Source organism: Aquarana catesbeiana, linkage group LG06, assembly GCF_042186555.1.
Source record: "Aquarana catesbeiana isolate 2022-GZ linkage group LG06, ASM4218655v1, whole genome shotgun sequence".
NCBI lineage: Eukaryota > Metazoa > Chordata > Amphibia > Anura > Ranidae > Aquarana > Aquarana catesbeiana.
This window is the reverse complement of record NC_133329.1, coordinates 79425574-79497662: the sequence shown is the minus strand read 5'-3', so window position 1 is coordinate 79497662 and position 72089 is coordinate 79425574. Positions and strand designations below refer to the sequence as shown.

Below are 72089 nucleotides of genomic sequence, written 5' to 3'. Positions count from 1 at the left end.
CGCAAGTTAATAGTCATCTGACAATTAGCAATAGCAGGTTAACCTACCTTAGACACATGTACCGCCAAGGATCATACCACAACCAAGCATCAATACACAGTGAGCCCAGTCTGCAGGGCCAGGCTCTGCGTTAATAGGAAAGGGCTTAGCATCACCTGTTATCAGTCCAAGCATTAGCTACATACTAAATACTGCAGACACAGACTTCAACCTGTGAAACATTAGTAACATAGTGGCACTATGGACAGCCAGTAAGACTCGCATGCGTGATATATGCTTTTCAGAAATTCAAACTAACAGCATACCTGCAGAAAATAAGTCAAGACCGTAGAGCCAGGCTTGCTCAGTTAATAGGAAGGCTTTAGCCCAGCACAGCACACCTGCTATCAGCATTAGCAGTTTTGCACACACAACCACAACCCTTCAGAGATGCAAGCTTAACCACATAACCACCACTTGCAGCAGTAACTGAATAATATGGATTTGTGCACCTTGTGGTGCCTTACCACCCGCATGCTTCATGTCCAAACAGAAAGTCCAATGAATGTTCATCCATGGCGTCTTAATAAAGGAGCAATCCCGGGAGACCAGATACCATCGCCCCCCCTTATCCTGGATCTTGAGGGGGGAGGTCTCCCCCATATAGGCGTTCATGTCAGCCTTTACAGCGGGGAGCTTTGACACAGGAGAGGCTTGAACCTGTGCGGCTTGGTCAGAAGTGTCTGACAAGGTGAGGGAAAAATAAATTAAAAATCCTGCTCTTTCAGCAGCAGCATAACTGGCTGTTAGCAGTGAGGAAAAAAGATAATGCTGCAGGTAGGGAGGAGACCTAATCTTATAGTATAACCGGTCCTGTGATTGGGCAGGGGGCGGAGCCTACCCATACGTATATGCTGTCATGCTGTGTCAGGAAAGAAGGTAAAGGTTTTGTTAGACAGGGGATCCAGAACATTTTTTGCTAACAGGTCACGAAGTGTGGGAGCCCGTCTATAGACGAATCTGGGAAGTGTAGGTAATACTTGACTTAAATGGCAATCAGCTTTTAAAATCTTCCAGTGTTTTCTAATGATCGACTCAAATTTCTTGAATTGCACATTGTAATCGAGAATGAATGGGATTTCAGTATAGCTAGATTCTTTTTTTTCTTTATTCTTCAAAAGATTATGTCTTTCAATATTTTTCACTTCTTCAATTTTTTGTTGTAAAAAGGATTTCTCATACCCTTTATCTAAGAATCGCTCTCCAATAAATTCTGCTTGTTGTTTATAATCAGATTCAGATGTACAATTCCTTCTTAGTCTGACCAGTTGTCCCTTTGGAATATTCAACAACCAGGATGAATGATGACAACTGTCCATAGAGAGGTAGCTGTTCCGGTCGACCGCTTTGATGAAAGTCTTGGTCTTGATTCTTCTCTCTGTCTGCCAGATCTCTAAATCTAGGAAATTGATTCTTGATTCATTTATTTCCCAGGTTAACTTGATGTTTTTTTCATTTCTTTCTAAACTTTGGCCAAATTGCATTAGACTCTGCCTTTCTCCCTTCCAAATCATAAATATATTGTCCATATAACATTGATATAAAATTAATTGGTTGGGTCTGTTATATATAAAATCATCTTCCCATTGTGCCATATGGAGATTAGCAACAATTGGGGCGTACTTAGCCCCCATTGCTACCCCTTGTATTTGTCTATAGTAATTATGGTCATACCAAAAGTAGTTGTGACTAAGGCTATATTCTAGACACTCCAACAGGTATTTTCTTTGTTTACACTTCAAATTGCTATATTTCCTAAGGGCCCATCTAGCAGCTGATAATACATCTTGATGGCTAATATTGGTGTACAGTGAAGTGACGTCAGCTGTAACTAAATAGATTGGCTCCTCATCAAGTGTAATTTCCTCAAGTATTTGGATCAGATGTTTCGTATCTTTCAAATAGGCTTTTGTCTCCTTTACCACTGGTTGTAGAAAATAATTGAGGTATTCTACCAGTCTAGCTCCCATCGAGTTGATCCCATTCACGATAGGTCTCCCTGAGGGATTCTCTTTATTTTTATAGACCTTTGGAAGTATATATATGACTGGTATTCGACATGCATTAGGTACTAGATATTGTGCTTCTTTTTCATTCAGAAATTTCTTTTCCCTTCTCTATTAGTTTGCATAAATCTTTTTTATAATACAAGGTTGGGTTACTTAGAAGTTTTTGATATGTGAGTATATCTTCAAGTTGTTTCTCCATTTCCTTCTTATATGATTCTTTAGAGAGTATTACAATAGCTCCCCCTTATCTGCTGGTCTTATAACTATGTTCTTTTTCTCTTCAAGCTGCTTTATTTCTTTTCTTATTTCCATTGGGTCCCATGCCTTCTTTATCTGCGTTTTATTTAAAGCGGGGTTCCACCCAAATTTTGAACAATATCTGTATGTATTCTCTTCCTTGCCTAGATGCTGACATGCCGTTTAAAAAAATTTAAATCGCCGTAATTACCTTTTATTTTTCTATTCTTCTTTGCACTTCCTGGTTCTCCTCCCGTGGGAGTAGGCGTGTTTCTAGCCTCTCCCAGACTCCTGGGAGCTAGTCTCAGGCTTCCCAGGATGCCACTGAGCATGTGCGGGAATGAGCAGTGAATGCTGGGAGCACAGCATTCACCACATCCAGGAAATAAATGCTTGTGGGCTTCAAATGCCCACAATGAAGATGGAAACCGCCTGCAGTGAATAATATAAGTTATTCTTTCCGACGAAATCTGACACAGGCGGACATATTACACACAATATGTGAGTATGTAATGCTGAGAAGAAACGTTTGTGAATGAACTAAAAAAAAAAAAAAAAACGATAGATAGGAGGACCCCCGCTTTAAATCCTGTGTAACCATTTTTTTAAACACATCAATATGTCCATCACTTCCGGGTGGTGGATTGAAAAGCGATCTATTCCTTAAAGTGCTATGTGCATAGCAGTCATGGTTGGTCATTCTTCTTGTTGTTTCTCCAGGTTTTGAGAGCATATATTTTTTGATATTGAGTTTCCTTGTAAATTTTTGAATGTCCACATATGTTGTGAATTTATTAAAATTCTTCTTTGGGGCAAATTTAAGTCCCCTATCTAAGGTATTAATTTCTTTTTGTGTTAACTCAATACCACTAATATTGATGATTCCATTCCCTCTTACTCTCTTTTTCTTTTGCTTTTTGAGCCCTGCTCTGCATCCTCTCTTCTTTCTACGCTTCCCTTCCTTCTTGTTTCTGGTCTGGGGGATCTCCTTGTCTCCGGTCTTGGGGATCTCCTGCCTCCGTTTCCTCCATCTGGATTACTTGGGGGTCTCCGCTGACGTTCTTCTAAAAAATGCTGTGAGCTATAATCATGGTTATCTTGGTATCTCACATCCTGATCATGATGCATGTATGGAGCTCTATGGGGATCTATATCCCCTCTCAGAGCGTCATATCTGTTAGGGGTTGATATTGGACTTCTCCTATTTTCATAGTCATGGGGGTTACCTCCCTCCTGGTATTGGGGGTAACGTTGGCGATCCTGCCAATAAGGAGTTGGGTTTCTTCTTTCCCGGTGATTTCGGTCTGGAGTTCTTCTTTCCCGACGTTGTTCATATTGAGATTGGGATTGTTGAAAGTAAGGACCTTTATACGGTGGTTTTTTCCAGTTTTTCCACTGAGGTTTTTTCCAGTGGTTATTTTGTCCTTGTTCATTCTGTGTTCTATAGGGCTATGGGTTATTTCTAGGTGGATTCCGTGAGGTCCTTGGGTGATCTTCCCATTGATTGGGGTTCATAGGGTGTTCTACAGTAGTAATTAAAGGTGCGATTTTTACTTCTCTCTCTGGGGTGGAGAAAGTAGATGGAATAGTTACAACATTACTTTGCCACTTAGGCAGTTTCTTCCTAGTAATCTTTTGTGTCTCTAAGAAATTTCCTCTTTTTCCTTGCTGCGGTGTCCTTATCTTTTTGTATCATATCTTTATTTAATTGGTTTGATAGAGTGGTGAATTCTTGTGATTCCTTCAGTGGGTCTAGTTTTTCTTTTAATTCAGATATCTGTTCATCTGTTTTCTTAATTTTACGATGTTTCCTTTTAATTAAGAACTGTAAGACCTCAAGACCTTTTCCATTAAAGAATGATAACCATTCATTTATCGAATCCTCATCCTACAGTCCATCATTAATAAGAACATCCCAACAGAGTCTCCTAGGTACTATTTTGTCTTCAATATATTTCTCATGTGTGACTATATTTCTCATATGTCCCACCATGAGTTCATTTTTTTCTCCATGAGATGTCCCATTTTTCTAAATAAACCTTCTATGTCACCATTCATTTTAGTGTCTTGTTTGGTAAAAACATCATTTAAGTTAATAGTTCTACTCTCTAAATAATCAAACACCTGCATGGTTGCAGCACAAGTGGTAAGTGGTAAAGTGCAAACTGATATGGCAAAGTACTAATGCGCTACCAACAGTGTATCAATACAAATAAAGTGCTAATTAATAAAGTGCATACATATAAAGTGCTAAATAAAAACAGCAGCTAAACTTCTATAGTGTAACCAACACCTCTAAAAATGTATATTGTGTAGTAAAGTAGCGTTAATATAGCACGTCAACAAAAAAAAAAAAAAAAAAGAATTTCTCAGATGCTCATGGCAAATATAAACTCATATAAAAGTGTTCAAAGTCCTAAAAGGTGCATCCCATAATATATATCTGAGCAATAATGCAATGAAATCCAGTAAAGTGTATCACATAAAACTAAACTAAAAGTAAATTGTTTCCCAGGAGTAATCAGCATCCAAAAAAATCAGGTGACTCAGAGAGATCATCAGTTCCAAAGTGAAAAATATAAATCAGAGTAGATAAGGGGGATAAGGACAGGTGAAAGAGTCCAAATTAAAGATGTAAGATGGTAAACATGTCTTTCTGCAATCCTCCCCCAGTAGTGCTAGCCTCTCACCTTATAGATAGACCCCAACGGGTCTAATGGGGCAACAATGAACGACCAGCCTGTTGTTGAAGCTTTCCTCACAGCTTTTAAGAGATCACTGCAGCTTTTCTCCGGTCTCCACCGGTCGTTCATTGCTGCCCCATTAGACCCGTTGGGGTCTATCTATAAGGTGAGAGGCTAGCACTACTGGGGGAGGATTGCAGAGACATGTTTACCATCTTACATCTTTAATTTGGACTCTTTCACCTGTCCTTATCCCCCTTATCTACTATTTTTTTGGATGCTGATTACTCCTGGGAAACAATTTACTTTTAGTTTAGTTTTATGTGATACACTTTACTGGATTTCATTGCATTATTGCTCAGATATATATTATGGGATGCACCTTTTAGGACTTTGAACACTTTTATATGAGTTTATATTTGCCACGACCATCTGAGAAATTCTTTTTTTTTGTTTTTTTGTTGATGAGCTATATTAGCCCTACTTCACTACACGAAATACGCTTCTTAAAGGGGACGCACCTCTACACCCTTTTGCCCACCCGTGCCATTCTGATGACGTATATCGGCGCGCGGCGGTCAGGAAGGGGTTAAGAAGAGGGGCCTGGAGCACAGAAGAAGAGGATCGGTGCCGCTCTGCGCAAAATGATTGCACAGAGCAGGTAAGTATAGTCATGTTTGTGATCTTTATTGAAAAAACCCACCAAGGGTTGTCAATCACTTTAACTGCTTAGAGACCGCCCCGCGTACATGTACTACAGGTCTTGGAGGCGCACGCACGACGCTGGCGACCAGCTCCTGCTGTGATTGGAAGCAGCAGGAGCCAATCAGCGGGTCCGGCGGACCCAATGTCCACCGGGACCCATTGATCGTTCCCGAGGCAGAAAGAACAGTGGTCTGCCTATGTAAACCAAGCAGATCGCCGTTCTGTGACAGGAGAAGACAGAGATCCTGTGTTTCTGCTAAGCAGAAGCACAGATCTCTGTCTTTTTACAGCACAAGCACCTCCTCCACAGTTCGAAATCACTCCCTAGGGACACATTTAACCCTTTGATCACCCCCGATGTTAACCCCTTCCCTGCCAGTGTCATGAGTACAGTGACAGCGCACATTTTTAGCACTGATCACTGTATTGGTGTCACTGGTCCCCAAAAAAGTCTCAAAAGTGTCACTGTGTATCCAATTTGTCCGTGGCAATATTGCAGTCCCGCTATAAGTCGCTGATCGCCGCCATTACTTGTAAAATAAATAAATAAATAACAATTTCATTAAAATATCCCATAGTTTGTAGACGCTATAACTTTTGCGCAAACCAATCAATATACGCTTATTGGGATTTTTTTTAACAAAACATGTAGCAGAATACATATTGGCTAAAATTGATGAAGAAATTTAATTTTTTAATTTTTTTTTATTGGGAATGTTTTATAGCAGAAAGTAAAACATATTGGTTTTTTTTTCAACATTTTCAGTCTTTTTTGTTTATAAACGCAAAAAAATATTAACCGCAGAGGTGATCAATATCACCAAAAAGAAAGCTCTATTTGTGGGGAAAATAAGGACATCAATTTTATTTGTGTACAACGTCGCACATCTGCGCTATTGTCAGTTAAATTAATGCAGTGCAGTATCGTGAAAAATGGCCTGGTCTTGAAGGGGGGTAAAACCTTCCGGAGCTGAATTGGTTAAACCAGCCCTTCCAATACTATTCCATTCATCATAACAAGGACAGCGTGACTTTACATTCTTTCTAAAGTCTTTTTATTGACCTTAAACAGTTGTAAAAGATTACAATGTATAGAAGTCAAGTGTGCATTACAGAGCTTATTTACACAAGATACGTCTGACGCGTTTCTAATGACCACACATGCAAGATGAAGAATTGGGTTTCCCTGAGCCTAGTTTACACCACTTCAGTGCTTTTATGTGCATTTAGGCTAGATTCTATGCATGTGCAGTTGATGCATTTTTGAGGCCCGTTTTCCGGCACGTTTTGCAATTTTTATGCGTTTTTAAGACTTTTTTTGTGTTATTTGTTGCTAGGAGGAGGCGTCTGTTGTCATCAAGGAAAACGTACCAATAACACATGTGCACGTGTTTTTCATGCGTTTTCGATGCAATTTTATTGAAGTCTATAGAGCCAAAAACTCACTGTGCTGGGTGTAGAAAATTCCCAGCGCCTGTCCAAAAAAAAAAATAAAAAACAAAACAAAAACGCACTGGTGAAAACTGCATAGATTTGAACGCGATCCATAGGAACTAATGATAAATGGACTGTAGCACGTTTCTGAAAATCTGCAATCGCACTGCATAGGTGTGAACCTAGCCTTACACCTTTAAACACTTCCCACCTGCTGTACGTCTTATGAGGTCCTGGGTTTTAAGTGGGGATATCTGAATGATGACTGCAGCTAGGGCTGCTGATAAGGCAGTACAGCCAGCCCTCCTGTAGTGGGCCCGGGCATCATCAGTTGAAAAGGGGGGCCCGGGCACCTACTGAGCAGGAGGGCCGGCTGTACTGTCTTATCCTCTTCTGCCTCCCCGTGCAGCGCTGCCAGCTTTTCCTCTTCTTTCTTCCTCTGGCTGCACTGCAGAGGGATTGGTTCTAGCACATGTGCCCCCCTTCATCTGCTGTCCGGGGCCCCCCATGTGCCCTTTTTCCTCACAGGGCTGACGGCTTTCCTCCTCTTCTCTCTCCCGCTGGCAGCTGTGCTAGGCATGCAGTGGGATGTTTCAGGGAAGGGACTGGTAAATATGTCATTCCTTTCCTGAATGAACACAAAGAGCGATCGGTACCAATCATTCCTGTGTCCATTCTTCACTGAACTGCGTTTACTATGCTTCAGTTTGTGAATGAGCAGGAAGCCTCAGAGTGTTTTCTATCCATTCATCTGTGCAGCTGAGGCAGCAGAGAAAGGGAATGATACATTTCTGTCCTCAGTTACTTTTTGGTCCGGAGGGGGTGGGGGGCCCTGTCAGGTAGGCTGTATGGGGTCCCGTGATTTCTAACATCATTTGGATATCATTCCACCGGTGATTCCCTGCACCGTAAAAACAATCAAATCCCCCTGATGAAGACACGTGACCCTGTGTGGAACACGCGTAGGGGAAGGGCCAGGACGGAGCACGGTGCCATTCACTCCACTGAGATGCGATGCACAGCTTATCCCTCCTGACAGGCAAACTTTGAGGCAAACTTTGGAGACTGTTATCAGATTGGTGCACTCACACCTTGCAAATGTGAGTACCCTAATGTAAGCAGCTTTAATCCTAATAAATATTTAAAAACAATATCACTCTATCCAGTTTTTCATTTCCTTTATTCCTAACTGTGGAGTTGCTGCTGAAAACTGTGTATCTGGATTCCAGCACTGAGCCGTGGGATGGCTCATAAGCATGTTTAGACTCAATCTCACAGCTGAGTCGCACGCTCGGAGGTGAGCCGCTGTCCCCGGGGGGGGGGGGGGGGGGGTCACTGGATGGCACTTGAGCATGGGATTCTGAGCACTAAGCACTAAGATAAATGCACGCACGTTGGATTTTTTATAGACTGTTTGTATGGACTTTATGTGCATTTCTTTCATATTTTGGACATTAATAATCACGTACCACATCTTGGATTTGATATTCACACTCATTGTGTGGCACTTGGCACCTTGTTGTATTTTGCACTTATCACTGTGATATATTTATTTATAATTTTATTTATTTATTTTTTTCACGGTAAATTTCAGACTATATAAATTATTTTTTCATCCATTATATATACAGGTAGTAGTTCAGTAATCGCTACTCTCATTCCAATGGTATACATCTAGTATATTATTTACACATTGCACTTTAAAATAATTATATATATATATATATATATCCTTTGTGCCTTGCTGTGGCTGGATAAGCCGCTTATGCGGTATTTTCAGTATACCTCATATGCATTAATAATCTCCAGATTGATATTTTCACCTTAGCGCAGCGTATCTTTTGTATACATAGCGACTGTTCAGCCACTTTATTGTTTTTACAGGCGGCGGGAGGGAACATTCCCCGGCCCCCCCTCCTGCCACCCTCCAGTGCTTCTTATGCCGCGTACACACGGTCGGACTTTTCGTCTACAAAAGTCCAACGGACACCGACGGACTAAAGCTGGCTGGTAATCCGATCGTGTGTGGGCTTCTCCGGACTTTCAGCAGACTTTTTCAGCCTCAAATCCGACGGACTTTAGATTTGAAACATGCTTCAAATCTTTACGTTGTAACTACGACGGACCCCGAAATCCGCTCGTCTGTGTGCTAGTCCGACGGACAAAAACCCATGCTAGGGCAGCTATTGGCTACTGGCTATGAACTTCCTTATTTTAGTCCGGTGTACGTCATCACGTACGAATCCGTCGGACTTTTGTGTGGTCGTGTGTAGGCAAGTCCGTTCGTTAGAAAGTCTGCTGCAAGTCCGCCGAAAGTCCGCAGGAAGTCTGTCGGACAGGCTGTCGGACTTTTGTAGACGAAAAGTCCGACCGTGTGTACGCGGCATAATAGCTTGGCTGTGCGATCGGCAAGCTGGAGAGGGAATCTGCCAGTGGCAGACCCCACATCTCTCTGTAAAGAGGACCTGTCATTTCCTATTCCTATTACAAGGGATGGTTGCATTCATAGTTGTAATAGGAATAGAAAGTGATCAAAACAAAAAAGAAAAAAAATTAAAGGGAAAGTGTAAAAAAATAAATAAATTAAAATAAAATATACAATAAAAAAAAAAAAAGGAAAGCGCTTCCGTCCCTGAGTGCTTGCACACACAAGCGAACGCATACGTACTTTGTGCCCACACATGTGAGGTATCGCCGCAAACGTTAGAGCGAGAGCAACAATTCTATCCCAAGACCTCCTCTGTATCTCTAAACAGGTAACCTGTGAAATTTTTAAAGCGTCGCCTATGGAGATTTTTAAGTACCATAGTTTGGCGCCATTCCACAAGTGTGCGCAATTTTAAAGTGTGACATGTTAGTTATCTATTCACTCAGTGTAACATTGTCTTTCACATTGTATAAAAATGTAGTGTTTTTTTTTTTCTTTAAAGTCATTAAACAGTTTTTCTTTCCAAAAAAAATAGCTGCGCAAATAAGGTGTGACATAAAAAGTTGCAATGACCGCCATTTTATTCTCTACGATCTCTGCTAAAGAAAATATATACACACACATAACTATAACATAACTATATATATATATATATATATATATATATATATATAATATATGTTTGCGGGGGTCTGAGTAATTTTCTAGCAAAAAAATGATGATTTTTACATGTAGGAGAGGATTGCCAGATATGGCCCGGTATGAAAGTGGTTAAAAAAAAAAATCACTCCATTCACAGATTCCATTCATACAATGTTTGCTCTGTTACACTGGAATGTTTCTAGTAAGTTTTATTATTTGTAATTAAAAAAAGGATGTTTTTATTTTTCTAAAAATCGTCCTGGTTGTAAATAAATAATATATCATTACTGTTTTGTTGAATGCATGCTGAGATGTAACCATTGTTGAAAGTGTAACAAAGTATATTCCATGGTGATACAATTGTAACAATACACCTTTATCACAAGATGCAACGTTTAGCATACAGAGTTGCCATCATTTGACCCCCCCCCCCGGCCTTTTCTGGCACTTTTTGTTTACATGTAACAATCAGTATTCTTTGCTAGAAAATTTCTTAGAACCCCCAAAACATTCTACACTCATTGGCCACTTTATTAGGTACACCTGTTCAATTGCTTGGTAGCACAAATTGATAATCAACCAATCACATGGCAGCAGCTCAATGCATTTCACCAACCGAGCACCAGAATGGGGGAGAAAGGGGATTTAAGTGACTTTGGGGTTGATTTACTAAAGGCAAATCCACTTTGCACTACAAGTGCACTGCAAGTGCACTTGGAAGTGCAGTTGCTGTATATCTGAGGGGAAGATCTGAAATGAGGGGAAGCTCTGCTGATTTTCTCATCCAATCAAGTAGAAGCAAAAATGCTGTTTTTTATTTCCCTTGCATGTCCCCCTCAGATCTACAGCGACTGCACTTCCAAGTGCACTTGTAGTGCAAAGTGGATTTGCTTTTAGTAAATAAACCCCTTTGAACGTGGCATGGTTGTTGGTGCCAGACGGGCTGGTCTGAGTATTTCAAAAACTGCTGATCTACTGGGATTTTCACACAGAACCATCTCTCGGGTTTACAGAGAATGGTCTGAAAAAGAGAAAATATCCAGTGAGCGGCAGTTGTGTGGAGGAAAATGCCTTGTTGATGTCAGAGGAGAATGGGCAGACTGGTTCCAGATGATAGAAAGGCAACAGTAACTCAAATAACCGCTCGTTACATCCAAGGTATGCAGAATACCATCTCTGAACACACAACACATCGATCCTTGAAGCAGATGGGCTACAGCAGCAGAAGACCACACCGGGTGCCACTCCTGGCAGCTAAGAACAGGAAACTGAGGCTACAATTCACACAGGATCACCAAAATTGGACAATAAAAGATTGGAAAAACGTTGTCTGGTCTGATGAGTCTCGATTTCAGCTGTGACATTCAGATGGTTGAGTCAGAATTTGGTGTAACCAACATGAAATCATGGATCTCTCCTGCCTTGTATCACCGGTTCAGGCTGGTGATGTAATGGTGGGGGGGATATTTTCTTGGCACACTTTGGGCCCCTTAGTACCAATTGAGCATCGTTTATAAGCCGGGGGCCTACCTGAGTATATTTGCTGACCATGTCCATCCCTTTATGACTACAGTGTACACATCTTCTGATGGCTCCTTCCAGCAGGATAATGCACCATGTCACAGAGCTCCAATCATCTCACCACTGGACAATGAGGTCCCTGTACTCCAATGGCCTCCACAGTCACCAGATCTCATCCAATAGAGCACCTTTAGGATGTGGTGGAACCAGGGGCGGATCCAGAGCCTAGTCTCGGGAGGGGCACTGCCAGAAAATACGTTTTTTTGGGGGTAAATTTAACGGGGAAATGGCTGGTGTTAGCGCTTCAATCATCACAGCACCATGGTTGTTATGGTGTCAGGATGATTGAAGCGCATTATTACTATTATTACATGGTTATAAAAAATGAAATGGTTCAACTCACCATAGAATCAGTGGGAGCCCCGAGCGTGTCACTTGCCACTGTTATCTGCCACATGTTGGGGATTGTCACTTGCCACGTCACCTGTCACTAGATGCGGATTGTCACTTGCCACGTCCCATGCCACACGTTGCGGCTTGTCACTTGCCACGTCCCATGCCACACATTGCGGATTGTCACTTGCCACACGTTGCAGATTGTCACATGCCACGTCCCATGCCACACGTTGCAGATTGTCACTTGCCACGTCCCATGCCACACGTTGCAGATTGTCACTTGCCACGTCCCATGCCACACGTTGCAGATTGTCACTTGCCACGTCCCATGCCACACGTTGCAGATTGTCACTTGCCACGTCCCATGCCACACGTTGCAGATTGTCACTTGCCACGTCCCATGCCACACGTTGCAGATTGTCACTTGCCATGTCCCATGCCACAGGTTGCGGATTGTCACTTGCCACGTCCCATGCCACACGTTGTGGATTGTCACTTGCCACGTCCCATGCCACACGTTGCAGATTGTCACTTGCCATGTCCCATGCCACACATTGCAGATTGTCACTTGCCACGTCCCATGCCACACGTTGCGGATTGTCACTTGCCACGTCCCATGCCACACGTTGCAGATTGTCACTTGCCACGTCCCATGCCACACGTTGCAGATTGTCACTTGCCACGTCCCATGCCACAGGTTGCGGATTGTCACATGCCACGTCCCATGCCACACGTTGCGGATTGTCACTTGCCACACGTTGCAGATTGTCACTTGCCACGTCCCATGCCACACGTTGCAGATTGTCACTTGCCACGTCCCATGCCACAGGTTGCGGATTGTCACTTGCCTGCTATAATTGTCTGCTGTGTCCCAGTCAGAGTCAGGCTTATTTAACTGGTGACCCCCTGTCATCAGTGCTGGGCAGGGAGGAATGGGCTGGCTGCTGCCACTGGGAGAGCGATGGGAGCAGAGCGAACACAGGGCTCATCCTGAGCGGATGTGTCAGCGCTCCATCCCGCCCCAGGGGGGGCAGCAGAGAGATGATGTAATCTCTCTGCTGCCGCTGCTGCCTGTACTTTCAACAGTGTGGGCGGAACTGCAGGGATGCAGGGCGGCGCTGGGCGGTGAGAGATGATGTTATCTCTCTGCTCCCCCACCCGCAGGCTCCCTGATTGGCCAGCAGCCGCTCACACTGTCACTGAGCCGCACACCGCTGTTTACGTAGCCACCCGTGCTCTCAGCTGTGGAGCCGCCCGCCGGCTCCCTGATTGGCCAGCACTGCAGCCGCTCACAAACTAACTGTCACTGAGCCGCACACAGCTGTTCACTTAACGGAGCCGCCCGTGCTCTCAGCTGTGGAGCCGCCCGCCGGCTCTCTCACCCACAGCGATGCCTGCTCTGCCCACCCACTCACCCACAATCTCGGAGGGGGCAATTGCCCTGTTGCCCCCCCCCTGGATCCGCCCCTGGGTGGAACAGGAGATTGGCATTATGGATGTGCAGTCGACAAATCTGCAGCAACTGCGTGATGCTATCATGTGTTCATGGAGCAAAATCTCATCAAAACCAATTGGGTTGAGGTCAGGACAGTCAAGTTCCTCCACCCAAAACTCGCTCATCCATGTCTTTATGAACCTCGCTTTGTGCACTGGTCCAAATCATTTGGTGGAGGGGGGATTGTGGTGTGGGGTTGTTTTTCAGAGGTTGGGCTTTGCCCTTTAGTTCCAGTGAAGGGAACTCTTAAGGCGTCAGCATACCAAGATATTTTGGACAATTTCATGCTCCCGACTTTGTGGGAACAGTTTGGGGATGGCCCTTCTTGTTCCAACATGACTGCACACCAGTGCACAAAGCAAGGTCCAGAAGGACATGGCTGAGCCTAACCTCAAACCGATAGAACACCTTTGGGATGAATAAGAGCGGGCCAGGCCTTCTCATCCAACATCAGTGCCTGATCTCACAAATGCACTTCTGGAAGAATGGTCAAACATTCCCATAGACACACTCCTAAACCTTGTGGACAGCCTTCCCAGAAGAGTTGAAGCTGTTATAGCTGCAAAGGGTGGGCCAACTCAATGTTGAACCCTACGGACTAAGACTGGGATGTCATTAAAGTTCATGTGCGTACAAAGGCAGGTGTCCCAAAACTTTTGGCAATGTAGTATATTCTCTGGGAAACCAATAAAAGGTGGTTATCACTATCTATAGATATGCAAAGAAGAAAAAAAAAATGTAAGGGTAATAGAGTCAAGGTGGAAATGGTTGGTGTGGTGGATACAGGCATGTTATCTGAATGACATAGGAGGAAGGTGTTTGGTAGTTAGATAACTGGGAAGGCTGCTAATATTGTTTGAGACTTTAGTTCAGTACACAGGAAGTACAAGAACACTGGATTTCTAGCAGGATCAATTAGTATTTTCTGTGCTTTACTTAAAAAAAAAAAAGAAAAACTAAGGTAGCAACCACATCTAGGTACACTGCAATAAATTATATTTATAATTTAAAGAAGTAATAAACCCAAAAATGTAAAATATTGCAGCTTAGATGTGGTGCAAGTGGGTGTAACCTTGTGAGCTGCCTAACCTGAAACTAAAACTATAATGCCCCATACACACGGTTGGATTTTCAGATGGAAAATGTGTGATAGGACCTTGTTGTCGGAAATTCCGACCGTGTGTAGGCTCCATCACACATTTTCCATCGGTTTTTCCGACACACAAAGTTTGAGAGCAGGATATAAAATTTTCCGACAACAAAATCCGTCGGAATATCCGATGGTGTGTACACAAATCCGACGCATAAAGTGCCACGCATGCTCAGAATAAATAAAGAGATGAAAGCTATTGGCCACTGCCCCGTTTATAGTCCCGACGTACGTGTTTTACGTCACCGCGTTCAGAATGATCGGATTTTCCGACAACTTTGTGTGACCGTGTGTATGCAAGACAAGTTTGAGCCAACATCCGTCGGAAAAAATCCATGGATTTTGTTGTCAGAATGTCCGAACAAAGTCCGACCGTGTGTACGGGGCATAAGACTACAAGAAAAAATAAATTAAAAATATAAATAAATAAATGAAAAAAAAAATCAAATAAAATTAAAATTAAAATACAATTAAAATAAATATAAAAAAATAAAAGTAAGAATAAAATCTAAACAGCTGCCAGCACTGCCCACACTTTCCCAAATGTGACAATACAAACTTATATACCGATACAAAAAGCAGCATTTTTGAAGTAGAACAGCAGCTTTCAGTTCCCATGGTGTTTAATGGGCGCATGTGACAGGCAGATAAAATAGCTGGAGCCGGAAAGCATTGCAACATCGGCATGTGTACGTGCTATGTACACATGTATGTGCCTCCACTCCCAGAACAGGGACCAATCTGTCAAACACAACTTTTGTCCAGCGGGACCAGCTCCCAATCATGTGACAGCCAATCAGTGATCACATGATCAGCTGCTCCTTCCACCCCTCCCCAGGCATTAAGATCTTGATAAAAGAATGCTGGGTAGGGTTGCCACCTCATCCCTTTTAAACCCGAACATGTAATAATTACACAGGTTCTACAGCTAATTTAGTGCAGATAAAGCACAGAGTTTAATTACCACCTTAATCAGCCACAAAACCTGTGTCATTATTATGTGATCGGGTTTAACCACCTTCTGCCTGCGTTGTAACCAAATGGCGGCTACGGAGCGGGCTTCCAGTGCCAGGAGGGCATCACTACACGTCTGCCCGTGATCGCGTGCAGGGGGGCGCGATCTGTGACTGTTGAATCCTTCTGTCTCAGCTGATCACAGAACAGGGTAAAGAGTCGATCGCAGCGGGCCCTTTACCACGTGATCAGCTGTCAGCCAATGACAGCTGATCACGGAAGTAAACAAGCCGGATATCGACTTTTCTTCTCCTCATGATCAGCGCATGGAGAGAAGCAAAAAAGCTGGTAGCCAGCTTCTATTACAGGGACATCGGTCCCTGCCTTGGTGCCCGCAAGTGTAGCTAATCAGTGCCACCTATCAGTGCCCACCAGTGCCACCTATTAATGTCTATCAGTACTGCCAATCAGTGCCTCACCATCAGTGTCACCTAGGGTTGCCACATCATCCCTTTAATCTAGGACACATATTAATTACACAGGTTCTGTGGTTGATTAAGGTGGTAATTAAACTCATTTAATTAAATTTGTGCCTTATCTGTATTAAATCAGCCTCAGAACCTGTGGAATTAATATGTGTCCTGGATTAAAGGGATGATGTGGCAACCCTAGTGCCACCTGTCAGTGTCTATTAGTGCCACCTATCAAAGCCTATTAGTGCCACTTATCAGTGCAGCCTCATCAGTGACCATCAGTGCAGCTTCATCAGTGACACCTATCAGTGCCACCTCATCAGTGGCTATCAGTGCCCATCAGTGCAGTCTCATTAGTGCCCATCAGTGCAGTCTCATTAGTGCCCATCAGTGCAGCCTCATCAGTGACCATCAGTGCAGCTTCATCAGTGACACCTATCAGTGCCACCTCATCAGTGGGTATCAGTGCCCATCAGTGCAGTCTCATTAGTGCCCATCAGTGCAGTCTCATTAGTGCCCATCAGTGCAGCCTCATCAGTGACCATCAGTGCAGCCTCATTAGTGCCCATCAGTGCAGCCTCATCAGTGACCATCAGTACAGCTTCATCAGTGACACCTATCAGTGCCGCCTCATCAACGGCTATCAGTGCCCATCAGTGCAGCCTCATTAGTGCCCATCAGTGCAGCTTCATCAGTGACACCTATCAGTGCCACCTCATCAATGGCTATCAGTGCCCATCAGTGCAGCCTCATTAGTGCCCATGAGTGCAGCTTCATCAGTGCCTATCAGTGCAGCCTTATCAGTGCCACCTATCAGTGCAGCTTCATCAGTGCCACCTATCAGTGCAGCCTTATCAGTGCCCATCAGTGCAGCTTCATTAGTGCCACCTATCAGTGCAGCCTTATCAGTGCCCATCAGTGCAGCTTCATCAGTGCCACCTATCAGTGCTGCCTCATTAGTGCCTATCAGTGCCCATTAGTGCAGTCTCATCAGCGCACATCAGTGAAGGAGTAAAAATTACCTGTTTTTCAAAATTATATAACAAACTACGAAAGAAAAAAAAAATCAATATGTTTGATGTTTCTTTGTTTCTTTAGCAAAAAATAAAAACCACAGCGGTGATTAAATACCACCAAAAGAAAGCTCTGTTTGTGTGAAAAAAATGATAACAATTTTGTTTGGGTAGGGTGTTGCATCAAAATGTGACAGCGCTGAAAGCTGAAAACTGGCCTGGGCAGGAAGGGGGTATAAGTGCCCGGTAAGCAAGTGGTTAAAGGGATGAGGTGGCAACCCTAACGCCGGGACTGGGCGGGAAGGAGTTAAAGTGCATCTCTAGTCATGGAGTATGATTTGCCACAGTGGTAAGCTGGCCATACACTGTGAGAATTTCAACCACTTCCAGCCGAAATTCATTCTGTGGGCGGCCCTTTCCGCCCCCCTTCTGTCCGTCCAGCAGCTACATCCAATCAGATCCATTAGGCACAGTGGGAAATTCGTCCATCCACACTGTACAGCATGGATGGCGGAATCTGAGTTCTTCAGTTCAGCCTGTGATTCAGTACAATACTGTCACATAACGTCATCGCAGTCCGATAAGGTGGTTGTGGGGCATTTCAGGGGTGGAAAAAGCACGTGAAATTTTTTCTATTTGCTGCTAGCGGATACCCTTTATCAGTGGTACATACATAAAAATGTGTGGTTGTGCTACAATTTCATTTGCCAGTATTCATCCAGCCCAACTATGGAAGTAGGTATGTTTGTATGATTCTGAATGTTTAAAGTGTCACTAAACCCACATTATAAAAAACTATCAATAAATTGTGTATTACACGCTGTTCATACTCACTCAGTCACTATGAGATTTGCTTTCTGTATTCTGCAAAAAACCTGGTTGATCCTGCTGCTCTCTATCGCCCCCTTCTGTCCATGTCCCCAATTAAGCTAGGGATTTTGCAGTGCAGTGTTGGCAGCTCTGCACATGTTCAGTTTTCAGTGGGTTTCTATGCTGAGCATCTCCTCCCCATTACATCTGAGCAGCCCATGTGACTATAGAGACACACATGTGGGTGTATACACAGTGGTAAATGACAGCCCACTCCCTCCCTCCTCCTTCATGCCCACTAATCAGCTAAACACAATGGGGGGGGGGGGTATTACATGTAGATTGATGGAGGCTTCGCCGCCCTCTTATTCTAAGACACAGGCTGGACGGGCGTGACACAGCCTGTGACTTGGCCGAAATCCACCCACACCATGTTATTGCCAAAAAATAATAAAAATTTGATTTCAAATAAATATTTGTATGGCAATTTAACCACTTGTCGACTGTGCTTTAGCAAAATTATGGCTACAGCGTGGTCGTCCAGTTCTGGGGCGGCGCACTCTGTATTTGCTGTGTCCATCAGTGCAAGCTATCAGTGCTGCCTTTCAGTGCTCATCAGTGCCCTTTAGTGCCGCCTATCGGTGCAGCCTAATTAGTGCCTCCTCATCAGTGCCCATCAGTGCAGCCTCATCATTGCCTCCTCATCAGTGCAGCCTCATCATTGCCTCCTCATCAGTGCCCATCAGTGCAGCCTCATCATTGCCTCCTCATCAGTGCCCATCAGTGCAGCCTCCTCAGTGCATATAAGTGAAGGAGAAAAATTACCTGTTTAAAAAATGTTATAACAGAAACTAAAAAAACTGTTTTTTTTTCAAAATCTTGGAGTCTTTTTTTGTTTAGCAAAAAATAAAAACCCAGTGGTGATTAAATACCATCAAACGAAGGCTCCATTTATGCGGGAAAAAAATGATAAAAATGTCATATGGGTACAATGCTGCATGACCGTGCAATTGTCATTCAAAGTGTGATGGTGCTGAAATCTGAAGATTGGCCTGGGCAGGAAGGGGGTAAAAGTGTCCAGTAGGCAGGGCCGATCCTGTGCGGCTGCACGGGGTGCAGTGCACCCGGGCGCCACAGGGGAGGGGGCGCCAAAGTGCCAGGGCACCGTTGGTCCTGAGTGTGCTGCCTCGAGCCCAGCCGGCATCATGCAGCGTGCAGCAGCTGCCCCTGGATGTAATCAGGGCTGGGCGCTGGTGTATCATCCTAGAGCGCATATCAGCGAGGGCGCCGTGACCTCGTTCAATTGCTCCCCCATCTCCACCGCCCCCTGACACGCCCTGCGGCACGCCCACTGCAGCGTCCACATCCCCCGCCCGCCATACAAGGAGGGAAGAAGATGTAAGTTAAGTCCGACCCACCTCCTCCCCATGTCCCCCCTGTGCCCGCCCACAACCCCTTCGTGCAGCCAATCTGTGCCTGGAAGGGGCTGTGGGCGGGAGATTTCAAAGCAGCCAAACCAGTGATACTGTCCTGATGTCGCTGCCTGTGCTTCCAAAGACAATGCAGCCTGGGTGAGTGATCTCTCCCCTCTCTCTCTTCCCTAAATGTACCATAGTCTTGCTGCCTTCCACATGCCATAGTCTCTTCTGCCTTCCACGCGCCATAGTCTTCCTGCCTTCCACGCGCCATATTCTTCCTGCCTTCCACATGCCATAGTCTTTTCTGCCTTCCACGCGCCATAGTCTTCCTGCCTTCCACGCGCCAAAGTCTTCTAGCCTTCCATGCGCCATAGTCAACCAGCCTTCCATGCACCATAGTCTTCCATGCTCCATAGTCTTCCAGCCTTCCATGCACCATAGTCTTCCAGCCTTCCATGTGCCAGTTTTCCTGCCTCCTATGCACCATCGTCTTCCTGCCTTCCATGTCCCATAGTTTTCCTGCCTTCCATGTACCATAGTGCTCCTTCCTGCCTTCCATGTGCCATAGTGGCAAAATACTGTTTTGCCTAGGGTGTCAAAAATCCTTGCACCAGCCCTGTTGTAATGTCAGGTGGGAGCGTCCTCTGGGTGTAGGCATCTCCACATGGTGAGTGGGCAGCACTGCAGAAGGAGGCTGCGTCCACGTGGAAAGTGAACACAGAGGGCAACTGGGATCCCAGGAGAGAGAAGAGCTTCACAGCCTCCTTTACCCCCAAGGTGGCGCGCAGAAGCATCCCTGGAGTATCAAAGCTTGGACTCCGTCTCCTCCAACCTCCTCTTTGCTCCAGCATCAGCAGTGAGTCCAGGAGGACAAGGACGAGCGGGAGCTGGAAGAAGCAGCAGAGCACCTCCCAGATCAAGAAGGTACTGGGCATCATACACTGATACAGGCCTACCTGCAGATACAGACTGGGATAGGGACAGGGCTAGAGGGCTCTCTGTCAGTTCCCCCCCCCTCAGCTGCCCTCTCTGTCCACCACCCTCTCTCTCTCTCTCTCTCTCTCTCTTTCTCTCTCAGCCTCTCCCTCTCTTAACCCCACTTGTCTCTCAGCACCTCTCTCTCTCTCAGCCCCCTCTCTGTCCACCACCCTCTCTCTAAGCCCCTCTCCCTCAGCCCCCCCCTCTCTCTCAGGCCCACCTCTCTCACTCAGCCCCCTCTTTGTCCACTACCCTCTCTCTCTCTCTCTCTCTCTCTCTCTGCCCCCTCTCTCTCTAGTAGAGATGGAGTGCTCTGCAGTGTGTAGAGGGGTATCTGGAGTTGTAATCAGGGTAGGGATATCTGGAGAGGTGTGATCAGGGTGGGGTGGGTTATTTGGGGGTGTGATCAGAGTGGGGGTATCTGGGGTTGTAATCAGGGTAGGGATATCTGGGGAGGTGTGATCAGGGTGGGGGGTATATGGGGGTATAATTGGGGTTGGGGAATCTGGGGAGGTGTGATCAAAGTGGGAGTATCTGGGGGGTGTGACCTGGCAGTTGCTTATGGAGGGAACCCAACCATTGGAAGTTTTAGTTGGCCTCAGCTGCCTGTGGCCAGTGAGTGGAAGCAAGAAATGCATAACCCCACCACCTCATTATACACGGCTGTTTAGTGGAAGTTCAGCACAGCTCTATTTTCAATGGTATGTGACGTCCCATCACATTACAGGCGCACTGTGAAGGAGGTACCAGCTCGATTTTAGACAGGGAGTAGCAAGAGGACAGTGAGGATGGGTTGGGGGGGCAGCAAAATGCATCTTCGCCTATTTAGTCAAAAATCCTTGCACCGACCCTGAGTGCTCCTCTCCCTCCTTCTCTCCTCAAAGTCCCACCTCCTGGACCGGCTCCTGTGATAGACGGAACACTGATCCAATGCTGTGAAATTGAATCAGTGTGACTTGTACCATTGGAGCCTTGAGCTGGTCTAGGAGGCGGGACTTTGTCACAGTGGCTGCCCGTGTGATTCAATCCAAGCTCCGTGAAAGCAGGATATTGCTCCTCTGTGTGATCCAGGGGCACTCGTAGGCTGCAATTGGTGGGCACTGATAAGGCTGCAATTGGTGGGCACTGGTAGGCTGCAATTGGTGGGCTCTGATGAAGCTGCATTTGGTGGGCTCTGATGAAGCTGCATTTGATGGGAACTGATGAGGCTGCATTTGGTGGGCACTGGTAGGCTGCAATTGGTGGGCACTGATGAGCTGATTTTGGTGGGCACTGGTAGGCAGCAATTGTTGGGCACTGGTAGGCTGCATTTGGTGGGCACTGGTAGGCTGCATTTGGTGGGCACTGATAGGGTTGCATTTGGTGGGCACATGTAGGCTGCAATGATCTCTTCTATCATTTCCGCAGTCTCCGACCATCTCCTGTATCATGTCTGCAGTCTATGACCATCTCCTGTAGTAAGTATGTCTGGGGGCTCTTTCTAACAGACTCCCTGTGTCCATTAGAGAGACCACCCTTCAGGTCCAGGTCTCTACTTCTCTTCATGTATTTTGTTTATTGTTAAGAGATCGTGGGAGGATCCCAGGGTAACGAAGACTCCTTAAGGGAGCATCTGAGGGTTTGAGTTGTTGCCATAGAAACATTTGTAAAGCGGGAGGAGTTAGTAAGGTGACTACGCCCTTGTAGGGGCGCCAGAAATATTTCTGCACCCAGGCGTCTGTGACCCTAGGATCGGCCCTGCCAGTAGGCAAGTGGTTAAAATAGTTTATTGATATTAAATATTTATTTTTACTCTGTATTCCAAAGGCTGTTTTTTTATTTTATTTATTTATTTTAACATGTGACCAGCAGCAGATGATGAGAAGCTCCTTCTGCTTACGTTTCCCTGCAGACAGGCTGGGTCATGTGACAACTGTATATCAATTAGGAAAAACATACATAGATCTTTTCTTATTAATATTTTTAAAAATAATTTATTATGCATTTTCACTTGATGCTTTTCCCTTTTTTTTTTTTGCCACGTCAGTGAGGTATATTCCCGGGAGTCATGTTTCAGTTATTAAAATTCAAACTCGTCCCTTCACTTCATCACATCATAGTGGCAGTTTTTATCAATTTTTTACCAAACAAATATATCACAGACAGACCCTTATTACAATAAACTTCCCTCTTTTAGCACATCCTAGGGTGCACCCACCCCTCCCACCACCTCCCAGCCCCCCAGCCACCCCTCTCTTATTTAGCCCCCCTCTCCCACTCCTACTCTACTCTCCTCTTGTTTTCCCCAATGTCCACTCATCACGCCCTAACCCAATTTTTACCTTCTGGCAGTGCCTAGATCCCTGAGCTAAATACCCCATACCTCTGCGGCTCTTAGTGAAACTTTGAACTCCACCCATTCCCTCCACTTCTTCTCAAAGACTTCCATTTTCGTCCCTTCGCTAAACCTGAGATAATTTAGGCTTTGGATTTAATTGATTTTGTTAAATCAGTCTCTCATCGTGGGTCTTCCTTTCTTTTGCCAGTACCTAGGTATAAGGCTTATAGGCTTAGCCGCATTGGTGAGCTGTGGTAATAGCGTTTTCAGGTATGTCTTTGTGGGCATTTCGCTCTTGTGAAATAAACATTCCCAAGGGTCATCCGGGATAGCGATATTGGTAATCTCTTTAATTATTCCCCTTACCTCCCCCCAAAATTTTTTAATTTCCGGGCACTGCCACCAAATATGCGCCATTGACCATATTTCTTTGCAACCCCTCCAGCATAATTGCGAAGTTTCCTTCTGGCATTTATGTACTCTGTCGGGGGTCATGTACATTCTCACCAAGCACTTCTAGTTCAACTCTAGCATTTTGCAGTTGACCGAGGTGGCGTTAACCCTCCTCAGTATCTGCCACACTTCCGGATCTTTAAGCTTGCTTTCCAGTTCCTTCTCCAACTTCCTGATATATGGTGGGACATCCATGTTCCCCAACTCTATTAATACTTTATAAATCTTAGGGAACCCCCCCTTCCTTTTTTTTTCCATACATATTTTCTCCAATGGTAGTAGGTTGTCTGCCGGTCTGGCTACGGGAGTGAGTCAATGAAATGGCTCAGTTGGTTGTACCGCCATAGGTCGATGACTAACAGATTTTCCCTATCTTTAAGTTCCTGGAATGTGCATATTTTATCCTGACTCATTACATCCTTTGATTGGCATCTTCCTCCAGAATCCACTTTCCAAACCAATCCTCCATCCCCGGTGCAAAGTATTCTGAATCCTTAAGTGGAATTAGGGGTGAATTGAACCCCCAATGCTCCCTTTTGTGCAATGTATCCCAAACTTTAAGTGCATGTCTTGTAATGTCCTGTGTTTCAGTACTACATTTTCTTAGGTGTGGTGGAATCCATACTATCTTATTCAACGTGGTTTCACTAATTTTGTTTTCCATTTTTACCCATTGTTTTTCTTTGTTATTTTTAACTCAATCTATTACTCATGCTAAAGCAATTGCCTATTAATACTTGCACATATCTGGTGCTCCCCACCCTCCCTTTCCCTTATCTTTAGTTAACTGTGTGAAATTTAAACAAGGTTCTTTTCCTCTCCAGATGAATCTTAGAAACATCGTGTGTAGACTTTTGAGATACGCTTGTGGAAGTGATATTGGAAGCATCTGCATTTTATATGTAATTTTGGGTAGTATTACCGTTTTATATATGTTAATGCTACCTGCCCAGGATAACTGACCGCGTGAAATTCTGTTTAGCTCTTGCTTTATTTCATTAAGGAGGGGCATAAAATTCACCTGGAACAGTCTCTTTTGATGTAGTTATTTTGACTCCTAAATAATTAAGTTCTTTTTTCCCCCAAATAAATGGGAAGTGTTTTTGATATGAATAATCTCTAAGTTAGCTTTTGTTGATATCTAGCGTTTCCGATTTAGTCGGGTTGGAAAGCTTCCCGTATTCTGTTAGTATAGAAATAATATTCAGAAGAGTAATCCTCAGGCGCGTGACATACAGCAGGATATCATCCGCAAAGGCAGCCAGTTTATACTCATCTTTACGATCTTTAACCCGCTGATGTCCGGGTTTTGCCTAATCCTAGAGAGAAGGGGTTCAAGAGCAACACAAATAGCAATGGGGAGAGTGGGCACCCCTGTCTTGTGCCATTAAACATTTCAAATGGCTCAGAGAGTAAACCATTTACCCTCACTCTGTAGGTCTGGAGTATAATGCTTTTATCCATCTAAGGGTTCTATCCCCAAATCCAATCTCCTCCAATATGCACATCATGAAGCCCCAGTCTACCTCTGTCAAACGCTTTTCAGCGTCAATTGACAGAAGTAGACTTGGGGCTCCGCTCTCTTTGATTTTCTGTACTACTAGGGGTGTTTTTTCTGATTTTCCCCCTCTATCAGTACTTCTCTTCTTCCTATCTCTTCTATCCCTAGTTTTAGATAGACATTCCGTGTGATTACAAATACTCTTGGCTCTCGGTATGAATACCACAGATAGTCAAGACACTTAAAAGTACTTTGAACCTAGGCTCTGACAGCTAATAATGGTGAGTTTAGACACATCTGGCCCCCTCGGCTTCGGACGCAGCAGGCTCCCGTTGGGGCGTCCAAGCCGTCGGTGTGGGCGGCCACCCGAATGTCAGTCCTATGTAGGAATCATTATGTAATTGATGCCCTTCCAAGTCATCTATATGTATGTAATGGAATGTACTATATTGATGTTCACATATTTCAATCTTATTAGATCAGTACACCTTCTGTTTGTTGTCTGGTCCAGTTCTTGTTCTTTTATGTTTAAAATGTACTCAAACAATAAAAAACATATTGAACGTACTAGGAGTGTTTTAATACCATTTATCACTGCCCTCTCTTCCCGGTATAAACCCAGACCTGGTCTGGATGTATGATCTTATTAATTATTTGTTTCAATCTTTCCGCAAGCACTTTGGCGAATAGTTTCGTATCTACATTTAAGAGCGAGATGGATCTATAGCTGGAGCAAAGTGTACTGTCTTTATCATCTTTCAGGATAATGGCTATGTAGGCTTCCAATGCTTCTCTCCTCATTTCCCCTTGGTCCCCGATTTCATTCATGTACGAACACATTTTGGGGATTAGATAATCCTGATATTTTTTATAGTATAGGACTGTCAACCCATCAGGGCCAGGACTTTTGCCTTTCTTACTTCTTCCTCTGTTATGGGGGGCCTCTAAAGTGCTTTGTTCAATTTCCGTAATTTTGACCAATCCAATATCTTTTAGATAACTTTTAATTTTCTCTCGTTTTTGTTCCCTCCCCTCCTGGGTATCATTTTTATTAATAGCGTACAACCCCCCATAGTATTCTTGAAAAGTTGTTGCGATATCTTTATCATTATATCTGATGTCTCCTGTCCTTGTTTTTATTTTATCAATATAATTGGTGTTTTTCTTTTTTCTCGGGGCCTTTGCCAGAAATCTACCAGGTCTATTGCCGCCTAAATATCTTTCTTTTTTCACAAGGTTGTATAACTTTCGGGTTTCTTGTTCGATTAGATCCCGCATAGCCTCTCTCCTCCTAAATAGACCTGCCAAGACCTCCTCGTCCCCCGTTTTCTTGTGTTGTTGTTCTAGGTCATGGATTTCTTTTTGCAGGGGTAGTTTGTCTTTCTCCTTTCTTCTCTTTTCCTCAGAGCCCACTATCATTAAGATACCTCTGATATACGCTTTATGGGCCTCCAAGACTATAGCTTTTGACGTCTCACCCGGCACATTCATTTTAAATAGAGTTGTAACTCTTCTTTGATTCGCTTATCGATTACTCTATCATGGAGGAGATCCTCATTTAATCTCCAACTGTTACACAAATTTTTACACTTACCTATTTTCAACTGTAGGCTCACAGGCGCATGATCAGAGAAGGTCATTGTACCAATATTTGTACCCTCAACCTCCTCGAGGAGCCAATGCTCCACAAGGAAGAAGTCCAATCTAGAGTATGTCACATGGACGGGGGAGTAGAATGTGTAGTCTCTTACATTATAGTGTTGCATCCTCCATACGTCTTCAAGTTGACATTGGCACAACTTCTTTTTCAGTTTTGTTCAACCATACCCCTCCTGTCCTCCGTGCAAGTGACGTACTATCTTTACCTGGTTTCAAACACAGATTGAAATCTCCTGCTATTATGACCCCCCTTTTCTTAAATTCCTCAAACTTTGCAAGGATTCCCAGTAAATATCTGCTAGAGTTCTTATTCGGGCCATATACGTTTTCTAATGAGCAATCTGACCCATTTCGTTTACCTCTTAGGAACAGAAAACGCCCCTCTGCGTCGGTCATTCTCTCCTCTACCTTAAACCCTACTTCCTTAGCGAACTCAATCACCACTCCTTTTGCGCCCCTAGTCGGGGAGTCTCCATAGAACCAAACCGGATAATCCCTGGAGAAAATGCTCTGGCTCTTACCCATAAAGAGATGTGTCTCCTGTAACAGAGCAATATCTGCTTTCAGGAATTTCAATTTACCCATTACGTTCGCACATTTTATGGGGGAGTTTAGACCTCTTACATTGTATGAGATTATATTTAACCTAGACATCTCTTTTTATATACAGTAGGGGGAGATTTACATATCCTTGCTGACCTAAGGAGTGGAAGACGATGAGGTGAATGCTTACCTCCAACCCCCCTCCCTTCCCTTCCCCACCTACCTGCACCCCTCTCCCTCGCTCACCCTACCCCCCTCCCGAACCCCCCACCCCCCCAGCTCGATTGGGGGTAGCGGGCCCAAATAACCGTGGCCCCACTAACAACTCCCGGCCCCCCGGTTGTCCCCGTAGAGGTTGAGCTCGACGTGGTCATCTTTGGATCCGATACTCCCCCCTGGGTTTGGGAGGTTCCCGTGCCCGTCCGCCCACCACCCATCCCACCCCCCCACACCCACGTCCCCCCCCCCGACACCCCCGTCTAATATATATATTTAGGCCAATACTTAATATTCTTGAAGACTGGTTTCCAGGCTAGCAGTTCCTCTGTAGTCTCTCGGTTTGCTATTCTTTCCCACCAACCCGGAATTTCCACTAATGGCACGTCTAAGCATTGGCAGAATTTTGGCGTTTCTTCTGGGAATCTCAATGTTGCCGAACGACCTTCTTTGCGTCCAATTAGGCAGGCTGGGAAGCCCCAGGAATATTGAGTGCCGTGAGTTTTAAGTAGAGCCAATAATGGTTTCAGGATTCTTCTCCTAGATAGCGTCTCCGCTGCCAGGTCCAGGAAAATCTGAAGATTTGTTTCACCAAACTTCACTGATTGGTTCTTTTTCATGCTGGCTTTGATCTGCTCCTTGTCTTGGTAGTTGTGGAATCTTACAATAACGTCCCTTGGGGCGTCCCCACTTATTTCTGCCGGCTTTCTAATCTTGTGCACTCTTTCAAGTTTTATTTTACTACTGGTATTAAGTGGATTTATCAGGCCTCCAAAGATTACATCCATTTTTTCTTGTAGGTTCTCTTTTTCACCTTGTATCTCTGGTAGGCCTCTAATACGAAGGTTTTTCCTTCTGTTGCGGTTATCTTGGTCTTCCACTCTGTACATTATGTTTCTCTGTTCTTTCTGTATCTCTTCCATCTGGTGCTTGAATCCTTTTATCTCGACCCCTTGCCTGTCCATCGTTATTTCTACATCTTCAACTCTTTTTAGAATGTGATTCATATTTTCGCGCAATGTTTCTATATCTCCTTTTATCAATGTTTCAAGCTTCGCAAACATTTCTGCCATTTCACCCTTTGTTGGGAGCTGTTTTTTTTGTTGGGGTTCCATTGTTACTTCTTCAATTGTCTCAATACTTGCGGTGTGGATATCTATCTCAGCCAACTGTCTTCTTGTCCCTATTTTAGATAGGCACTCTGGGGTTTTGCTTTTAGTCCCCAATGATTTTCCGGGCTTTCTTTACTGCTGTCATGAACCATATATTTTCTAATGGTTCCCGGGCTTACACTTGTTCTAGGCAGGTTAGCTGTTGCCCCCTTCGTTGATTTACCCCTCATTTTTTTTTTCCTATCTAGTACGTTTAGTACAGGTGCTCAGTCTCCTCCTGATCGTCCCCCCCCACCCTTCTCTCTCTTCTACCCACTCTCCTCCAGCTACAATCGTGGACGGACACTCTCTGATGATCCCTAAACAAGGGAAGGTTCCTGAGTGTAAAATAGGTGTAGTATAGAGATAATCCACCGGGGGGGGGGGGGGACACCCAAGTCTGCTAGATTGGGAATTCAAGCTATGCACGAGTCCAAACAGCAATCACACAGTCCGCACAATTGTCAATAAAGCAATACAACAGCCTCCTATGTCTACTTCCTGTTATAATGTTATGAGATAAGAGTTTGTCATCGCCTACATAGGTGTACCTCCCATGTCATTTCCTATTTTAATGTGAGATAGACCAAGTCCACCTTGCTACCACATGCAATGTAAGCTTGCAATGTATATATGTTTTTTTTTTTACTGAGTTGAAATGCAGGCGTTGTGTAGGTTCCTGGCAGGGGGGGTGTATAATGAATCTCTACCTTTTGCCACGGAGATTAAATGAGATGAAGTGAGATAGGATTCAGCATCAGGTCAAGCACCACTAGTCTCTTATTGCATGAGTCAGCCTGAAATTTGCACATGATTAGCTTGACTTTATGATTTATCCTCGTGATTTATCATCGTGCATTGTACATAGTGCATTATAGATAGAATCACCTTGAAATATGGGTACTCAGAGTTAATTTGGTCTAATTAAAGTCTAATAAAAATAGAACTACTTGCCGCTCTTCATAAATCCGTTGTACGAGGTCGCTGCAACATTTAACTTCTTATAGTACACTTACCCCATCAGATGGACCTGAGCGATTTACCAAACTCTCACCCTCTGAAGCTTTACCTTCACCTTTACACGGCTCCGCTGCCTCCACAGTCATTACCCAGTTACTGACTACTGCAAACGTGGAATAGCTTGTGGGTAGCTTGTGGATCCACTTCCCAGGCTCCGGACACTGTGAGCCCCGTGTCGGTATCTATCGCAGGGTTCGGCAGGTTAAGCTAGCCACCTCGGGAGAGTGTCGATCCTACCCGACGCACCTGCTAGGATCCTACTCGTTTTGTCTCGCATACACAGGTGCGTCGGACGCTCACTCTGCTTGTGCCCACAATGGCTACGCTTAGGACGGGGATGCCTGGGGGGATTTCTGGGGAGTCGGAGGCACCGGGTCGTGGAGTCCGCGGGGGGCTGGGGGACAACCTGTGTCTAAGCCGGAGCCAGCATCACAGGAGGGGAGACGTCAGGCATCCCAGGCTCAGCGTCGGCTCCAACACGACGCCCACATCCGGCTCCTCCCTCATGAATGTGATGCGTTTCCCATTGAAATCAATGGAAAAGAATCTCAGTGCATGTGTTAAGATGCACTTCATAATGCACTGATGTGCATTATTATTATTATTATACAGGATTTATATAGCGCCAACAGTTTACGCAGCGCTTTACAATATAAAAGGGAGACAATATAGTTACAATACAATAAAATACAAGAGACAGATACAGAAGAGCTTACAATCTAATAGGGTGGGGCAGGTAGTACAAAAGGTTGTAACTGTGGGGAATGAGCTGATAGAAGTGGTAGGAGATTAGTTAGAGACGTGATAGGCTTTCCTGAAGAGATGAGTTTTCAGGGATTGCCTGAAGGTAGCAAGAGTAGGGGATAGCCGGTAGGCATGTGCAATTCGTTTCGTTCAAAATTCATTTTTTAACGAATTTTGACAAATTCGTTAATTCGGAAATATCCAAAGTAACGAAAACCCGCCGAAGGAATTTTTCCGAATATTCGTAAATTCGAAAAATTTGTAAATTCGTAAATTCATACATTCGTACATTCATTAGTAAATTAGTGAATTCGTAAATTTGTAAATTCGGAAATCTGAAATAATAATTAACTAATAATAACTTAACTACTATTACTAGTAACTATTAAATTATAGGTATTGTAATTTCCTTTCAAATGTGGCTGTCCGTGAACGTAACACATACAAATTTATCCAAAGGTTGCGAATGATCCGAAATAACTAATGCCGTATCCAAACGAATGGAACGTAATGAATTAATAATAATAAATAACAATAATAAAAATGTTTTATTATTATTATTTATTATTTGTTCCGTTCCATTTGTTTAGATGCAGCATTCGTTATTTCGGATAATTCGTAACTTCGGATAAATTTGTATTCGTTACGTTCACTGACAGCCAAATTTGAAAGGAAATTCCAATACCTATAATTTAATAGTTAGTTGCTATTTCAGATTTTCGAATTTTCGGGTTTTTGGATTTTCAAATTTCAAATTTACAAATGTACGAATTTACGAATGTGCAAATGTACGAATTCACGAATGTACAAATGTACGAATTTACGAATGTAAGAATGTACGAATTTACGAATGTACTAATTTACAAATGTACAAATTTGAAACGAAAATGAACACATTTTTTGGCTGTGCACATGTCTTATAGCCGGACAGGTGGAGGTAGCGAGTTCCAGAGGATGGGCGCAGTGGCGTCTCCAGCTTTCATATTTGGGGGGGGGAAATGGGGGGACATGGACAAAAGTAGGGGGGCCAACTATAAAACGCAATTTGATATATATATCACTTTATATAGCCTGACAATGGGTATAAAATACATACAAATATACAATATTAAGCCCTGTACTCCTGCAACAATGCCCCAATACATACAATAAAAAACAAAGGAGAAAGGTATTGTAAATTAAATAGTGTGTGTTTAGTACCACTTTAAAGCGTGCTTTATTAAATGTATGCTCTATTGTTTTTTCCCGGTATCGTCACCGATACCGAGCATTTGCCCAAGTACTCGGGCAAATGCTCCCGATGCTTTCCCCGATACCTGGACAGTCAGCAGTGATCGGTGCATGGGGGAGTTACAAGCTTCTCCCCCCCCACGGCTTTCAGCTGCTTTAGTGAAATCTATACAGCGGTGATCAGTGCTTGTAACTCTCCCACACACGATCATCGCTGACTGTCACCGCATCCTCCATGCCCCCTCCATTCTGCTGTCCCCCTCCATTCTGCTGTCCCGTTCTGCTGTCCCCCTCCGTTCTGCTGTCCCCCTCTGTTCTGCTGTCCCCCTCTGTTCTGCTGTCCCCCCTCCGTTCTGCTGTCCCCCTCCGTTCTGCTGTCCCCTTCCGTTCTGCTGCCCCTCTCCATTCTGCTGCCCCTCTCCATTCTGCTGCCCCTCTCCATTCTGCTGCCCCTCTCCGTTCTGCTGCCCCTCTCCATCCTGCTGCCCCTCTCCGTTCTGCTGTCCCTCTCCATTCTGCTGTCCCCCTCCGTTCTGCTGTCCCCTTCCGTTCTGCTGCCCCTCTCCGTTCTGCTGCCCCTCTCCATTCTGCTGCCCCTCTCCATTCTGCTGCCCCTCTCCGTTCTGCTGTCCCTCTCCATTCTGCTGTCCCTCTCCGTTCTGCTGTCCCTCTCCGCACTGCTGTCCCGTTCTGCTGTCCCCCTCCGTTCTGCTGTTCCCCTCCGTTCTGCTGTCCCTCCCCGCACTGCTGTCCCGTTCTGCTGTCCCTCTCCGTTCTGCTGTCCCTCTCCGCACTGCTGTCCCGTTCTGCTGCCCTCTCCGTTCTGCTGTCCCAATCCGTTCTGCTGTCCCTCTCCATTCTGCTGCCCCCCCCCCCCGTTCTGCTGTCCCCCTCCGTTCTGCTGTCCCCCTCCGTTCTGCTGTCCCTCCCCGCACTGCTGTCCCGTTCTGCTGTCCCTCTCCGTTCTGCTGTCCCAATCCGTTCTGCTGTTCCCCTCCGTTCTGCTGTCCCCTTCCTTTCTGCTGCCCCCTCCGTTGTGTTGCCCCCCCTCCGTTCTGCTGTACCCCTCCGTTCTGCTTTTCCCCTCCGTTCTGCTGTCCCCCCTCCGTTCTGCTGTCCCCCTCCATTCTGCTGTCTCTCTCCGTTCTGCTGTCCCTCTCTGTACTGCTGTCCCTCACCGTTCTGCTGTCCCTCACCGTTCTGCTGTCCCTCTCCGTTCTGCTGCCCCCCCTCCGTTCTGCTGTCCCCTCACCATTCTGCTGTCCCCCCTCCGTTCTGCTGTCCCCTCACCGTTCTTCTGTCCCCCTCCGTTCTGCTGTCCCCCTCCGTTCTGCTGCCCCTCTCCGTTCTGCTGTCCCCCTCCGTTCTGCTGTCCCTCTCCGTTCTGCTGTTCCCCTCCGTTCTGCTGTCCCTCTCCGCACTGCTGTCCCGTTCTGCTGTCCCTCTTCGTTCTGCTGTACCTCTCCATGTCCTCCTCCTTCCTTTATTGTATGGACAGAGTCCATTCACATAACTGAAACATTGTAACCTCCTGTGATTACGATGTGTCAGTTTATGAATGGAGAGGAGCCGCTGTCTTCTCTCCATTCATTCTCAGTGCAGCTGAGGATGCAGCGAAAGGGACTAGAAAATCTCTATCCTCTGTCTCTTTCTCTGTCTCATGGGGGAGATATCAGGGGTCTGTTAGGACCCCTGATATCTCACCAAAGCCCCCCAACATGGCTGATTAAAAAAAAAAACACACAAAGTATTGCAATAAATAATAAAAAAAATATATTGTAAAAAATAATAAAGATTTAAATTAAAAAACACACAGACACCGTCCACCCCGCCCATTCCCCCCTAAAAAAAAAAAAAAGAAAAAAAAAAAGAAAGCATTGTAAAAAAACAAAAAAAAAATTGCAAAAAAAACAAAAAAAACAAAAACACTGTCACGTGACATTAAAAATAAAAGTATTGGTAATCGGTATCGGCGAGTACTTGAAAAAAAGTATCGGTACTTGTACTCGGTCTTAAAAAAGTGGTATTGGGACAACCCTAGTCTTCTGTTATGTTATGGGTCACTGCTCTCTTATATTGCGGAAAATCTTTTTTTCATTTTTTTGCAAAGAGTAAGGAAAAAAATGTGTAACCTGAATGGTTGTCACAAACTGTTGCCGCGTCCTGTGACGAGTCCTCTCTCCCGGGGGGTGGACAGGGTTGGAGATCAGGTAGAGGTGTATCCTGTTTTTCTAGGTGTGAACTCAGAGTAGGCAGATAGCTGAGCACACACCTGAACAGGGCGGGCACCGGCTGACTCGTACACACCCGGGCATTCAGTCGGAGAGGTGTATCTCAGGAATCTGGTTGTATCCCAACCAGGGGGGGGGGGACACTCCTGTCCTGTTCTGCTGTAGATGACGGTCTCCTTCTACCAATGCCCGGATCACCCACCTAGCACAGATGAGGAAAAACTTGACATCCTGTAAACCAGGAGCTGGCACCGAATCGGCTGACTCCATCTGACACCTTCGCCAAGCATCATATGCAGGGACGGGTGAAGGCATGTGACCAGGCTTTGTAGGGCACACAGGTATGGAATGCTTTTTGTGGCTGGGTCTCTCCTTGGTTCACATTTTTAGAGGCAATTAATTAACTCCTAGCCTATGTTCACATTACTGCGATGCGATGTACTGCGGATTTGATCCGTTTTTTTTTTTTTGTCTTGTATGAGGGGCGAATTTGCCTTGCGTTTTTGAGGTGGACTGGTGCAAATTTACTGTGAATTTACCGCGATTTTACGCAAATTTCAGGAGGCAGACAGTGAAAAATTTGCAGAGATGTGAACTGTGTGCTGCGAGTTTACTGCAAGTTCAATTGAAGCCTATGAAGATAAAATTTGCATCGCACCCGCAGTCAACATGCACAGTACCCTTTTTTTTTTTTTTTCTCGCACCAAACTCGCACCGCATAGATGTGAACCAAAGCCATGGAATACTCTGCTTTTTACACAATCTGCGAATCTGTGTGTTCCCAAAAGCATCAAACCCGCTGTAAATTTGCATCAGTGTGAAGCCAGGCTTATGGGCAGGGGGGTAACGATGAATCATGGGGCCCTATAGATGGGGCCCCCGTGGACGTACTCTGTAGCAGCTGGCAGAGTCAACTGTGACCTGTCATTGAGCATAACATAAATATACACTATATTACCAAAAGTATTGGGACACCTGTCTTAAACCCGAACACATATTGATTACACAGGTTCTGTGGCTGATTACTCCCGAGCCCCGCCCATCCTCTGGAATTCCCTACCCCAATCTGTCAGACTGTCTCCAAATTTATCTACCTTTAGGCGATCCCTGAAAACTTTCCTCTTCAGAGAAGCCTATCCCGCCTCCATCAAACAACTGCACTATTTTCTCCATTAGCTCATCCCCCACAGCTATTACCCTTTTGTATAACTTGACCCTCCCTCCTAGATTGTAAGCTCTAAGAGAGCGGGGCCCTCCGATTCCCCCCTGTATTGAATTGTATTGTAATTGTACTGTCTGCCCTCATGTTGTAAAGCGCTGCACAAACTGTTGGCGCTATATAAATCCTGTATAATAATAATAATAATAATAATAATAATATTATAATAATAATATTAATAATAATAATTAAGGTGGTAATTAAACTCACTTAGTGCCTTTTCTGCATTAAATTAGCCTCAGAACCTGTGTAATTCATATGGGTTTGTGTTTAAAGGGATGAGGCACCAACCCTACTTTACACGCACATGAACTTTAATGGCATCCCAGTCTTAGTCCGTAGGGTTCAATATTGAGTTGGCCCACCCTTTGCAGCTATAACAGCTTCAACTCTTCTGGGAAGGCTGTCTACAAGGTTTAGGAGTGTGTCTATGGGGATTTTTGACCATTCTTCCAGAAGTGCATTTGTGAGGTCAGGCACTGATGTTGGATGAGAAGACCTGGCTTGCAGTCTCCACTCTAATTCATCCCAAAGGTCTTCTATCGGGCTGAGGTCAGGACCCTGTGCAGGTAAGTCAAGTTCATCCACCCCAAAGTCGCTCATCCATGTCTTTGTGGACCTTGCTTTGTGCAGTAGTCCAATTCATTTGGTGGAGGGGGGATTATGGTGTGGAGTTGTTTTTCTGGGGCTTGGCTTGGCCCCTTAGTTCCGGTGAAGGGAACTCCTAAGGCATCAGTATACCAAGACATTTTGGACTATTTCATTTTCCCAACTTTGTGGGAACAGTTTGGGGATGAGCCCAAACTGTTCACTGCGCACCAGTGAACAAAGCAAGGTCCATAAAGACATGGATGAGCGCGTTTGGTGTGGAGGAACTTGACTGACCTGCACAGAATCCTGACCTCAACCCGATAGAACACTTTTGGGATGAATTAGAGTGCAGACAGTGAGCCAGGCCTCCTCATCCAACATCAGTGCCTGCCCTCACAAATGCACTTCTGGAAAAATGGTCAACCATTCCCATAGACACCCTCCTAAACCTTGTGGACAGCCTTCCTAGAAGAGTTGAAGTTGTTATAGATGCAAAGGGTGAGCCAACTCAATATAGAACCCTACGGACTAAGACTGGGATGCCATTAAAGTTCATGTGCGTGTAAAGACAGGTGTCCCAATACTTTTGGTAATATAGTGTATGTCTAAATGGAGGACAGGTAGTAGGAGAGCTGTCAGTATAGTCGGTACACTACAAAGTGAGCTTAGCTGAGGATAAAAGTTCTAGTTGTAACAGCAATTATTATAATAATAACTACAATTATTTTTTATAATATGACAAAATGAATAATGCTCTTGCATGCAATAAAAACATCTTTACATTTTTTCATAGAACCTCAGCCATACTTTAGGCTGGATTTCCATCTGTGCATTTTCACTTAGTGCGTTTCCCATTGAAATCAATGGAAAAGAATCTCAGTGCATGTGTTAAGATGCACTTCATAATACACTGATGTGCAATATTATTATTATTATTATTACTATACAGGATTTATATAGCGCCAACAGTTTAGCAGCGCTTTACAATATAAAAGGGAGACAATACAGTTTTAATACAATAAAATACAAGAGGAATAAGAGGGCCCTGCTCAGAAGAGCAGGGGAGGAGAGGAACAGGAGAGCCGCCCAGGTGTTCAGAGCGCAGCGCGGAGAACACCGTGATAACAGCTTTCATTGCAATTGCCGCGTTCCCGCCACGCAACGTCATATACAGGGAACTTTGATTGACAGATCACCCGTCACTGGGATTGGACGGGTGATCTGTCTATCAAAGCCCCGGGACCAGGAGGCGGGCTGTATCTGACAGCGAGCAGCGGGGAACAGGGCAATTGAAATGAAATGAAATGTGTTCCCCGCGCTGCGCTCCGAACACCTGGGCGGCTCTCTCTCGCAGTGTCAGCGTGGAGAGGGAGGGAGTGAAGGGAGGGGGGGGATCTCCCGCAGGAGTGACAGGACCTATGTTATTATTACGGTCGGCGGCCCGAGCAAGATGCGGCCATTTTAATTGGGGGGGCACATGAGGGGGCACAGCATAATGTTGGGGGGGGTCATGGCCCCCTCTGGCCCTACATTAGTGATGGGAGAGGCTCTGGAGAAATCCGGAAGAGGAGCATGAGAGGAGGAGTCAAGAGAGCTTGAGAGCAGGAGGTCTTGAGAAGAGCGGAGAGGTCGATTTGGTTGATATTTGGAGACAAGATTGGTGATGTAGCTCGAGGCAGAGTTGTGAATGGCTTTGTACGTTGTGGTTAGTATTTTTGAATTTAATTCGCTGGGTGAATGGGAGCCAGTGTAGGGATTGGAGGAGAGGGTTGGCAGACACTGAGCGGTTGGTAAGGTGGATAAGTCTGGCAGCAGCATTCATGATAGACTGAAGGAGGAGCCTATGGAGAGGTAAGCCAATGAGAAGGGAGTTGCAATAGTCAAGGTGAGAGATAACAAGGGAGTGAATGAGGAGCTTGGTGGTTTCATTTGTTAAAAAGGGGCGAATTTTAGAGATGTTACGGAGTTGAATTCTACAAACTTTTGAACTCCTAGCATTATGACTAGGCATGAGCTCAGGTGTGTTCAGGTCCTGGTCCAAACCCACATGTGCAATCCCACCGGGAAGGTGTCCCCTGTACCATTCCAAACATCTGTGGCTAGGACCTTCCTAACCCCACAGCCGCATGAATACAAGAGACGTGTATATGTGCAGCTGCAGGGCCTCAACCACCTATGTTTGGCCCAGTTCAGTGACCGCTTCCTGGCGATCTTGCTCAGGTGGGTTCTGACTTGGATTTTAACACACCTGAGTTCATCCCTAATTATGATGCACATTGACATCCAATACCATATAATACATTGCAACTCACGTTAACATACGTCTTGATGCACTTCCTTTGACTTTATTGCAAAAAATGCATAGGCGTGAACAGTGTCGGAACAAGGTCACCTAGAGCCCAGGGCAAACATGCCCATTGCGAGCCCCCCCCCCCCCAGGAGTTATAAGCATTATGTGTCGGTAAAAATCCACCCTCTAAAAAAATTGTGCATTTATCTGCATGATTACCACTAAGCATAAATTCTGCCCCTCTGCTGAAATCCCCCCTCCAAGTATAAATAATCGCCCCTCCTAACGCAAATCCTCCACCCCTCAAATTTCCCCTCCCGAGTACACATTCTCTCAACCCCCCCCCGATCCAAATCTCCCTCCTAGCACAAATACCCCCCAATCATCCCTATTAGCACAAATTCCCCCCCCCCCCGCAAAAAATTCTCCTTTTAGCACAAATCCCCCCTCCTCTACAATATCACCAATTCCCCTCATCTAGCACAAATGCCCCTCCCAATACAAATCCTCCACCCCTCAAATTTCCCCTCCGAGTCAACATTCTCTCTCCCCCCCAATCCAAATCTCCCTCCTAGCAGAAATACCCCCCCCAATCATCCCTATTAGCACAAATCCCCCCCCCCAAAAAAATTCTTCTTTTAGCACAATCCCCCCCCCCTCTACAATATCACCAATTCCCCTCATCTAGCACAAATGCCCCTCCCAATACAAATAGTTACATAGTTACATAGTTACATAGTTAGTCAGGTTGAAAAAAGACACAAGTCCATCCAGTCCAACCATAAAAAAAAAAAAAAACGTACAATCCAATATACCCAATACTATACCCACAGTTGATCCAGAGGAAGGCAAAAAACCCCAGCAGAGCATGCTCCAATTTGCTACAGCAGGGGAAAAAATTCCTTCCTGATCCCAGAGAGGCAATCGGATTTTCCCTGGATCAACTTTACCTATAAATGTCAGTACCCAGTTATATTATGTACATTTAGGAAAGTATCCAGGCCTTTCTTAAAGCAATCTACTGATCTGGCCAGAACCACCTCTGGAGGGAGTCTATTCCACATTTTCACAGCTCTTACTGTGAAGAAACCTTTCCGTATTTGGAGATGAAATCTCTTTTCCTCCAGTCGTAAAGAGTGCCCCCTTGTCCTCTGTGTTGACCGTAAAGTGAATAACTCAACACCAAGTTCACTATATGGACCCCTTATATATTTAAACATGTTGATCATATCCCCCCTTATTCTCCTCTTCTCAAGAGTGAACAAATTCAGTTCCTCTAATCTTTCCTCATAGCTGAGCTCCCCCATGCCTCTTATCAGTTTGGTTGCCCTTCTCTGCACTTTCTCCAGTTCCCCGATATCCTTTTTGAGAACTGGTGTCCAAAACTGAACTGCATATTCCAGATGAGGTCTTACTAATGATTTGAACAGGGGCAAAATGATATCTCTCTCTCTGGAGTCCATACCTCTCCTAATACAAGAAAGGACTTTGCTCGCTTTGGAAACCGCAGCTTGGCATTGCATGCTATTATTGAGCTTATGATCTACCAAAACCCCCAGATCCTTCTCCACTACAGATTCCCCCAGTTGTACTCCCCCTAGTATGTATGATGCATGCATATTCTTAGCCCCCAAGTGCATAACTTTACATTTCTCAACATTAAACCTCATCTGCCACATAGTCGCCCAATTAGACAGAGCATTGAGGTCAGCTTGTAAATTGGAGACATCCTGTAAGGACGTTATTCCACTGCATAGCTTGGTGTCATCTGCAAAGACAGAAATGTTACTTTTGATCCCAGATCCAATATCATTTATAAAGATATTAAAGAGTAAGGGTCCCAGCACTGAACCTTGGGGTACACCACTGATAACCTTAGACCATTCAGAGTAAGAATCATTAACCACTACTCTCTGAATTCTGTCTTTTAGCCAGTTTTCTATCCATTTACAAACTGATATTTCCAAGCCTGTAGACTTTAACTTACACATGAGCCGTGTGTGCGGAACTGTATCAAACGCTTTTGCAAAATCCAAATAAACCACGTCCACAGCCACCCCTCTGTCCAAGGTTTTACTTACCTCTTCATAAAAAGAAATCAGGTTTGTCTGACAACTTCTGTCTTTCATGAACCCATGCTGTCTGTTGCTTAAAATGTTTTTTTCCAGCAAGAACTCGTCTATGTGGTCTTTTATTAAACGCTCCAGTATCTTCCCGACTATAGAAGTTAAACTAACAGGTCTATAGTTACTTGGTAAAGACTTTGATCCCTTTTTAAATATAGGCACCACGTTCGCCCTGCGCCAATCCAGCGGTACTATTCCCGTCATTAATGAGTCCCTAAAAATTAGATACAATGGCTTTGAAATTACAGAGCTCAATTCTTTTAGGATCCGTGGGTGGATGCCATCAGGTCCAGGTGCTTTATCCACCTTTATTCTGTCTAAATATTTCTGGACCATATCCCTTTTGAGCCATTGTGGATCATTGGGGGCTGTGTCAATACCACCCCCATTATGGACATGAACTTCCCCATGCTCTTTTGTATACACAGAGCTGAAGAAAGTATTTAATAAATTAGCCTTCTCCTTGTCCCCAGTCACCCACTCTAGATTATTTTGTAAAGGGCCTACATGCTCAGACCTGACCTTTTTACTATTAATATAGTTGAAGAATTTTTTGGGGTTTGTCCTACTATTTTTTGCGATCTCTTGTTCATTTTGAATTTTTGCACCCTTGATTTCCTTTTTACATATTCTGTTAAATTCTTTGTAGCATTTAAATGACACTAGTGTTCCTTCATTTTTATATTTTTTAAAAGCTCTTTTCTTATTGTTTATAGCTTTTCTAACTTTGACCGTGAGCCACATAGGTTTTCTCTCCCCCCCGATCCAAATCTCCCTCCTAGCACAAACACCCCCCCAATCATCTCTATTAGCACAAATCCCCCCTCCCCCCCGCAAAAAAAAATTCTCCTTTTAGCACAAATCCCCCCCCCTCAACCATATCACCAATTCCCCTCCCGCTCATGAGTACAGGAGTCACATTTGCAGTACATTGCTCTCTTCATTGATGGCACACTCAGTGTGCGCAGAGCTCACTGCGCATGCGCCACTGACATCAAAGGCTGCTGCCACTGTGAATATCTCCTAAATGGTGCATGTCTTGGAGATCTTTACTGTGCCTACAGGTAAGCTTTATTGTTAGCTTACCTGTAGGTATAAGTTAAAAACTACTGCTTTAAAAAGAAATTTCATTATATGTACCTTAGTTGTATTCTCACTCATCACATGAGTGGGGTCCTCTTCTATCCTTCATCGTTGATGGGTGGACCTAAATGCTGCAGAGAACAACCTGTATGTATGGACATGACTCTGTTCTCTGCAATATTCTCTTGTAAGCCCAGGTAAATGATGACATTGGACACAATTCAACATGGAAAAAGACCAATTCTGGATGGTGCAGAATATTTCCAGGAGACACTCCCTAGGGGAAGGTGAGTATTTCAGTGAAAGCTTGTTTTAATTATTATTACAGAGTACAGGCAGTTTTATCTTAGACAATTTACAAAAAATAGACCCCACAGCAGCTCTTATATTATCTCTGGATGCTATGTTCCCCTCTTTTCTGGAGTAGCCCTACCAGACTCTCCAAATTACTAATCCAGTGATGCTGTACCACTTCATCTCTGGGTTCTAGGCCTCATTCAGCACACTTCCTGGGCCCAGGGTGTCATGGTTCCTCCACATTCTTTCGCCCCTGGATTCACTAGAGGATGATGCCTTTTTACCAAACCCTTGAAAAAACCCAGAGGAACCCTTGAAGTAATTTTTAGGTCTTGGGAAATTATGAAGGCACCATAAGATAGGTCAATCAACCACAGATCAAGGAACCCCTAGTAATCTCTGGAGGAACCCAGGTTTAGAATTACTGGTCTAGAGAAAATCTGTCTGCAGAATTGATGATTTGCCCATTGCCAAAGATAAAGATAAAGAAGACCTGTGATGGGAAACAGGTATGTATACTTATGAGTGAGGTCACCTGCGCCCGTGCACGGGGTGGTACCTTTTACACGGAGCATGCTCATCAAGGACCAGGTTGAGACTGCGGTTATGTTAAAAATCTAACATTATGGTAGTTCCCCCGACCTAGCAATGAGCCTTCACTGGGTGCAGTGCCAAGTTCCTGTGAAAATTGACTTGTCCCATGTCACTGTACACTGAAACTTGTATAATTGCATTAGGAGGGATGTGTTGAGCCTGCACCCACTCCACAAGTCCAGTGTACCTCTGTTATCTCACTACCAGCAACAGAATGGGGTCCCACTGAGCACCTAGCGCTGCCCTTTATGAGTGCTCTTTAACTCTCTCCCATTTATACCTCATGACCAGGCCATAGATCTCCGTAACGTGGATTCAAATCTGGTTGCTATTGGATACTGACTGCTAGAAAGCCAGCACATCAACTCCTCGCCACTGAAGAACCTGCCACCCTTACCAGGTACCATGCTTAAAAGCTGGTTGCTTGTAGCTTGTTCATTCACCTGGTAACCCATAGCAACTAAATTCCTTTTTTTTGTGTCTGGCCCGAGTTAACCTTTTTTTGTAGTAGTATTACTTCATATCCTGTAGTGCAATTACAGGTTCTTTAAATACACCAGAACCAACATGCACCCCTTTGAGTAACTTCAGACTAGGCTTAGAACAGTAATATAATTTTACTAAACACAATGCAGCGATGTAAACAAAGTCCTTTCACTGATCCTAACTAGAATAATGTGGTGGCCCAGACATACCTCCTTGAAGTGAGAACCCATTATGACATTGTCCATGGCTTGGATGTCCTCCACAATTCCCGGTTCCTCCAGCAGTGCCACCCGTACCTGCGTTCCCTCTCTCACTACCACTCCTGCTTCAGCTCTGGACCATAGCTGTCCCCCTTTTTATAGGGGCCTATTAGGGCCAAAATACCCGGGAACTAAGCTAAAACCATGAACCCTTTCCCCAGCCTGGGCCGGGTGCTGGCTAACTTAACCACTTAACGACCGGCCACTGTATATATACGTCATTTTTTTGAAGATGGATATCTCTGTAACGGCAGCAGCTGCTGCCACAACCGAGGTATCCATCTTTGTGGCCGACGTTTCTGTACACGATAATGGTGGTCTCTGCGGCGGGTTCGCCGCAAGATCACTGTTATCGGTGGCGGGAGAGGTGCCACCCCCCCTCCCGCCACTCTCCCACGCCCTCCGCCGCTTACCGGAGCCGTCGGTAGCGGTGGAGGGGATCGGGTCCTTTCTGTGCCTGGGTATAGAGACGAGTGAGGCCAAGATGGCGCCCACCCGTTTCTATACCGTAGGACGGCCGGAGCGACGTCATTACGTCGGCTCCGCCCACTTCTCTTAAAGGCACAATTTTTTTTGTGTCATTTTTTTAAACGACTTTTTTTTTTTTTTTTTTTTTTTTGCTTTTTAGTCTAAATATGAGATCTGAGGACTTTTTGACCCCAGATCTCATATTTAATAGGTCATGTCATGCTTTTTTCTATTACAAGGGATGTTTACATTCCTTGTAATAGGAATAAAAGTGATCCAATTTTTTTTTTTTTTTAAACAGTGAAAAAATAAATAAAATAAAGTAAAATAAATAATAAAAAAAAAATAAATAATTTTTAAAGCGCCCTGTCCCGACGAGCTCGCGCGCAGAAGCGAACGCATACGTGAGTAGCGCCCGCATATGAAAACAGTGGTCAAACCACACATGTGAGGTATCGCCACGACCGGTAGAGGAAGAGCAATAATTCTAGCCCTAGACCTCCTCTGTAACGCAAAACATGCAACCTGTAGAATTTTTTAAACGTTGCCGATGGAGATTTTTAAGGGTAAAAGTTTGACGCTATTCCACGAGCGGGCGCAATTTTGAAGCGTGACATGTTGGGTATCTATTTACTTGGCATAACATTATATTTCACAATATAAAAAAAATTGGGCTAACTTTACTGTTGTCTTATTTTTTTATACAAAAAAGTGAATTTTTCCCAAAAAAAGTGCGCTTATAAGACCGCTGCGCAAATACGGTGCAAAAAAAAGTATTGCAATGACTGCCATTTTATTCTCTAGGGTGTTAGAAAAAAAACAATATATAATGTTTGGGGGTTCTAAGTAATTTTCTAGCAAAAAAAACTGTTTTAAACATCTAAAATCCAAAACGAGGCTGGTCCTTTCATACCTGCCTAGTACCTACATGCTGAGCTATTTTCTTTAAAGGGTACAAGGGCAATCCAATGGTGGGAGGAGGAGCCCGGAGTTGGACTGTAAGCTGCAGCTGAGTGAACCTGGTGCATACATTATACCTATTATCTGCCAAGCTGGCCCTAAACACATAATTCTTTCCCCAGATTTGTCAGAGATTTTGATGATCAAAATCAAAATTGTAAAGGATTCCCTTCTTGAAAACCTTTTGTCGTTCACATCATTACACACTAAATACATCTGATGAATTGAGAATCTGTTATGTTGTAAAAATTATACATACATTGCATATTTGCTATATTATTCATTGTTTGCAATCAGTGTGATTATTGTAGAAGTTTGTCACACCTTTATTACATCAGATGAAAGAACATCTATGTCTATGTCCGGCCTTTTTAGAGCAGAACGGCGGCTGTAATGTTATGTTTGAACAAGCTATTGGACTTTTGACTGGGTAAATAATGCAATAAATGAATGTGGAGCAATCAAGCAGGCTTATCTGTGTTGTAGTGGATGGTGTATTTTTTCCATTAGAAAACTAAAGTCACAGAGCATAAGATTTGGGGCTAGTATACCGGCTGAGGAAATGAATAAACCGAACCTAAAGCATGGTAACAAACAGGCCTAACTATCTCTTATCTTTAAGGACAGTCCGTCTTATAGAACCAAATTCCTCTCTACCTTTTTCCTCTTCCCTTGTCCCTCTTTTTTGTCTGATTTATAGCCTTCACAAAAATAGACTATTTAACTATCAAAAGTTTAATATTGCATTTGACCAGCCTTTCATATATATTTATTTTTTTACATGATATGATACTGAAAACTGTCTCCTATGTGTCTTAACTTTGGTATGCTATTTTTTGCTTAAACATCTGTAGATTGTCCACATTGCTATTGTTTTTGTTTCCTCCCTATGCCTTTCCTTTAAAAGGAAAGGCATTATGGCCTCCTTATCTTTATTAGCTATGCACCTATAAGTCTGTTTCTGAAGTGAGAATCTTTCTCAGCATAGCCAGCTTTGTTTTATTAACTCCCTGATTAGCAATTAAGCCCCCCCCCCCCACCCCCATTGCTAGCAGTATATAACTAAGCATCTCTTGGGAAAGGCACGTTTGCAGATGGGGTTCTTTCGCTGAAGTGGGGGTTTTTCTATAAGTGGGAGCACTTCTGACTCTGCACTTCAGTGAATGCACAAAGTGAAGGAACACAAGAAAACACCTTGGAAATACAATACAGGTGACCTTGTTTACAGCTCTTCCTCCTTCTTCTAAAATGCAATGTCTACCACTCCTTCTGGCAGCTGTTTCTTCTATCCTTAAACTATCTTTCCTGCACCCCTCCTCTCCACCCCACACCTTGTATATATCACCTTCACTTCTGTCCTCTCCATATTACTGTACTCACCAACTAATTCTAAATCCACATGCCCAATATTCCAAACCACTGGGGCATGTCCCCTCATATAAATCACACTCCCACATTACTTCCCTCACCCTTCTGCTTCTCCTATCTTCTGGTGATGTTTCCCCAAACCCTGGGCCTCCTTCATCTAACTGTACTCAACACGCCCATTATCGTACACCCTCTGGCTGCAGCTGCAACGCACACAATCTAGTTCCCATTTCTCTTCTTCCCAAGACCAGACTTCCTTTCTCTTGCGCTCTTTGGAATGTTCACTCTGTAACAAACTGCTTCCCTCCACGATCTCTTTATCGCTAACTCATTTAATCTACTTGCCATTACCGAAACCTGGCTTCATGAATCTGACACCGCGTCTTCTGCTGCTCTATCCCACGGTGGTCTTCTTTGGACTCACTCTCCCAGACCCAGTGGACGCAAAGGAGGGGGTGTTGGAATCCTTTTAGACCCACATAGCACCTTTCAAGTACTTCACCCACCTCCCTCTCTGTCACTCTCCTCATTTGAGGCGCACTGCATTCGTCTCTTCTCCCCAGTTTCTCTAAGGATAGCTGTGATCTACCGGCCCCCTGGTCCAGTATCATCCTTTCTTGACATTTTCTCTGCCTGGCTACCCTACTTTTTCTCTTCTGAAATCCCCACAATCATTCTTGGGGACTTCAACATCCCTACTAATACTAACATTCCTGCAAATTCCAAACTTCTCAGTTTAACCTCCTACTTTGACCTGAAGCAATGGATACATGCTTCTACTCACTCTGAAGGCAATACCCTTGACCTCGTCTTTTCCCACCTATGCACTCCATGCAACCTCTCCAACTATCCTTACCCTCTCTCTGCTCACTACCTTATTAACTTCACTCTCTCCCTCACCTCTGCCTCCTCACTCACCATACACCTAATGGTTAACCGTAGAAACCTTCGCCATCTCAACCCTTCTCTTCTCTACTCTGCTACTGGCCACCTCTATGACAAAATCGCACCTCTGTCCTGCACCAACCTAGCCACTTCTGTCTACAACACTTCACTTCTAGCCTCACTGGACACACTGCCCCCCTCACTACACACAGAATCAGGCCCTGCCCCCTTCTAACCTGGCAAACAGATCACACTAGAAGTCTGAAAAAACACAGCCATGCTCTTGAGCGCCTGTGGCGTAAGACCAAGTCCCAGAAAGACTTCAGCCAGTATAAATCTGCCCTCCAAAAATACAATTCCAGCCTCCTCACTGCCAAGCAGACCTATTTCATCACCCTCATTAAAAACTTATCATCCCGTCCCCGTCAACTCTTCTCTACCTTCAACTCTCTACTTCGCCCTCCACCCACTAACTCACTCACTGCTCAGGAGATCGCCGATCACTTCAAACAGAGGATTGATACAATTCGCAAGGAGATCTCCACTGTTCAGACACCCTCCATGCCTTACACCTCATATCCACAGGTACAATCATTACTTCCCTCTTTCAACCCCACCACTATAGAAGAGGTTGCTAAATTACTTGCTAACATCCTACCACCTGCCCTCTGGATCCTGTTCCCTCACAACTGCTACAGTCACCCTCTAGCTCTATTCTACACTCTCTCGCCCACATCTTCAGTCTCTCCCTCTCCTCTGGCATCTTCCCCAATTCCTTAAAACATGCACTTGTCTGCCCCATACTTAAAAAGCCCTCACTGGTCCCATCCAATCTTAACAACCTACACCCCATCTCCTTGCTCCCCTTTTTATCCAAACTCCTTGAATGTCTAGTCTACAATCGACTGAGCGTCCATCTTGCTGATAACAGCCTTCTTGATCCCCTTCAGTCGGGATTTCATCCTTAACATTCCACAGAAACTGCTCTCCTAAAACTAACAAACGATCTACTAACGGCCAAAACTAAGGGACACTATTCTGTACTCCTACTTCTGGACCTCTCTGCTGACTACGATTTACCCACCCCCTCCTCCTCAAAAAACACAATTTTTTTGTTCTCCGTGACTATACCGTGAAAAAGAATGCTTCTCCCATGGATTGGTGTCAGTGGCAGGAATGCTGCTTCCATGAATTGGTGGTCAGTGGGAGGAATGCTTCTTCCATGGATTGGTGGTCAGTGGGAGGAATGCTTCTTCCATGGATTGGTGGTCAGTGGCAGGAATGCTTCTTCCATGGATTGGTGGTCAGGGGGAGGAATGCTTCTTCCATGGATTGGTGGTCAGGGGGAGGAATGCTTCTTCCATGGATTGGTGGTCAGGGGGAGGAATGCTTCTTTCATGGATTGGTGGTCAGGGGGAGGAATGCTTCTTCCATTGATTGGTGGTCAGGGGGAGGAATGCTTCTTCCATTGATTGGTGGTCAGGGGGAGGAATGCTCCCTTTACAAATAGCTGAAAAGCTCATTGGTGTCAGTGGTTGCTCATCTCAGAGGCATAAATTGTTTATTCCTCAAGGAATCCCTAGCAACCTCTGAGGAATCCTGGGGTTCGATGCTCCTCTGGTTGACAAAGCCTGCATTAGACCTTTCATCCAAAATCAGAATAATTGAATTTGTTATTTTGAAAAGCCAATATAAAGATAAAGTAGTGATAAAAAGAAAACGCTTGGTGGTTTAACCAATCATTTTTTTTGTCTGTGCGTATTAATTCTTTATGGTCCAGGGACATGGCAGGGTGTGTCCTTTGCATTAGAGGGTGTCCCTCTTTTTCCTTTTTAGAGAGTTGGGAGGTATGTACAGGGAACACAACTTACAGTACAGTAAAACTTTGGATTGAGAGTAACTGGGTTTGCGAGCGTTTTGCAAGACAAGCACATTTTTTAAAATAAATTTTAAAGGGGTTGTAAAGGTAAATTAAAAAAAAAAAAAAAATAACAAACATGTCATACTTACCTTCACTGTGCAGCTCGTTCTGCACAGAGTGGCCCTGAACCTGCTCTTCTGGGGTCCCTCGGCAGCTGTCTCAGCTCCTCCCCGCAAGAACTAACCACCTTAATGCGAGCTCCCTCGCATGGTGGTTAGTTATTGTGGGCGCGCTCCCGTGACACAGCCGGCGGCTATAGCCGCTCACTGTATCACTCAGCCCCGCCCCCCAGCGCGCCGCGTCATTGGATGTGATTGACAGCAGCGCGAGCCAATGGCTGCGCTGCTTTCAATCCATCCACTGTAGTCCAATCAGCGACCAGGATGAGCTGCAATAGAGATGACGGGAACGAGCAGCGGAGATTCAAGGTGTCAGGTAAGTAAAACGGTAAGTAAAACGGGGGGGGGCGGTGGCGGCGGTATTGCATATAATGCATTAAGGTGAAAAAAATTTTACCTTTACAACCCCTTTAACTTGATATACAAGCAATGTATTAATATACAAGTAGCATCATGTCACAACTGTGTATAAAAGAGAAGAGAGGCGCCTCTAAGTGTAGCAATATGGTTACATTTAATGAAGGTACAACATTTAGCAATTCACATGGTTGATGAATAAAACAGGCACATCTAAGTATGCAGTATAATAAGTATCTCTTTTTATACTCTGTAACTACTGCTGGATTTTGCTTCTAATCCCCTTGTGGAGGCTTCCATTTGTGGATGGACATTTTATGGTTACACACCCTATCACATTCCTATAATCTTTTCTTATATAGACTATAAACTGAAGGATTTTTGAATAAATGGTTGTGGGCAGGGCTTTTTTTCAGGGGGAACTTGGTGGTACTCAGTTCCACTACCTCTGGCTCAGACCCTTTGGTGCCTGCTCACCACAATCACTTGTAAACACAGAAGTCTGGTTTCTGTGTTTACAAGTGACCGCTCTGCACTCTGTATGTAATGCAATCCTGGTATTTAATGCCCCTTTAAGACCCTCCTACTGTTTTCCGGAAATTTGACTGACCACACCCACTATTTGATGTGATTTGGAGGGTGTGTGTGGGGGGAAGGGGTTTTGTGGGGCCGTGGTTAAGTTGCAGCACCTATTGTTTGAGAAAAAAAGCCCTGGTTTATGGGACTAATCATTTTGAGTTTCCATTATTTCTTATGGGGAAATTCACTTTGATATACAAGTGCTTTGGATTACAAGCATGTTTACGGAACAAATTATGCTCGCAATCCAAAGTTTTACTGTGGTTGCTTAAAGCGGTTGTAAACCCTGCTTTGTTATTTTTACCTACAGGTAAGCCTTTGATAAGGCTTACCTGTAGGTAAAATGAATATCTCCCAAACGTGCACCGTTTAGGAGATATTCACCCTTCATTCAGCCGCTAACGTCAGCGGCGCATGCGCTCTGAAGGTCCGGCGTACCGTATTCGTGCTCTCACAGCGCCGGAGCCCGCAATCCAGAAAGTAAGGCCTGGAGAAGAGGTTTTGTTCTATGGTGAGTATTTCATAATGTGGTAGCATGCAATGCATACCACAACATTATGCCATTGTTTTGCAGGTTTTTTTGAGCATGCCAAATAAAACATTCCCTAGTAAACAATTTGTTAAAATTCCTACCCCAGCATCCTGCTTTCCTGAATTTCTGCTCTTCCCAGTGAAGAGTTAACTGTGGACAGTGCAGTCTGCTGCCAGTTTGTTAGCTTGGAGAAGGGAGGAGCAGTGGGCTGCCTTGCTGTTCTAGGCTATGGTGCTGTGTGTTTCTATTGATGCATATATTTGCTGCAAGTGAGGTGCCACCCTGAAACAGGAAACCCGGGGCACTGGTCATGACCCTAGCTTAAACTGGAACATAGGCAAAGATTAAAACCTTTAAAAAGCTGCATATTCACTATGTGGTTACATCAGCTGCTGATCGTACGTAAAAAACTGAAGGTTAAATATCACTTTAACTCCTTACCACAGGCAAAAACATTTCTGGTTTTGGGTGGGGCGTGGAAGGAACCTCAGGAAATGTTTTATTGCTGTCTCTGTCCATATTTGGGAGGTTTTTCCTCACTTCCTGTCTACATGACAGGCACAGACAGGACAAAAAGGTGCAATAAAAAATCTCGCCACTTCCTGTCTGTATGAATGGTGCCAGACAAAAGTGTCCCTGCTGGGGAGATTTAACTCACTTCCTGTTTTAGTGCCAGATCCTTGCTGGGGAGATTCACCTCAATTCTTGTTCTGGTTGCCCACGTGTCAGCCAGAACAGGAAGTGAGGTAAAATCCACTGAGCGAGGACTCCTAACAGTGACGAAAATACATTTTCTACTGAAGCAAGAAAGGTTTACAACCTTTGTTAGGCTGTTGCTGTTGTGCCTGTGTCCCCATAAGAGAAATTTCCCCTCACTTCCTGTTCTAGTGACAGGAGTCGGACAGAACAGGAAAAGACACAGACATCATGTACAATATGGCAAACTCATTGAAGACACAAACAGCAATAAGTCTGATAGAAGTTCTAACCCTTCCATCAAAAAAGTTTTGCCCTGAATTGGGGTTCAATATTATATATGAGATTAATAACATTTCAGCATCTAAAACACATTTTTTTTCTTGTGTTTTAGGTACAGACCGCTTCATACAGCAAAGGTGGAAGCTTGTTGGAAATTAGTCATAAAACAGATTCCTTTCTGATATCCTCATTCGGGCCAACTCTGTACACCTTCACCTCCTTGTATCTTCATAACCGCAAGATGGACCTTCGCTCATTTTTCAATCCCTTGCTGATCCTCCGCTTCCTCCAAATCTTCTTCTCCTGCACCGCCTTCAGCTTGGTGGCCAGCGTCCAAATGTACCAAACCCAATATGGAGCCTGGAGTATGGTTACATGGATCATGTGTTTTGTGGTGACTATCTTTATCGTTGTTCTGGAGCTGACAGGGTTTGCCAGTAGGGTTCCTATCTCCTGGGAGGACTTTACCTCGGCCTTCTCCATGTTGGCTTCATTGATGCTCCTTACCACATCCATCATGTACCCATCTGTCTTCCTGAAGGGCAGCTGCACCGGACACGTCTGTGCCTGTATGGGTTCTGCCACTGCCATGTCCATCCTGTGCTTTTTCGCCTATGCCATCGAAGTGGGAATTACCCGGGCGAAACCAGGAGAGATTAGCGGCTTCCTCTCTACTATCCCTGGCCTGCTGAAGGTATTTGAAGCCTATGTTGCCTGTATTATCTTCTCTCTTCTTCTACCAGTTTCTTCCAGCCCAGGTTTGCAGTGGTGTGTGGCTGTCTACTCCATTTGCTTTATCATTACCACTTTAATCATCATCCTAACCATTGGACGTCTCTTGCCTAGACTACCCTTCAGCTTGGAGAAGATTCTCATTGGTTACAATATCTTGGCAGTGGCCATGTATGTCACCGTGGCGGTTATATGGCCCTACTACTTCTTCAGGGCCGTTCCAGACAGAAGTGTGTGTCGGGATGGCTATGTGTGTCCTTGGGATAATGGAGTCGGGATAACCATCTTGACTTATATCAACCTGGTGGCTTATATTGTAGACACAGTCTATTCATTTAGAATGGTTTTCTTCACTTCAACTACTTCAACAGGTTGACCAGCTCTGTTTACATAAATTCAAAGCCAGGTCTATGTGATGGTAAAAACAATACATATATCTGGTTGAAGCAATTATCTTCTACCACCTTTGAGTACTGTAAAAATAATGTACTTTAGAATGCATTATATACAAATGGCTTGGTAACAGGTGTTTTAGTAGTAACAATGGCCAACTGTAGTCCCAATTGAAAGCCCAACTGCAGGCAAAAATTCTGGAAAGAGTGTGGAAAGGTTGACATTTCTGTAAGGTTTGCATTTCTTGTCTATAACTCTATTGTGGAAAATGTCCCTCAGTTCGTGCCTCTGTGACACCCATATAAAAAATGGACCTTATGGTTTTCCCAAGGACAGAGAAGCATGGACAGCATTAAAAACCTTTCCCCGTTTTGGTAAAAGTTGTTTTGTTGGTGTCCCCATTAGAAAGAATTTTCCATAATGTCCTGTCCTTGTAGGTACACAGATGGTGATAAAAACTTTAACAAAGGTTCTCCGGCTCTATTTAAAACCAAACAAAAGCTTTGGCTTTGAGTTGGACTTTAATATTTATTTATTTTTTTATGTAAACCCATAAACATCTGTCACCTGACAAAGCAGCAATAGTGATGTACGCTTGTCCACAGGAACCAATCAGATGTTTGTTTACTGAACTGATATCAAAGACAATTTCTGATTTGGGCCTCTGGATTAGTTCACTTGGCACATTGTCATAGCTCTTTGCACTACTTTATTGAAAAACTCTTGAGTAAAGAAGGGGTTGAGTTGGCTTTAGAAGCCGGATTCCTGCAATTTTTCTTTTTCTTAGAGCACTTCATAAAATAAATATATGTAACTCTTCGATTTCTTTTGGAACAAAACACTAGTTTTACCATTTTTTTTTTGTACTACTTTACATTGCCCAAACTTAAAGAGAACCTGTACTGTGTAAGCTGTGCCCAAAAAATCAGGCAGAGAGCAAAGAACTAGTCACCAGTATTACCTGTGGTCTTCCTGAAGCTGATCTTTTCCCTATTACTGAGTTAACGTTCCTTGTTCTGCACCGTGTGCAGTGTATGGGGGCCGTCCTGTTTCCTGCCTGCCTCAGGGTGATACACTCCTGTGCTGATGGAGAATAAAGCTGAAAATGGGCAAATGTTTTTGTTTTGTATAATCCCAACAGCATATTTACAAAATGGCAGTTTCAGGCATGAGATTGGACAGCCCCTATGGAGGTTTTATTGTCTGACACTCCACCTGACATCTCTGCTCTGACAGGGAGAGAATACAAGCAAATAATGATAAGACAAGTAATTCCTGAGAAAAACAGTTTCATTGTTATAATGGTTTAAGAGTGGACATCCATATTACCACAAATGTCCATTGATGACTGGTTCTCTTTGTAGACCATTGGTTGCTTATGGTAGTGGTATGTTAATAACTTAAAACGGAACTAAACCCTTCTTCTATTCTTTTCAGCCAAGGAAGCTGCCATTTTTGCCTTCGTTAGACCTGCAACTGCCATGGTGCTGCACATGTGATGAGTTATGACCCCAGACATTTGATGGTTTCACAATTTGGTTGCAACCACAAGCATATGTAGCACTTTCCAGGCAATGCCAGGAATATAACTGTTTTTTTAAACCATTAAATGGATGGGTTTAGTTCTGATTTAAAACCGAACCGCTAGGCAGCCAATTTGTTCACCACCTGCCAGTTCAAGTAGTGGCAAAACTCAGGCACCCAGGAGACCAAAGTCATAACCAAGGAAGAAGCCAAACATGGACAGGAGACCCTGTCAGGATTCACAAAAACGGTGGTAACGGAACCCAATGTTGAGCTTCCAGCTCTCAAATGTCTAGATTCCAAAATGTGACAAATTTTGGGGCCTCTCTCTGTCCTTCTGGTATTACCAAGAGCCACAGACCATGCCAAAGCCTTGGTGAAAACCAAACCCGATCGTGGTAAGTCCCAATACTTTGTGATCTTGACCATCCCCCCCCCCATAAATACGGACAGCTGTGAGATGATCATCGTTATTTTATTCGACCAACCACTTAAAAGAGCCTGTTACCTAATAATTACCATATATTTTGTATTTTTTTTTCAACAAGATTTCACATTTCACTGGACTCACACACGTGTGCGGTTTCATGACGGGAATGTAGAGTTGCTATGACAGCATTAACAGTATGGATGAATGCAGCCTCTTTCTATTTCTGATCACTTCAATGCTCATTAAAGTGAACCATTTGTATCTGTTTGTAAAATCTTGGCTTTGTTTTTTTGTTACATTATTGCATTGCTTGCTTATATTTATTTATATTTTTATTCATATTTATTTAAAGTGAATTTTTAGCTATAATTATTTTCTCGTTAAATAGAATACAGCAGAGTTAAAGCTGAGGTCTACTCTGCTTATATTTTGTCTTCTCTGATTTCACTTTTACCTTCTCATCAACATACTAATATTTTACATACTTCATTTTAGAGCCAGTGACATCACGACTGGGTCTCTGTGCTTCTCTATGCAATGTGGTCAGGTTGTGGCTAGTGGGAGGGGCTGTACATCACTCTGCCTCAGTACTCCTCTCAAGAGGCCTCAGCCCTGATGCAAGCTTTGGGCTGGCTCTTGGGTGGAGTAAATGTCAAAATACCTCGATGGGTGGATTGCAGTCTGGAGGAGTCGTCATTAATCAGCAGGCTTCACTTGCATGCAGATCGCTGTAGGAAACAACCACATGTGATGCTGAGCTTCCATGAGCATGAATGAAAGGGTAGATCAGGGACAGTCAGGCTGGGGGGGGAGGACTAGATGAGGCTGAATGTCCTCCAGCCGGGATATGAGGCGGGCTCTATCTGACTTGCTGTAGCTTTCAATGCACATTGTGAGAAGCTCACAGTGTGCAGTGAAATCAGTAAGAAAGTTCAGTACAGGAGAGGAGCCTGTACAACTGTGCAAGACTGAAGGTAATGAATGTGATGCCTTAATACAACACACATTATTTTGTTTTATAACACACATTAGGGGGTATGTATTAATGCAACACAACAGAAAACTTACCTTGTAAAACAACCCGTTCAGTTTAAAGTTAAAACAAAAGGCAAAACATTTGTGTATATAAAAAAAAAAAAAAAACAAAAAAAACATTATAAATACCCTATTTTTTAATAACTGATCACATTCCCTCTGTTCTCAGCTGCATAAGAGCTGGGGGAGGAGGAGAAGCAGCACACTGAGCTTCCCAGTGAATGGCTGTGCAGAAGGGGCATGGCAGCACAAGTCTGACCATTGGAAGAGAAAACACAGAGTTCTCAGCACAGCTAGAGAACTGACCACAGTGTGTTCTCCTGGTTAGTGTGGTCAGTTTTTAATAGTAAAGCAGAGGGACTGACAGGAACACCAGGGATTTCAAACAAAGGAAGCAATACAAAGAGAACAGGATACTTTCTCATACAAGTACATGGCACAGCAGGCACATACAGTATCTCACAAAAGTGAGTACACCCCTCACATTTTTGTAAATATTTTATTATATCTTTTCATGTGACAACACTGAAGAAATTACACTTTTCTACAATGTAAAGTAATGAGTGTACAGCTTGTATAACAGTGTAAATTTGCTGTTCCCTTAAAATAACTCAACACACAGCTATTAATGTCTAAACCGCTGGCAACAAAAGTGAGTACACCCCTAAGTGAAAATGTCCAAATTGGGCCCAATTGGCCATTTTCCCTCCCCGGTGTCATGTGACTCATTAGTGTTACAAAGTCTCAGGTGTGAAGTGGGAGCAGGTGTGTTAAATTTGGTGTTATCGCTCTCACTCTCTCATCACTGGAACATGGCACCTCATGGCAAAGAACTCTCTGAAGATCTGAAAAAATAATTGTTGCTCTACATAAAGATGGCCTAGACTATAAGAAGATTGCCAAGACACTGAAACTGAGCTGCAGCACGGTGGCCAAGACCATACAGCGGTTTAACAGGACAGGTTCCACTCAGAACAGGCCTCGCCATGGTCAACCAAAGAAGTTGAGTGCACGTGCTCCGCGTTATATCCAGAGGTTGTCTTTGGGAAATAGACGTATGAGTGCTGCCAGCATTGCTGCAGAGGTTGAAGGGGTGGGGGGGTCAGCCTGTCAGTGCTCAGACCATACGCCGCACACTGCATCAAATTGGTCTGCATGGCTGTCATCCCAGAAGGAAGCCTCTTCTAAAGATGATGCACAAGTAAGCCCGCAAACAGTTGCTGAAGACAAGCAGACTAAGGACATGGATTACTGGAACCACATCCTGTGGTCTGATGAGACCAAGATAAACTTATTTGGTTCAGATGATGTCAAGTGTGTGTGGTGGCAACAAAGACAAGTGTGTCTTACATGGTGGTGGGAGTGTCATGGTCTGGGGCTGCATGAGCGCTGGAGAGCTACAGTTCATTGAGGGAACCATGAATGCCAACATGTACTGTGACATACTGAAGCAGAGCATGATCCCCTCCCTTCAGAGACTGGGCTGTAGGGCAGTTTTCTAATGTGATAACGACCCCAAACACACCTCCAAGATAACTGCCTTGCTAAAGAAGCTGAGAGTAAAGGTGATGGACTGGCCAAGCATGTCTCCAGACCTAAACCCTATTGAGCATCTGTGGGGCATCCTCAAATGGAAGGTGGAGGAGCGCAAGGTCTCTAACATCCACCAGCTCCGTGATGTCGTCATGGAGGAGTAGAAGAGGACTCCAGTGGCAACCTGTGAAGCTCTGGTGAACTCCATGCCCAAGAGGGTTAAAGCAGTTCTGGAGAATAATGGTGGCCACACAAAATATTGACACTTTGGGACCAATTTGGACATTTTCGCTTAGGGGTGTACTCACTTTTGTTGCCAGCGATTTAGACATTAATGGCTGCGTGTTGAGTTATTTTGAGGGGACAGCAAATTTACACTGTTATACAAGTTGTACACTCACTACTTTACATTGTAGCAAAGTGTAATTTCTTCAGTGTTGTCACATGAAAAGATATAATAAAATATTTACAAAAATGTGAGGGGTGTACTCACTTTTGTGAGATACTGTATCAGGAATATGAAATGCTGGGGTAACAAACGTAAGTATGGATGGGCTTTAAACTAAGCCATCACTGACCCCTGTAGCTGCAGACACAGTGGAGAAATTCATCCTCAAAGTTCTGCAGAAAACACTTTCACTTTTGTTTTCTTCCAGTAAATGTTTTTCCTCCCCACAGTGACTTGGCTGCCTGACAACCTTCTAATCTGTAATTTAAACACAGATCAGGAGCATAGGAAGCATGATCTCGCACAGGCAATTTCGTCAGGCCACTACAAATCGCTAAGGCTGCATTCACAGCTCGGCATTTTGAATTGAGGGCAGATTTACCACGATTCTGCCGCACATTTGAGGTGGCATTTGGTTGAATGCCACCTAAAATCGCAGTGTGGTTCTGCCGCGATTGTCACGCAATAAATAGCGCTGCAATTGCGGTAACCCGCATCGCATGATGCATGTCGCCCAAGAGTAGCTCCTGAACTTTTTTCAGGCGACAAGCTTCACGCGATGCGGGTTGCTGCAATTGCAGCACGATTTTTCCCAGCAAAACTGCACGGTGATTTTAGGTGCCGTTCAAATGAATGGCATCTCAAATGTGCGTTCTGCGATTTGTCATTCACACCTCAGCGCTATGAAATCGCGGGTGAAATTGCAGCAAATCTGCCTCAGATTCAAAATGCCAGGGTGTGAATGCAGCCTTACACCAGAGATAAATGATATTTAGCCAGTGCTGGAAATTTGTTGCAAATCAGCAATTTTCTGCAGCTACCGCTCACACTGGTGCTACATTGTACATAGGTGTTTGTTGCTACAAATTGCTCTGTCGCTCTCTGTTCTGGAAATTTTATAGATCGGCAACTCCTATCCTCATATTGATTAGTGGTTACTAATAAATAACTACTGCAGTAGGGAGAAGACACAAAAGATACACTCAGCACCTTTTTACATAACTGTTCAGATTTTTTTTGACGCAATTGAAGGTTTTTATACACATGATTACGTAGATATCACATTATTAATGCAATTAGTACTTGTATGGGAACAAGGGGCGTAACATAGGCAGGCTAATTCTAATCAGGACTTGAAAGAATGCAATGAAAACATTATTAGTGCAGTGTGCACTACATACCAAAAATAGAATAGAATTATATACAGAAATTACAATTTCCTTTACACTCTCCTTCAGTGATTAGTAGCTGAGCCATAGGGGGTGAATGAAGGGCGATTGTCGCTGGTGCACATATCTCTCTAAAATGAAAGCGGTAGTAAACTACACTGATATTTTTACCTACAGATAAGCTTTATTATCTCCTAAATGTGCACCGTTTAGGAAATATTTTCTTGTTTGGCAGCTGCTGACATCACAGGCGCATGCGCTTTGAAGGAACGTCATACTCGCGCTGCTCCTTCAAAGCCCTGTGCTGCAGGTGTGGCTTGCTCACCCATGTGTGGGAGTGACGTCATCGCGACTCGGCCATCCAAGTGGCCGGAGCCTGCGAACCAAGAAGGAAGTCCGGGTGAAGATGTAATCCCTGTCAGCGGTGACAGTGTGCCACTGGAGGGCTTCGTTTCAAGGTAAGTCTTTCATAATGTACTAGTATGCAATGCATACTAGCACATTATGATATTAACTTGCAATAGGAAAAAAATAAATGTGTTTTCTAAACTTTACTACCACTTGAGTAATGAGTAAATCTTTTTATTTTTCCTAGGCAATTACTTAAAAGAAAAGGCATAGAATTGCTGCTACAAAATTGCAGATATGACCTAAGCTAAGCAGGGGGAGAGCAGAGGACTAGGAACAGACTGAAAGGACTTCACTGCTCCTACTGTGAACTTTGAGGATGAATTGCTCCACAGTGCCTGCTGTTATTTGTTCAGAAATCCAGAGAGCTGATAATTCCCTGTGCTGTCTTCTACCTGTTATCAGATAATATTATTCACAGGTCACCACCGTGAGCTACAGAACACCTCCCCTATGTTATATAGTGATCAGGAGGGGGGTGTTCTCTAGTCCCTAAGCCAGTGTTTCTCAATCTTTTTACCTTCGAGGAACCCCTGGCAAAAAGTTTGAGATCTCGAGGAACCCCTGAAATAATGTTCACATCTACAGCTCACAGAACATTGGTACGATCAGCGAGCTGTTGATAACAACAATTATTTGTAGAAATAGCATTAAATAACATTAAATAGCCTAAACAATTTTTATTATAGGATGGCAAAACTGCTCCTCCATAGATACAGTGGAGTGAGTAAGTGTTGTCACCCCAGGACAGGAAGTGTTTTTCTGCCATACTGGCAGGATCATCAGAAAGAAGCCCAAAAAACAGAAAACGAATGCAGCCACCACATCTAAACACTAGTAAGCTGCAATATATTACATTTAGCTGGTAATGTAAGAATGCTTTAGTTCTGCTGTCCACCTGCAGGAGAGGTTCCTCAGGTACGTTTCGCCCCCTAGTGGGCTTAATCATTTTAGTTCTACATACAATTTGAATATACATTTGAAAGCATTTAATCTGTTCAGTAAGTTAAAAAAAAATACCAGTTGATCCTACCAGAAATTCATTGAGATCCCTGCAATGATCTGACAATGCTGAACTGAAATATCAAACAATGCGTTCAAAGCCACTGAGGTGCAAGATTTATATGTCATTTTTTTTTTTTTTTAATATTAGGAGTAACTGGGGAGTTCTGTGAGCAAATTAACTTAAATAGAGATCACAAAACCTCTTTATGACCTATTGCGAGCAGTGTGTAACCCCATATAATGCGTGATTAGTTGTACAAAGTGTGATTTAGTAGAGTCCTCTCTGCAAGCAATATTCTAATTATAAATGTTTTTTTTCCCCTATTTGTACCCTTCAGCATAGCTTTTGTTGCAGTTCACAATTTAAGAAAAAAAAAAAAAAGACAGATGTACAGATCGCTTATTTATATTTTTAATAACAAATCTGCATTCTTCATTTTATCCAGCAGGTGGCAGACATGCACAGTTGTCTGCTATAGTTTTACTTGTGCTTTGCTGAAGTAATACATTTTAAGGCCAGTAACTTTAAAGATTTTCCAAAATATTGTCTATAAAGTAAAGTGCAAAATAATAATTTAATGAAATTTGAGATTTATTACATTTACCTTTCATTTCTTTATGTTAAAAATAAAAAATCCTACAGTCATTGGTGGTCAGTGACACTTTATACCCCACCTTTAACAAAAATAATCCCACAATCATTGGTGATCAGTGGCACTTTTAGACCTCCCCCACCACCTTCACCTTCACCTTCGATCTGCTGCAATCCTCCTCCCTGCCTGTTGTTACAAACATTCCATGCTCCCCTTCCTCCATTGTGAATGGGCTGTGATTGGAACTATTGCAACCAGCATATAGATGCACACCAGTATAGAAATAATAGAAGGTTTATTTAAAAAGAGATCAATAACTGTACATACATCCAACATACAAACAGGTATTATCAGCAAAGGGCCCAAGAAGAGTCCTGGAAGAATTGTGCACATATACCTGGGTATATATAGCCAAGAACGTTGTATTAATAGGAATACCTCCAGATAAATGTTGCAGCAAAATCCCATCGCAGGGTCCCCTGAGGATGATGCAGTGTCTGTCTTTGTGTTGGAGACCTGAAGACAAGATCTGCGGTGATGAGGAGATCCTCCAGCCATTACCCAACCAGCCAGGAATGCAGTCCTAGTTATCTGGCACATATGAGATAGTAATAGGATAGAGATACCCTGTTTATCACAAGGATTAATGTAGTTCTAAAGCCTAAATATGTTTTACTTTAATGCATTCCTTGCATTAAAGTAAAAATATGTTTAGGCATCAGCATCCCCCCTCCCCCTCCTGTTTACTTATCTGACGCCTCATTTGATCCAGTGTGGGGCATGTCTACAGCTCTTGTCTTCCCTCACCACCTCTCACTGGCGTTGCTGGGCTCCTAGTGCTGTCAATCAACAGCAGTGACGAGGGAGTGGGAGGCAGGGCCAAGTCCCACTGTCTGTGTCAATGGACGCAGCAGTGGGGCTTGGGAGCTTACAAGCAGGAGTGCCCCCATGGAAAGTGGCTTCCCATGGGGGCACTGGACAGGGAGGAGGGCCTAAGAGCACCGGTGGGGGACCCGAGTAGAGGAGGCTCACGGTAAGTATGGACATTTTTTTTTTTTTATGTTTAACTTTACAATGACTTTAGGCAAAACACTGAAGAAGCTATGGCCAGCTGTAGTTAAACTATTAGAACATAGAACTACTTGCATAATCATCTCTTTAGATCTGTTATTAGTAGCATGTGCGGGAAAAGAAATACAAGAAGGTGCTTCTAAGTGCAGTATGTAAGATCAAATTTATTAATAAAAATCCACAAAACCACTTACATGTAATAGAATAAAAATTGCATGTCATAAGCCTTGTCGTCATCAACCAGAAACCCAGGCAATGCATAGATGATAGGTAGCAGAGACCGCCGATAAGGGAGGATATATGAGCTCAGGGGTCAATGGACAGGACATTTTTCTCTGTCCACTTCCTCCTTCCAGGATGTTTTACCAACAACCGCAGAGTCAGGAAGTGACATACATAATTATACATTACAGTGTGATACTAGCAGCTGCCCATAGAGGGCAGCGAATCCCTACACTTGCAGTGACAATTTGTACCTCTGAATGAATACCAGGAATTAGCAATCCTCCATTGAACTGGGATGTTCCCCTTCTCCCATATTTTGTTTTTCAATCGTAATTTTTGATTGAATTGCTATTATGAACTCTGTTGGTGTATGGCAGGGATCCTCAAACAACCGCCCTCCAGCTGTTGCAGAACTACACATCCCATGAGGCATTGTAAAACTCTGACATTCACAGACATGACTAGGCATTATGGGAATTGTAGTTCCTGAACACCTGGAGGGCCGCAGTTTGAAGACCCCTGGTGTATGGCATCAACTTGAAATGCTTTTTCCCCACCCCCAATCATTCTAAATGCAAAGCTGAACCATTAACACCAGATTTTGAAATTTTGGCCATTACCGCATATGTCCACACCCTTCCACAAATCAGTCTATCGAAGTTTAGCTTAAGAAGATGAGAATCTTCCATCTACATTCTTTGCTGGCCATACACCATACAGTCTGATTGTACAATCTATGTATGATCTCCTGTAGCTTCACCAAAACTATGTTTGTTTGTGATCATAATCAGGCAGGCCTTTATACTACATAGCTGATGGAAAATCTAAAGGAGATTGTAGTGTATGGTTGGCCTTAGCTTGTAGCAAGCAGATGCCAATATAAAATCTAGATGGTTTTCTCTCTTGATCCTCAAGGACATGGACAGCATGTATGTAGATGTGAACTTCTGTGACCTGCCTTTGAAGAAGCTCATCGTAAGCTCAGAGACCAGAACAGTTTCCAAGTCCATGAAAGTCTTCTGCAGTGATCTGCTGGCCTATACCCTATCTATAGTCAAATCCTGCCTAAACGCGAGGGTTATGCAGGTGTATGACACACCTAGAAGTGTTGGATGCTGAACATTCTTTGGCCAGTGTAGGTCTGCAAGAAAGCCGAGTTCAGAGTCATAAGGCTGGGAAACATTATTACTATTCTTGTGTTGTTGGCCATTTTTTCTATTCTTTTTTCCTTTTTTTTTTTTCCAGCAGCCTCTAACTCTGGAAAGCGTCTACTGAAAATTGAAATGTCACTTTCGGGCAGACACATTCTTTTAAAGGCCAAGTCCACCTTCTGCAAAAAAATAATGAATGAACATATTATTTGCAGGAAAAAATGTACATGTAGTATTTTTTTTTAACATACACTATATTACAAAAAGTATTGGGACGCCTGCCATTACACGCACATGAACGTTATTGGCAACCCAGCCTTAGTCCATAGGGTTCAATATTGAGTTGGCCCACCCTTTGCGGCTATAACAGCTTCAACTCTTCTGGGAAGGCCGTCCACAAGGTTTAGGAGTGTGTCTATGGGAATGTTTGACCATTCTTCCAGAAGCGCATTTGTGAGGTCAGGCACTGATGTTGGACAAGAAGGCCTGGCTCGCAGTCTCCACTCTAATTCATCCCAAAGATGTTCTCTCGGGTTGAGGTCAGACAAGTTCCTCCACCCCAAACTCTCTCATCCATGTCTTTATGGACCTTGCTTTGTGCACTGGTCCAAATCATTTGGTGGAGGGGTGATTATGGTGTGGGGTTGTTTTTCAGGGGTTGGGCTTGACCCCTTAGTTCCAGTGAAAGGAACTCTTAAGGCGTCAGCATACCAAGACATTTTGGACAATTTCATGCTCCCAACTTTTTGGGAACAGTTTGGGGATGGTCCCTTCCTGTTCCAACATGCCTGCACACCAGTGCACAAAGCATGTAGTTATGTTTTTTTGTACATTACCCCTTTCGCTGCCAGAGCTGTTTTTGCACACATATTTAAAAAATAATGTTAGGCCTGAAAATTACATACAACCCCCAACCATTATATATTTTCTGAAAGCAGACACCCTAGAGAATACAATAGTGGTAGTTCAAATTTTTTATTTCACATTATATTACTGCAGAGGGCTAGAAAATGCAACATTTCAGTAACAAACAAAATAAAGTGAATTTCAGGGCAAACAAACGCAATAAGCTACCCAAATTTTTGGTAAAATATAAAAGATGAGGTGGCACCGAGTAAATAGATATCCAACATGTCAAACCTTGAATGTGTGTGTATCCGTAAAATGTGGACAAACTTTAGTACCCTATAAATTATATAGTTGTTGCTTCAAAAGCCCCCTATAGGTCATCAGTTTAGTGTTAAAGAGGAGGTCTTGTGCTAGAATTAATTCTCTCACTCCGGCGTGCGCACCAATATGTAACATGTGTATTGCAATCAACGTTTTCATGCGTGGTGCCCAGGGCTGCAAAAGGGTTGTAAACCTCAGAAATGTAATATGAACAAAGCATATCCCTCTATAGTGTGTACTTGTTTCAGTCTAAATATAATTACAATCTAGAGCACTAAGTGTAATTTCTGTCTGCTGCTTCGTTCCTCTGCTATCAGCATGAATCACTTCTGACAAGTTTTCCTGCCACTAAGAGAAAAATGGCAGGGGAGAGACCTCCAGCAGATTGACAGCCTCAGCTCTGTTCTTGTGTGCTGTGTGAAGGGGGAGGTGTCTCTTCCCTCCAATCAGCTGCCAGAGCTCTTCTCACTGAGCTTTGCAAAGTGTAACTTTAGCTCTCTGCCCCCCCCCCCCCCTTTTTTTTTTTTTGACAGCTCAGACAAGCTTTATACATTTTGAACTTTGAACAAATATAAAGAAGAGAGGACTGCAGAACAAGGGGTACAACTTATGCAGGATGATTTGTTTCATCTCTGTCTATCACCTGAGGCCAGTCACTTCACTGGGTACAGTATATTTTAGGAATTACAACAACTTAAAGGCTCGCTAAGGCTGGATGTGTACGCAATTTTGTGATTTCTTCATTGGTTCTTATTTATGTCTTTTTCCTGCACTCTAATTGAAGTCTATGGAGCAAAAATGTTCATTGTCACACCAGAAAAAGCACTTGGCAGTGAAATGCACAGATGTGAAGGTGCCCCATAGAAAATAATGGCAAGGGCAACACAGACAGTTGTTTAGTGATTAGCACTTCTGCCTTGCAGGACTAGGGTCCCCAGTCACCATTCCAAGTGGGACACTACCTGCTTGGACTTTTCATGTTCTCCCTGTGCTTGCATGTGTTTCATCCAGGTACTCTTGGTTCCTCCTAGAGTTGAAACTAGTGGTGGTCAACTTTCATGCTATTGGGGGCCTCAAGTGTGGCCCCCAACATCACCAAAGGGCCATACATAAAATTAGGTGAATATTACGTCTTGGAGATAGCAGACACACAACAGGAAATAGTCAGAGACTATGGGCATGATACAAGAGATGCTCAGAGACTGCAGGCATGATACAAGAGATGCTCAGAGACTGCAGACAGGGTGCAGGAGATGGTCAGAGACTGTTGATAAGATACAAGAGGAGGTCAGGGACTGCAGACATAACACAGGAGATGGTCAGAGACTGCAGACATAACACAGAAGATGGTCAGAGACTGCAGACATAACACAAGAGATGGTCAGAGACTGTGGACATAATACAAGAGATTAGCAAAAAGAGAAAGGTTGGGACTTTGAATGAAGCGTGCAGCAGGAAAGCAACAAGGACACTATGTACTGATAACAATGTATTTATTACATGTAACAATGCACATACTCATGGCACACATGCAAGTATAAAATGAATAATAACAAATAAATTCATATATTTACAAGTGAACAAGTAATAGTAAGAGATGGTCAGAGACTGCGGACATGATACAGGAGATGGGCAGAGACTGCAGATATGATACAAGAGATGGTCAGAGACTGTGGACATGATACAAGAGATGGCTAGAGACTGCAGACATGATACAAGAGATGGTCAAGGACTGCGGACATGATACAAGAGATGGTCAGAGACTGTGGACATAATATAGGGGATAGTCAGAGACTGTGAACATAAAATAAGGGATGGTCATATATTGTGAACCTTATACAGGAGATGGTCAGAGACTGCAGACTTGATACTGGAGATGAACAGAGACGGCAGACATAATACAAGAGTTGGTCGGAGACTGTGGACATAATACAAGGGATGGTCAGAGACTGAGAGACTGAGGACATAATACAGAGGATGGTCAGAGACTGAGGACATAATACAGGGGATGGTCAGAGACTGAGAGACTGAGGACATAATACAGGAGATGGTCAGAGACTGTGGACATTATACAGGGGATGGTCAGAGACTGAGCGACTGAGGACATAATACAGGAGATGGTCGGAGACTGTGGACATAATTTAGGAGATGGGCAGAGACTGAGAGACTCGGGACATAATACAGAGGATAGTCAGAAACTGAGAGACTGAGGACATAATACAGGAGATGGTCAGAGACTGTGGACATTATACAGGGGATGGTCAGAAACTGAGAGACTGAGGACATAATACAGGAGATGGTCAGAGACTGTGGACATTATACAGGGGATGGTCAGAGACTGAGCGACTGAGGACATAATACAGGAGATGGTCAGAGACTGTGGACATTATACAGGGGATGGTCAGAGACTGAGCGACTGAGGACATAATACAGGAGATGGTCAGAGACTGTGGACATAATTTAGGAGATGGGCAGAGACTGAGAGACTGAGGACATAATACAGAGGATAGTCAGAAACTGAGAGACTGAGGACATAATACAGGAGATGGTCATAGACTGTGGACATTATACAGGAGATGGTCAGAGACTGAGCGACTGAGGACATAATACAGGAGATGGTCAGAGACTGAGGACAAAATTCAAGGGATGGGCAGAGACTGAGAGACTGAGGACATAATACAGGAGATGGTCAGAGACTGAGGACATAATACAGGAGATGATCAGAGACTGAGAGACTGAGGACATAATACAGGGGATGGGCAGAGACTAAGAGACTGAGGACATAATACAGGAGATGGTCAGAGACTGAGAACAAAATACTGGAGATGGTCAGAGACTGAGAGACTGAGGACATAATACAGGAGATGGTCAGAGACTGAGGACATAATACAGGAGATGGTCAGAGACTGAGAGACTGAGGACATAATACAGGAGATAGTCAGAGACTGAGGACATAATACAGGAGATGGTCAGAGACTGAGGACAAAATACAAGGGATGGGCAGAGACTGAGAGACTGAGGACATAATACAGGAGAGGGCCAGAGACTAAGGACAAAATACAAGGGATGGGCACAGACTGAGGTCATAATACAGGGGATGGTCAGAGACTGAGAGACTGAGGACATAATACAGGAGATGGTCAGAGACTGAGAGACTGAGGACATAATACAGGAGATGTCAGAGACTGAGAGACTGAGGACATAATACAGGAGATGTCAGAGACTGAGAGACTGAGGACATAATACAGGAGATGGTCAGAGACTGAGAGACTGAGGACATAATACAGGAGATGTCAGAGACTGAGAGACTGAGGACATAATACAGGGGATGGGCAGAGACTGAGAGACTGAGGACATAATACAGGAGATGGTCAGAGACTGAGAGACTGAGGACATAATACAGGAGATGTCAGAGACTGAGAGACTGAGGACATAATACAGGGGATGGGCAGAGACTGAGAGACTGAGGACATAATACAGGAGATGGTCAGAGACTGAGAGACTGAGGACATAATACAGGAGATGTCAGAGACTGAGAGACTGAGGACATAATACAGGAGATGTCAGAGACTGAGAGACTGAGGACATAATACAGGAGATGGTCAGAGACTGAGAGACTGAGGACATAATACAGGAGATGTCAGAGACTGAGAGACTGAGGACATAATACAGGGGATGGGCAGAGACTGAGAGACTGAGGACATAATACAAGGGATGGTCAGAAACTGAGGACATAATACAGAGGATGGTCAGAGACTGAGAGACTGAGGACATAATACAGGGGATGGTCAGAGACTGAGGACATAATACAGGGGATGGTCAGAGACTGAGGACATAATACAGAGGATGGTCAGAGACTGAGAGACTGAGGACATAATACAGGGGATGGTCAGAGACTGAGGACATAATACAGGGGATGGTCAGAGACTGAGGACATAATACAGGGGATGGTCAGAGACTGCAGACATGATGCAGGAGATGGTCAGAGAATGTGAATGTACTAAAAGAGATGGTCAGAGACTGCAGACATGCTACAGGAGATGGACCTAGTATGTGTATGCATGTGAGTTCAGTAAATTGCAAGCTCCTTGGGGGGTAGGGACTGATGTGAATGTACAGTATGTAACGCGCTGAGTAAATTGTTGATACGTGTAATAAAATTTTAAGAAACCTCTCATTGCATAAAATGGCACAAGCGTGAATGATAAGACTAAAGCCCCATTCAAAGTAAATTATGAATAGGTGTGAACGGCCAGAAAAAGTGAGACACAGGCCAGCGCTCCCTACTTCACACTTTATAAAGCTGCCAACGCTGGCCCTTCTAAGATCATCAGGGAGGGCCACACACACCCTTAATAAACAGAACAGGGACAGGCTCTTTTTTTTTGGAGAGGGAGGCTCAGAGAGGGTTAAAAGTAGGTTGCGCACAGTAGCACACTCGGAGTGACAAATGGGGGGGAGTGTGAGAAAATTCTAATGAGCATGATGCTTGACACACCCTGACACAAGAATAGTGAGACACAGAGAGAGAGAGAGAGCGAGAAGAAGCAACGTGGATGGAAGAAGTCAGCAAAGACTAGAAGAGCACACAAAGACCAATAAATCCGACACACCCACCCAACCACAAAAGAAGACAAATGACTGACGGATGCTGAAGTAAAGGAAATAAGCCACCCCAAATTATAAAACAAAAAAAAAAAAACACAAAAAAATAACAAAAGAATAACGCAGACAGGGGACCAGATTGCACCCGTTCCCAGCATCACATCTTGCCTGTACAAACATTACAGCAGCTTCCAAGCAGCAGAGGAGGGGTGGGTGGTTGGATAACCCTGGCAACGCAATAAAGAAGTGGAAAGCCGGAGAGAGAGAGGAAAAAAGAAGGAAAGATACACCTCGCACATGTAACGGGAGGAGAGGACGGAGGACGAGAAGCAGCATCTTTGTAGGTAAGCCATGCCGGGACCGTCACATCCCATGGAAGAGGCGTGCAGGCTCAGGGACCAAACTTGGCTCCTGTATTGTGGATTCAGCTTGTCGTAGACCGTTGTACGGAGAAGGACATTTCCTGGGCTCCCAGAACAATGGCACGACAAAAGCTGGGGTGGGAGAAGACTTCAAAGTGCCATGACTTACGGGGAAAGTGCAGGAATGCACAGCAAGCAAAAGTGCAAAGTGCAAAAGCTATGTGCAAAGTGCAATAGCCCCTTGGAAAGAAATCCGATTGCCTTTTATTGTAGGTTAAAAGATCGGATGAGGTCTTATTGTTGATCTTTGCATGCAGTCATTGCAAAAATATAAAGTGCAAACCCTATGTGCAAAGTGCAATAGCCCCTTGGAAAGAAATCTGATTGCCTTTTATTGTAGGTTAAAAGATCGGATGAGGTCTGATTGCTGATCATTGCATGCAGTCATTGCAAAAATTTAAAGTGCAAACCCTATGTGCAAAGTGCAATGACCCCTTAGCAAGAAATTGGATTTTCTTTTATTGTAAGTTAAGAAATCAGATGAAGCTTGATTGGATGCTATAGATTGCTTTTCTTTGTATGCAGTCATTGTACTTACCTAATAAGCCTTCTCTGGTCAACAGGCATCATCCTGTCAGCTAAAATGTCCCCATGATGGACTCAGCCTCTGTATATTATTACAGAAATGGCTTGCACACTGAGGAACCTGAAAAGATCTGGGGCGTTCTATTAGGCACTAGAAAAGATTAGTTGATAGAACAGTGTAAAGTGCCATGGCTCCTAGGCAAAAGTGCAGCAATGCACAGCAAGCAAACGTGCAAAGTGCAAATCCTACGTGTGAAGTGCAATAGCCCTTTAGTATACATTGTGTTTTTTGTAGGTTAAGAGATTGGATGAGGTCTGATTGGAGGCTATGGATTGCTGTTTTTTGCATGAAGTCATTGTACTTTGCATTGCTTTACCTAATAAGCCTTGTCTGGTCACCAGGCATCATCCTGTGACTTAAAACTGTTCCTATGATGGCCTCGGCCTCTGGATAGATTAGGATCATCATTATTATAGATATAGTAATTGGCTTACACATTGAGGAACCTGAAAAGATCTGGGATTGTCCTTTAGGCACTAGAAAAGATTGTTTGATAGAACAGTGTAAAGTGCCTTGACTTCCAGGTAAAGTGCAGGAATACACAACAAGCAAAAGTGCAAAGGGAAAATCCCACGTGCACAGTGCAATAGTCCTTTAGTATTTATTGCCTTTTATTGTAGGTTAAGAGATCAGGTGAGGTCTGATTTGAGGCTATGGGTCTCTGTTCTTTGCATGCAGTCATTGCACTTTGTATTACTTTACCTAATAAGACTTGTCTGGTCACCAAGCATCATCCTGTGACATAAAACTGTTCCCATGATGGTCTCGGCCTCTGGATAGACCTTGATCATCATCATTATTATAGAAATAGTAATTGGCTCACACATTGATGAACCTGAAAAGATCTGGGGTTGTCCTTTAGGCACTAGAAAAGTATAGTTGATAGAACAGTGTAAAGTGCCATGACTTCCAGGTAAGGTGCAGAAATGCACAGCAAGCAAACATGCAAGGTGCAAATTCTATGTGTAAAGTGCAATAGTCCTTTAGTATTTATTGCCTTTTATTGTAGGTTAAGAGAACGGGTGAGGTCTGATTGGAGGCTATAGATTGCTGTGCTTTGCATGCAGTGATTGCACTTTGCATTGCTTTAATGAATAAGCCTTGTCTGGTCATCAAGCATCACCTTGTAATTTAAAATTGTCCCCATAATGGTCTCTTCATGCCATTAATTCTAGATAAAGTGCAGGAATACACAGCAAGCAAAAGTGCAGAGTGCAAACACTATGTGCAAAGTGCAATGACACCTTAGTAAGAAATAAGATTGTTTTTTATAGTAGGTTAAGAGATTGGATGAGGTCTGATAGGGGGCTTTGGATTGCTGTTCTGTGCATGCATTGATTGCAAACAGTAAATTGCAAATCCTGTATGCACAGTGCAGTGACCCCTCATCAAGAAACCATGTTTCCTCTCTTTTAATAAATTGATAGTAGACATGTTTAGAGATTGGGTGAGGTCTGATTGGATGCTATGGATTGCTGTTCTTTCCATGCAGTCATTGCACTTTGCATTGCTTTTATTAAGCCTTGTCTGGTCACCAAGCATCATCATATACCTAAAGCTGTTCCCATGATGGTCTCAGCCCCTGGATAGACCTGGATCACCATTATTATAGAAATGGCTGTTGGCTCGCGCATTTCACAAACCTGAAAGATCTGGGGTTGTCCTTCAGGCACTAGAAAATATTGTTTGATAGAACAGTGTAAAGTGCCATGACTTCCAGGTAAAGTGCAGGAATGCACAGCAAGCAAACATGCAAAGTGCAAATCTTATGTGCAAAGTGCAATAGCCCTTTAGTATTTATTGCCTTTTTTTAGGTTAAGAGATCGGAAGAGGTCTGATTGGAGGCTATGGATTGCTGTTCTTTTGCATGAAGTCATTGCACTTTGCATTTCTTTACCTAAAAAGCCTTGTCTGGTCACCAAGCATCATCCTGTGACATAAAACTGTCCCCATGATGGTCTCGGCCTCTGGATAAACCAGGATCATCATTATTATAGAAATGGCTGTTGGCTCGCACATTGAGGAACCTGCATAGATCTGGGGCTATCCTTTAGGCACTAGAACAGATAAATTGATAGAACCGTGTAAAGTACCATGACTTCCAGACAGTGGCGTCGCTAGGGGGTGGCTTTTGGGGCTATAGCCCCGAATCTGGGGCCCATAGCCCCGAGTCTCTGCAGGGGTCCCCAAGGGAAGGGGGGGCTCTCTGGGGACCCTTATGTAAGGGCTGGCTCTCTGGGGACCCTGATGTAATTGGGGGGCTCTCTGGGGATATATATATATATATATATATATATATATATATATATATATATATATACACACACACACACACGTATATATTATATACATGTGTATGCCCGTCCAAGTGTATGACTTTCTTTAAAACGCTGCTATGGGCTCTAGCCCCAGATCTTTTGTAGACCTAGCAACGCCCCTGCTTCCAGGTAAAGTGCAGAAATACACAGCAAAGCAAAAGTACAAATTCTATGCGCAAAAGTGCAATAGCCCTTTAGTATGTATTGCCTTTTTTTTGTAATTTAAACGAAAAGATGAGATCTGATTGGAGCCTATGGATTGCTGTTCCTTACATGCAGTCATTTCAATTTGCATTGTTTTACCTAATAAGCCTTGTCTGGTCATCAAGCATCACCTTGTAACTTAAAACTGTTCCCATAATGGTCTCACCCGCTGGATAAACCTGGATCATTATTATAGAAATAGTTATTGTCTCGCAAATGAAGGGGCCTAAAAGATCTGGAGTTGTCCTTTAAGCACTAGAAAATAATGTTTAATAATAATAGTAATAGTAGATGTAAAGTGCCATGACTTCCGAATACAAACCGTATGTTCAAAGTGGAATAACCTCTTATTAGGAAATTGGATTGCCTTTTATTGTAGGTTAAGAGACCAGGTGAAGTCTGATTGATTCTATGCTGTGGATTGCTGTTCATTGCATGCAGTCATTGCAAAATGTAAAGTGCAAATCCTGAGTGCACAGTGCAGTGACCCCTTATAAAAAGAA

At 43.8% G+C, this 72089-nt stretch overlaps 1 protein-coding gene across 1 annotated transcript; it reads left to right on the top strand.

Annotated features, from left to right (window-relative positions):
• Nucleotides 1-33449: 33449 nt before the first annotated feature.
• LOC141148660 (myeloid-associated differentiation marker-like) lies at nt 33450-53904 on the top strand. The gene is made up of 2 exons (XM_073636292.1): nt 33450-33792; nt 50677-53904. The coding sequence occupies exon 2, from the start codon at nt 50806-50808 to the stop codon at nt 51670-51672; it is 867 nt and encodes a 288-aa protein (XP_073492393.1). The 5' UTR covers nt 33450-33792; nt 50677-50805; the 3' UTR covers nt 51673-53904.
• Nucleotides 53905-72089: the final 18185 nt, after the last annotated feature.

Excerpts from the sequence above, each read along its gene's own strand:
- LOC141148660 (XM_073636292.1), top strand. The coding sequence starts at position 50,806 with ATGGACCTTCGCTCATTTTTCAATCCCTTGCTGATCCTCCGCTTCCTC.